Below are 71,772 nucleotides of genomic sequence, written 5' to 3'. Positions count from 1 at the left end.
CACCCCTTCGCCCCCCCGCCCCTCTCTCATAGATTTCCCAAGTGCAAATAAATATACTCCTCACTTCACGAATAAGAATCAAAAGATAGTATACCAATTTCCCATACTAATATCCACATTTCACCATATCATGAAGTAAACTAACTGGGAAACAATAAGTGACTATGGAATTCCCAAGTGCAAAGAAACATTTTCCTTACTTCACGAATAAGAATCAAAAGATAGCATACCAACTGATGAAATCAATCCAGAAAAAGTGAAAAATCAAATTTACTGGAAACTAAGAAGGGGATAACAATTGATACTGACCTAGGTTTTGCAATAACGACATCCTTTGGGGAGACAATATAGTATAATGGCTCATCACCAGCAGCCCACTGACCACCTGCGTAGCTGCTACCTACGAAGAAATGCACAAGTATTACAGCCGTTTTGTGCAAATCAACAGATTCTACTATTATTTTACCTGAGAATGGAGCATGAGCAAGTGAATAGTCCTTTGCCTTGTAATGCTCAAACCCGTGGACAGGTAGCGCATCTGTTGCAAGCTCATCGTTGTTCCAGGTGACTACACGCACCTCTGGTCTCTGAGCATTTCCCTGCTTAAAAGAAATTTATACAACTAAAACTTATCGCGGCTTTCTCACTAGCATATATTGGGAGCACAACCTACTGTCACCAACCTATATATATACATGATATACAATTTGTTGTGAATCTTCTATTATGTTTTTGGCGGGTTAAAGACCAGAAACTAAACTGTAAAAGGTCATTAAAGCAACACTAAGAAAACAGAAAGTCCATGATTAACGGTAATTAAGGATGGATTATAAACAGCATGAAACAAATGAAGAAAACCAATAGGAAGAAGAGGCTAATATAATTATAGAACCAAACAAATACAAAAGACAATTAAAATTAGACAGCTCTGAATCACTTGTGCCTCCACATGAAGCTGAGGGTGGTCAATTGAATACTTTCACATGACAAAGGGCAAAGATGTTATAATGACATTATTCAATTTAATAGCGACATGAACAACCTTGAAAAATAAGGAACACACTGGAAAAAATTGAGATCCTAACAAACTCACTCATCACTCCATACACCAATTGAATCTGGAACAGACCAATACACTACATTACTTTTGCTGATCTATTTGAAGTCGAGATTAGATATTAAACAATGTAGTTTTTTGGACTACAATTTGAGAATAAAGCTTGTATATCAACTCTGCATATATTCCTAGAGCCACCACTGCTTTTGGATCATAAATCGATGAAACTACATGCAATACTTCCTTGAAAGGAATACGACTAAGTCAGACAATCCCAAAAAATTAACATTTTTTACGAGAGAAGCTGAACGAAATTGAATATTCCTCATGATTCAGGAGAGAGCCTAAAAATTGAGAACCTTAAAGGTGATGAATAGTCACCTATCCTAATGTGGGACTCAGGCCTAAGGCAAATTCGGTACCCCGAAACAATTGTATGAAATTCACAAAAGACTCAAAATAATTCCTCGGTTGAGAAATTAATATCCTAGGAGACCAACCTATACTTTAGACTCAACAAACAGGAATTCAATTTCATCTAAACAGAGGTCTGTCCACCCCATCAAAGACCACGAATTCCTTTCTACCCCTAGTACCCACATAAAATGCAAAGCCTTCCTGACATTTACTCCACTCAACAATGCTAAAGTTCTATAAACTTCATTCAGCACACCCAATGGATAGCATACAAGGAGTAAGAACATGATCAACCAATTCCGCATCTCATTTGCACACTTTATATGTATAATTTTTCGAAGGAAAAATTGAATTATTTTTCCAAATCCCTTCTTAAGTGTCACCTCCCCAACCTAATCCCAGCAAACTATACCTAACAAAACAAAAGAAGAGTCACCTCCACCTCCTCAACCTACCAATAGCCCAAAGCAAGGCTAAACTAAAACCTGAAACAACCTGCACTTTTCTAAAACCCAGACAGTGCTCCATTACAACATCCCGATCTTGGCAATCTCAACAAGAAAACTGAATGTGGCCTCTAACTAGTACACTCCCACAATGCTTGAGCGTCGGGATGAAAATACATCTTACAAGAGAATTGAGATGAAGGCCACAGTAAAGTTCGTAAAATTACACAAGCAGCCAACACATACTATTAGGATGTAGAACACAACCTAACTTTTACTTAGAAATAGGGATCTAAACATTCAAAATTGGATAACCTGATCTCGCGGAGAAGCATAACTGCCGAAAGCTAACATGTCTACAACGACCGCTCCTATTGGTTGTCCCTATAAGCAGCATGAAACTTTTTCCTCAATATTTGTCCTCCAATCGTGATTGACAGAATAAAATATGACAATTAATTTTCTAATTTATCTTGTTAAAAATTCATAACAAACATGCCTATGTGCATGAAGCAAGAAGTGAAATTAGAAATGCATCAAGACGGGAAAAAAAAGGTAGAAACAACCCGCTTAGCTGCATGGAAATGGGGGCTCAAAGTTTCAATGGGTGCAGGTTTCCTAATACAAGTCATTTAGACGATTAGAGTATTAGACTGAGCGAAGGCAAATACCTGACGTGATGGTATAGTGCTGCTGAATTCCTTCTCTCCATCTTCTTCACCAGGAATATAAGCTAGAACAACCAAAGAATCACCGAAGGGAGCAATACCGGAAATGAAGTAGCTAGTTTGGAATGAAGCCACAATATCCACCTGGTTCATAGTGGAGATCGGAAGATGCCTATATGTCCCGTTCGTGCCTTCATTTTGATTTGATTTTATTGATGCAATTTTCACAGATGTTCCCCAGCCGATTACCAAGAGAATATCATCCTAGATAAGAGGGAGAGAAGAGAGCAATGGCAAGAAGTCTTCTATTACGACAATGGTGCTACATTTCTCTCTAAAGCCAATAATGTAGCAGATAATATAAATAAAAGGGAAAAACAGTGAGGATGTGGATGTTACCAACAGGTTGTTCATCTTCTACTAACCTGCCAAACTAAGTGAGGAAGCAAAAGTTCAGGGCGTGGGCTTCCTCGGGGTCTCTCAATAAAGGTGATGCGCTGATCATTAGCAGTATCATAAACTTTCACACCTGCATCATTAGCCCAAGCTATCAAACTTGTTCTCCACTTCACTGCATGAATTGGGCCTTCACCAGAGTGCAGAACCTGGAAAGCAAATTGACATATAATTTAAGTAACTAAAACCGTTTCTGAATACCTATTTATTCATTCTACTGCCATAGGAGACATGTCAGACACCCAAAACAAACCTGGTCTCGATATCCTATCCATTTTTTCATATTAAGATATAAATGGCCAGCTAAACCACCAGCCACAAATCTTCTGGATGTTTTTTTTGCATAATCCGGATCAAGAGCAATCGCCTTCATGGGGCGATGATAATCAAATTGCATTCTCTCATCAGTAAAAAGGCTGTTAATAACAACAGATCCATCATCTGAACAGCTTCCAATGTATTCACCTTCTATGTCAAAACAAAGATCGTTGACAGTTGCAGTATGAGCAGGAAATTCCTTTACCTGTAGAAAAGAACAACAGTGAGTTTTAACCTCAAGCAACTAAACAAGACCGTTGAAATTGAAAAGCAATAATCTATCAGCATAGCCATACATAGCGTATGGCCCTAACTCAAGTTGACGAGTCAAGTGTACTACCCACTACTCCTTCCATTTATGATACCTGACCAAAAAGCGCCAAAAATGTCATTTGCGAAAACAAATTATTGCATATATTTATTCTATGCATCTTTGACCACACAATGACTTCAGAGATTTTGCTAGTGAATAAATTACTATGCTTAAAGTTCGCTTAACATTTTTTAACTAAATTCTACAGATGACTATATAATGCTTGTTTCGCAATTGGAATGAATTTCTCAATGGGATTAGATACTCGTTTTGTAACTTTTGTTTTCTAGCTTAGGTGTAAAAGCCACAGATTTTGATTGTAGATTTCAACGAGGGGCAGACATAGGTAATGATGCGGGTTGCCATGGCAATTATGGCACCCCCTGACTTGCTATCAACACCCATAAATATCCTAGCTATACAAGGCCAAACAGCAAATTTGTATTGTACTGGCATCCCCTAGCTCTTTAAGGCTGAAAATTAAATTGACACAGGGAAAAAATTTGTAGTGATTTGTGATTCCACATCAATCTTTTTGGTCTTGACCCAATGAACTCCATTACTTTTCTTCATTGAAAAGAAAATTTGCTAGAAAAAACACCAGTTTTATTTTGAGATGCATACAATTTCCCTACTTTCATTAGGTAGGTGCACTAGGGTGATGAACGGATAGCCCAAGTAATCAAACGGTTATGAAATGCTCAAAAATCAAGTTAGAAGAAACAAACAGTTAGAAGAAACATATGTCAAATAACCAAATGCTCGGAAATCAAGGAGCAGCATTCCATAACTACAGTTCCCAATTGCCAATAACAACCCAAAAAGCAACACCTGTAGTTAATAATCAATAGACCAACTACATTTACCAGCCCAATAAGCTGGGTCTCTTGAGCTTTCCAATATACGTAACCGTGTGCTAACAGTACCTGTACCTATACCCCTATGTGTGCTTCCTAGGGCCCATGAATGGGGAGTTCAAGGAACAAATTGAAGACCAAAGTAAAACCTCTTGTGGAAAAACCCGAGAGAGAGAGAACAAAAGAACTTGACAAAACGTAATTCAAGGTAACCCCAGGGGTTGGCTTAGTGATCAAGGCCTGGGACTTAGGGGTTTGCTCTAGCTTTTATTGGGACCCCTGCAAGAGGGTGGTGGGATTGGTCCTCAAAATTAGTCGTGGTGCACATAAGCTAGCTCAGACACCTGAGTTATAATAAATAAATAAAAACATAAATTCAAGTTACCAAATGATCGTGGACAAGGAGCAACATTCCATTACTACAATTCCCTGTCGTCACTTAACAACCCAATTCCAACAGAAACAGTAAACATCGAGGATTAATTAACCACCCGATAAGCAATAAGCAACAGCAATTGAATAAGTAAAAGATCAGATCACAGGCACTAATTTCAATCCCAATTATATCCATCCAAAAATAATAATATCAGCTCAATTTCAACTCTTTACTGAACAATTCGATGAGATATCAATCAGGAAGCGGTCCAATTGAAAAAACAGGTGAGGTCCAAGCAACTCACTTGATTACCGAGGAAATCGAGGATGTGGACGGCGCCGCCGTGAGTGCCGAGCGCGATCATTCTCTCGGCGACGGCGATACATGAGGCGGCGTCGCTGGCGAGGAGGGAAGGCACGCTGCCGCCCATTCTCTGGTACTTGAGCCTCGGCTCCTCCTCTTCTTCTTCTTCTTCTTCTTCTTCCACGACTTCTTCTTCGTCCTCCGAATCCTCTTCCTCTTCTTCTCGCTCATCGTCGCCGTCGACTCCGTTCTCTATTGGCTTCGGAGGCATTGTCAGCCTTCTCCGGCTCTGTTGGAGAGGAAGGAAAGCAAATAGAATAATTGAGAGAGAGGGATCTGTTGTTTGGGGCTGCTTGTGTGCGTTTGGACCTTGGAGTTGGAGGTTGTGGCCAGTTTAACCTGTTGTTTATTCATTAATTGACAACAAAACAAAGGAATGGTGACGAAGTGCTGTAGCCACCTGTCCTTCGGTTTTTCTCTTTCTCCCCACTAGCTGTGTCTCTGAGTTGTGAAATTATTCACTAGTAGTAGCATGGGACACCGCCACATGGTGGTCCGAATCAAATAATTTGCTTGTGTTGAGGTGAAATTCGGTACAATTTGAGGGTGTCAAGGTGAAATTCAGATCATTAATTAATGAGATATATGATTCAGGTGCAGTATTACTACCCTGTGTGCCCCCCACATAGCACTACAAGACCCTCAAGTTCCACGATTATGTGTGTTGAACTCACATAAATATGCGATTCTGAATAATACAAAGCACACCACGTAACAGTGCGCTATAAGACTATTGGAATAAGCCTAATGCTAAGGTACCCACCAAGTTGTGTGTACATCACATCGTGTGGCCCACTAAGGGTTTCACACAAATGATTCGATCTATTGATATATTTTTAAGTATTTTTAAAGTGTGTAAAAAAAAAATCAATTCATTTGAATATGTTAAATACTCAATTCAATTTTTTAATTTTTAACTTTTGAATGAAAAATTAAGAGATTGAATCGAGTACAAACATATTCAAAAGAGCTGATTTTTTATTGAAATACTTAAAAAATATTTTAAAATTTATTAACGGACCAGATTATTTGTGAGGAACTCATAGTAAATCCCACACACGATCATTTATAAACTCCACACAAGCCGTATGTGCACGGCTTGGTCTATACCAATTGCAGGGCTCATTGAATAATTTACTCCGTCGGAGATGTATATGGTCCTTTGAGCGGAGTGGATATGTTTCATTGTTTCTTTGGATTTCGATTTCGGAGTGTCAAGTCATTGTCTAAAGTAATTAGGAGTATTATTCAGTGCTCTCTGGCAGCACCTCTCATTTTTTCCTTTTTTGGAAAGTGCTTTTGTACCCTTTAAAATCATGAAATTTTAGAGTGTGTTTGAGAACGTAAAATAAATACTTATTTTCTAACAAAGTAATTTCAAGTTAAAAAATAATGAGTTTATTAAAATTTTAAAATATGCAATATAGATCTTGTTTGAAATATCTCATTAAGATCTTTTGAATGACACTAAAAAAATCAAAAAATTATTTTTCATTTATATTATTTTTGAGTTTGAAAATGTGAATTAAGTACTTATTTATAAGAAGGTGCGCTGGAACTAGCCCTTAGACTCCTACAAAAGGTGTGTTCTCTTAACTAAAATAAGTATTTATCTTTAAAATAAGTATTTTTTTGAATTAAATATATTTTATTATGAAAAAATGGCCTATCTCGTATAACAAAAAATAAATATTTAAAAAATAAAAATTTTAACGGAACATGATCTTAATTAGCGAAGTTCACATAAGAATGTGGTTGTGGTGGACTGAGGTGCAATTTGTCCATCAATTGTGTGTCGGCCCTTTCGGGTCTTGTCGAAGTGGAAGAGGGAGTTGCTAATGATTTAAAACAAAAACAAGAAAAAAAAAGAAAGGAAGAGGAAGAGGACTAATGAGACATACTACTCTGTCCAAATACCAGTCGGCATCATATTGTGGTGTATGTAATGATACATGCTATGTCCAAATAGCACTTATGTGCCAATGGGCTCTATCTTAATTGGCATCTCATGGTTCTTCCCATTTGGTAAGTCAAGGGTCGAGTCCCCTTGGGGTATTTGGAATCTGGACTATGAACAACCTCTGAAATTCATTGTGAACTAACCTACTAACTTTTTCTGTAACGCCCCCAATTTTGGGTACATTAAAGAGACAATTTCATTTCAAAATAAATGGAGTCTGGTTCAATATTACAACATAACTCTCGCAAAGAGTGTTCTTAATCAACAACAGGAGAGGTAAACTAGGGTTCCTATTTACTCCTCCGCTTCCTCCTCCAATCTGGCTAGCTTCTCGACTCCAAGGGCCCCCAAGGCGTAGAGTTCACCATGTTCATCTATCAGGTCTGACACATTATACCGGCGTCGCCACCAATATAATATGTCAGGGTCACCAAAAGTAACACCATGAGCTTACAAAAGCTCAATAGAATATCCAAACCCACTAACCCTTAACTTACAAACAATAGATCATAAAATCAACAGAGTGTAAGCAGGTTTAACAAAAACGATTAACGATAGCACATCCATATTCACTATTCAAGTATCGTTGGTGTCCATGTTTTTCTGTGTTTCTCCTACGCGACTCATCGTAGAATGTGTCTCCATTTTCACTTTTCATAACCAAATCAACATTTTCAAAATCCGTTTTTAACACACCCAACCTCGGTTTCGCCGTTCCGGTCTCCCGAGTATCCTCACAATGGTTCCGCCGCACCGGGTTCCCATTGGCACACATTTGCATTGGCTCCGTATCGCGGATAACCAAGCCATACCTCACCATGGTTCCGCCGCTCCGGGTTCCCATGGGAACGCACACAATTCAAAACCCTCGGTTCCGCCGCTCCGGGTTCCCATTTGGGGTTTTCGAAATCTAAACCCTCAGTTCCGCCGCTCCGGGTTCCCGAGTATCCCCACAATGATTCCGCCGCTCCGGGTTCTCATTGGGGTTTTTCACGAATCTTACTTTTGCACACGCACACAACTCACATAATGCCACCCAAAACTGGTCATTATGTAGTTTCAAAATATTTTCTTCCTCGAAAAACATTTCCTTTCATTAATCACACCCTAGGTGTCATGTTTCTACTTTCTCGATTCTCGTGTCTCGTTACATACAAAGACTCCGCTGTAGGACTTTTTACAAACATAAATCTTTCATTGTAATCTTGAAACTAAACTAGCAAGATCATCCAATTCTATATTAATAATCGTGCTCATAACCATCCTAAAGATCAAAATACGAATACTTCTATTCAAGTGTCAAATTCTACCTTTCGAAAACCGTTCTTTCTTTCTTTTGAGAAATTCTAAGCAACATATGTTTATTCGGAAAATAAAGTCAATATATTCAACATACTCCCCTTCCTTTTCATCTTTTTAAAGAAAGCTCTTTTCAAGTTTCTCATGCATACAAGTATCGCACATAGCATTTAAAGCAATAGATAACCTTATCTACTTAAGAAAATACTCAAGAATATTCGGCTTATACTTAGAGATAGGAGTTAAGATGATCCCACGTTATACATAGAGATAGTGAGTAAGATTAATCTACATGATCGTAATGTTATTTCAAGATTTTGTAAAACGAGCTTGCTAATTATTCCTAATACTTTAATTTGCCTTATCATAAACAAAAATAACTAAAGTTATACTAGGGAGAATGAGTAGAGATTTATCTACCTTGATCCGAAACTAGTCGGGGCCGAATAAGCTAGTTGGAAAATTTTTACGGGCGGTGAAACTCGCAAATCTGGACCAAACTTTGGATGGCAGTAACTCGGTCAATATTTGGCCGAATATGATCGTTCTTGGGTCGAAATTGAAGCTCTAGAAATGCTCTACAACTTTCGTGAAGGAAGTTGATCCTAGAAACTACTTTAGGTAGGAGAAAAATGGTGATAAAGGAAGAGACAGTGTGCTGTCAGAAAATGGAAATCCGAGATTTTTACTGAACTTCGGATGCCAATATCTTTGTCATTTCTTCACCGATTGGGGTGGTTCTTGGGTCTAACTTGAAGGTTTCGAAGTGCTCTACAACTTTCCCGAAGGGAGTTGGTTCTAAAAACTACTTTAAGCAGAAGAAAAATGGAGATTTGTGAAGGACAGTAGGCTGACTGGAAATGAAAATGGTTTCTAGAGAGAAGTGAGAGCAAAGGAGTGAATGTGTGAGTTGAATGGCAAACATGGGGTGCTATTTATAGCCAAAACTTGAGCTCCTCCTCCCTCCATATGGCCGGCCATATCTCTCTCTCTCTCTCCCATGGATTTTGCTCCATTGTCCTGTCCAATCAAGCCTTTCAATCAAGTCATAGCCTTCCATGACTTGTCATTTCCATTCTAGGCCAAATCTAGGTTGATCATGAAGGGTTTTTGACTTGTCAAGTCTATGGGGAGGTTGCTTGCAAGAAAGAATAAAATCATTGGCTAACTTCGTACTTTGAAAGACTAGAAATGGGTTGTCATGGTCAAAAATAGGCTTAAGGCTATAAAGGTTGCTTGTGTAAGTGTCCAAAACACAATCACACACTCCACCTCCCTCTCCCATCCGGCCTCTCTCTCTCTCTCTCTCTCTTGTTCTATGTATAGACATATATAGGTATATAAGTACATGTATATATTCATCTAGGAAAGTAAAACCTAAGATAGTTAGGCTTAAGGCCAGAACATAGGTGTGCATGCATGGCAAGGCTAATCTTGCTTCTTTTGGAAGCAAAATGATGGGATTCTTTGTATGACTTGTCTTGTCATGCTTATTGGCAAGTCAAAGGTCTATTAACCAAAGGATAAAAATTCCCCTAACAATTATGGACCAAGGGGTAAAGGAATATTGGTAATAATTAGGGTTTGAAATGACTTGTCATGGGAGTAAAAATGATTACTCCTATGGTCTAATGGTCCTATAGGGTTTGGAGGGGTTCATAAGGCTCAAAAATGGTCTAAAAGGTCCAATTAGGGTTAGGGTAATGTAACTAGGTGAATTAGTGGTCCAGTTCCTCCAACTAATCGGTTGGAAACTAACTCTACTTGCCAAGTAGGATTTCTAGCCAAGAAATATAATTTAAAGATTTTATCTAACTCGTTAGGAAAATATACAAGTGCTTTTATAAGCATACTTGTCTTTAGAAAATGACTAGATTGCTCGGCGTGAAAATATATAATTTCATAGGTCTCAAATCTAATTATGATGGATTATTAAAATTAAAAAGAATTTTTTTGTAGCAAATCCAAGTAATTAAAATAAAATTTAAATATTTAACGAAATTTTTATTTACCAAAAATCATGGTCGTTACATTTTCGCTAACCTAATATCAAGAACACTCCACACCCCACCTCCCGCCCTCTCTTCATGTACATGGGTTGTCTGCCCCGTCCTAAATAGACGAACGGGAACAAGCTGAAGAAAGGCGAGAGAGAGAGAGAGTTGATACTCAACTCACCTCCCCCCCTCTTCCACAAGGCTTAGGCCCCGTTCCGGAAACGGGAATAAGTACTTATTTTTTAAGAAGGCAATTTCAAGCTCAAAAATCATGTATTTACGTAAATAATTTTCCTATCAATATGGATCTTGTTTGATAAATCTCATTGAGATATTTTATACGGTGAAAAAAAATTGAAAATTTTTTTTTCATTTATATTATTTTTTAGTTTGAAAATGTGAAATAAGTACTTATTTTTTAAGAAGGTGTTCTGGAACAGAGCCTTAGGCAGGATAGATCAGAACTCACCAAACGCCATTGTATAGAAGAAGCCAAGATGAATCTCCACTTTGTTCCATCAGCGGAAGAGATTGAAACGGACCAACACGTTGACCAAAGGAAAGGGGGATCCATATTCCCAAGAGACTAGGTGAATTTTGCGATTCAAGTCACTCGTATCTTGACTCAACACTCTGCGTCTTTTTGTAAGTGAGATCACTAGGTTTGTGCTAATATATACAATATTGACAAAAAAAACCACTCATGCTTGATAGGAGAAAAAAAATAGCATCATATGTGGTGTGGTATTTGATGAAATTGGCATTATATGAACGAGTCAAAATCTTTTTAAGTGATGATCTCTCATATGATTCTTCATAAATAATGTAATGTAACATAAAATGGTCGATCAAAAATGGGTAAAGGATTTGCAAATCATATTTATCTTAAGAAAAATAAATGGTCGTACTTAACATCCCATTACTCCTGAGACAATGAGGATTTGTTCAAACAAATATCGATATCCGATCAAACTGATTTTAAATGGTCACAAACCAACATCGGGACCTGCAAAATGAAACGGATCCGATCATTTAGTTTCTCATAACAAATGATTCTGGCTATTCAATTTGAATGGTTGAGTTGATTTATTTTCAAGGATATTTTAAATTAATGATAATGAAACGGCTAGCATCATTTGTGTACTAACTTCAGAATAGCCGATCCCACACAGCCTTGTGTACATTTATTGTACATAATTTTGTGTACATAAGTCGAGTTGCAAGATAGATAAAAGAGTTAACTGGGGGTTATTTGTCTTTTTTGTCAATGGAAAGCTTTGTGTGTAACAATTCACTAGCTTTGTGCAACAATCTACCAGTAGTTTGTAAAAAATCTTTTTTATTGCTTATGTGCAACAATTTACTGATTTTATGCAACAACTTACTGGTTTTGTGCATCAGTCAATCTTCTGTTACTCGACGATGATCCAATAAATGTGATTGTTAGCTCCAAAAAGCTACCTTCCCTTTTGGTTGGCAATTTTGTTGACAGAACACATATTTCTTTGTATCTCATTTTTATCGAGTTGAAAATATATCGTTCTTTTCTATGAATATGACTAGAAGGATCGATCATTAATAAATCAGTTTCTGCATTTTTATATAAAAAGGACATGTTTTCTTCACTTCTTGGGTTATGAGAGCAGCCTCTAAAACATAAATACAGTTCGATTTTGAGCCTAGAAAACGTGACTGAGGATTGTATCTTGAAGCATAAACAAGATCCATGAATCTTTGATCATTCAATCATAGCTTCAAGAGGTTTCTACATCAGTTAACTATCAACATCGAGTTGCTTCTAGTGAATTTTTTGAAGAAGATGTGGTAGATTTGAGGATTCGAAGCGGCAGCGGTCAAGCAACCGATATGGTAATCGAGGAGTCGGCTATTGATCTTGAGTAGTGAGAATTCTTAATTATGTAGTAAAGTTGATTATAACCCTACAATATTTTTCTACAATGCTTAATTCCTTTTCGTGGTTTTTTACCATCTATAAATTTTCACGTACATCTAGTGTTCATCATACTGTTTCAATTCCTTACTTTTGCTTATTGATTGATTGAGTTAGCAAAGTAGGAATTTCAGTGATTGTGCAAGAAAGATAATTGCTAACAAATAGCTGCGACACCATTGGAAGAACTTAATTCAAATTTGACCAAACAAAACTATAGCAAACTAAAAAATAGGTTTGGTTAAAGAAAAATGGTTTTGTTAATATGGGTCCTGAGGGCATATGTTCGTTCTCATTAAATGAGCCCAACTACACCTACTTATATAGAAAGTTGTAAAAGTTTAGATAGTTTAGGCAATATGGGACCAAGAGAAAAGCTTGTTCCAAGTGAGACCAAATTACCCTTCTGCTTTTCACCTATGCGATTTTTCAACTGCCTTCTAGCCCTTTCAACACACAATAAAAATCATAAACCAAGATAATATACAGCGCAACTATCCTTTTATACCCTTTTGTTAATCTATAAGTTGCAAGAAGAAAAGGAAAAAGAAGGGAGGGTTGAAGATGGGAAAAATAAAAGGTGTTGCCAGTTTTGGCTAAAAGAAAAGGTTGAATTATTTATTTTTCTTTTGTTCAAACTTTTTTCCGCATTGGTTAATTTTGCGGCAAATTATTATTTTTTAAATTATTAGTTCGTCTCGATGAGAAGAATATAAAAATAAAAGAATTATGATCAAAATTTTAAAAGAGTTCACTAAGGACGAAAATAATCCAAAATATTCAGATTTTTTGGAACATTTTTGTCTTTATTCCAAAAAAAAATTAAAAATTGGTTCATAATTTGTGTACTTTTTAAAGGCTTAGGTTTGGGAACCATACATTTATTTACGAACAGAAAGAGTACAATTTTTTGCGGTTCAAAAGAAAAGCATTGAGGGGAAAAAAACCTCATGAAGAACTAAGCAGACAATTTATGTTTGCATTTTATGTCTTGGATCGTTGGCTACCGTACACAAACCTTACAGTTAGGGGCGTTTTCGTCTAAAAGTTCCAAGAACCCAATTTATTGCTGTTACATTCCCTATGAAAGTGGAGCAATATAAAGGGAATTAATGTACTCTTATCATGTGCCTTAATATATGCGTTAGGGGCATACATTAACAAAACCCAAAGAAAAAATGGCTAGAACTGTTGGAGTTGCTCTCATCATTTCAACTACATGCGCATTCATTTAATTGGATTCATGGTTGGGTTAAATATGAAAATAGAAGTATTTTTAGCATTTTAAACGCAAAAAATAATTTTTATTTTATTTACAAAAGTGAGAAGTCACATTGATGTAAGCCTAACGACACATACAATATAAAATTCAATACAAATATTTTTTACAAAATCAAATTAATCGTCTAACTGATACAAAACAAGAAAGTACAAGGCGGTTGATGCTTTTCACTCTGACCCAAGCATGTCCCACGCACCTTCTATTGAAATTTCTTGTTTGGTTCTCATCTTTGAGAAACTCATTTTTTTCTCTACACGTTTCTCAATAACTTTCTCTATCTATCTCTCTCCACTCAATACCATTCATTACTAGGGCTGTAAACGAGCCGAATCAAGCCAAACCCTGTTAAGTTTGGCTCGGGTTCATTAAGGTATCAATCTGGCTCGAGTTCGGCTCGAGTTTGATTCAAGCCTGCACAACTTGGCTCAAATTCGACTCGTTAAAATTTTTCAAAGCTCGAGTTCGGCTCATAAACTCAAACAAACCGAGTCGAATCTAGGTTCGAATTGAGCTTGTCAGTGCTCGAGTTTGGTTCGGCTCGGCTCAGCTCATTAAACTCAACCAAATCCAAACTCTCTCATTGGTCATATAGAATTTGAGAGAAAAATAAGTATTAAATTATTTATATAACCTTGAAATTTTTAATATTTGCATATAAACCCCTAAAAGAATTATTAATTATATTTAACTACAGGTTTGAGAGCCTAACCGAGCCAAATACTAAAAGGTTCAGGTTTGGTTCATTTATCAAATGAGCCTAACATTGAGGTTTATGTTTGGTTCACATAATAGATGAATCGAACGAACCTTTATTTAGCCGAGCCTCGAATAGTTTATGAATGACCTAGTTCATTTATAGCCCTATTCATTACATCAAAAATATTTTTCAAATATGAGAACCAAACAAAGGCTATTTCCGACTGTATTTTCATTCTCATAATTTTATTGGAAAGGACGTCGTTAGAGCATCTCAAATGGTAATAATCAAAATTCATAACCAAAATGTGTCATGTCAGCATTTGATTATCCTTAGTTTATAATCAAACTTAACAATCTCTATCTCCACATTGGTTATTTTTGCATCTCTAACCAAAAAAACCCCCACAATACACAATGCACATCTGTCCAATCGCAAATGAGTTCCAATCACGCCCCTGACCACACCAATTATTATTCGTCTTGATGATACGATTCTAATGTGTGGTGTTTTTGAGTTATTAAATTATTGAGTTTGGTTATTGGTAAAAATTATAAAGTTTGATTATGAAATCAGTGAAATTTGATTATTTGCTAAAAGATTTATAATTTGCTTATTACAATGTGAGATAGTATTTTTTAATATTATTATTAAATTTACTTATTCATATTCATTTACTTATTAAAAGGGAGGCATGAATAAAAAAAAAGGCAGTCAACAGGTACTAAAAAGTCTACGAAGCAATTAAAGTGATCAACGAAAATTCCACAAAACAAATTCCTCTCATCTAACACTTTACTATACGAGAACACCGAATACATTACCAAAATTTACATCCTAGAACTCCCCTGATCTCACTCTCTCTCTCTCTCTCTCCGGAGCCCAAACTCTGAGTCGATCCGATCTCCATCTTCTTCAACTGCCGATAGCCAGACAGACAAACAAACAAACAAACACGACGTCGACAATGGTGTTCCGCCCGCGGCTTGATTTGGGTGCACCGAATTGAAATGCAGTCAAATTGGCCACCACCACTGGCGCTGAGTCCGTTCGCATCCACTGGCGTTTTGAGCGGCGACGGGGGTTTCGACGGGACTAGGGCTTTACTATTCACTTCGTTGATTTTCTTCCAAGGGGGCGGCGGGGGCGGCATGGACTTATCCAAGGTCGGCGAGAAGATTCTCACCTCTGTTCGCTCCGCCAGATCTCTCGGCCTTCTTCCCCCCACTTCCGATCGTCCCGAGGTAATTACAAGCGTATAACTAAACATCTTCGTTATATATCTGTATAGGTGTAAACATGTACGCCTTTTTATTGCCCTATAGACTGCAATGCACTTCACTAGGAATTGATCACTGTTGACTCGTGGTTTCAACAAATAAAACATGACAACGAATTGAGCTGGCGAAGTTTTTTTTTTTTTTTGGGTTCTATTGTGTAATCATTAGGTAATGATTCAACCGGACTGCGGATCAAATTATTCTCAAAACCATTATTCGGTATCTTTCTCTCCGTTCGACACGAGATAACCGGAAACATGGAAATAGGTTACTTTTCTTTTATGCTATGTCCATAACACTCCTCTGGACTAGCAACCGCCTTAACTACCACGGATGCCCTTAGCAAGCACGTGCCTCAGTCAGTTGCCTAGGAACCGATCCAAAACCACCAGAGACTTTCAAAGAAGCAAAGAGACGGAAAAGCCTTGCAATCATTGGCTTACCCTAGCCGCTCTCGGGACAATTGCCAACTTCTTTTTGTGATCATCATCATTACAAGAACTATGATGGCCTTCTAAATCTTCTTTCGTAGTGCAGTAGAAGCTAATCGGCTTCTTGGACTGCCTTCTGCTGTGACGGAGCCAAAAGCATCGAGGTCTTCTGGAACGCCCGTATTCCAGAGCAGCAGTGGGAGACATCTGATCTGCTTATACTCCACAAGATAGCAAAGTAAATTGGTTGTGCTCCTTCCCCGCCCAGCTTTACTGTGGACATAATTAGTCCTCCCACAAGATGCATTCTTGTGAATGAAATTGCCAGCCTGATTAATACCCACAAATGAAGGCGCAAATAGGTAGTCTCTTGCGGGAATAACTAGATGGTCTATTGCATGGGCATCGTACACCGATGTCGGAACCAAGGATTTATAAAGCTCATTAAGGGTGATGACACCACCAACACCAAGTTGTTTCAGATGTAGAACATCCTTGGGGAATGGAACCGCCCCCAACAAAAGATACTGATCAATTCCGTCCCACCATCTGAACTCAACTTGAATCTTGTTCTGAAAAATGTTGTACAACAGGGACAGGGTCAGATAAAACAAGATCCGAGTCCCGGCTCCGACTATCACTCTCTTGACTGTAATAAGTCCTTCCATCAGATTCAACCTTGTCTAACAACTCTTCGATCTTCGTGTCACTCGCATACAGAATTCCAACAGAACCAAAACCCTATCCGATTCTGATCAGCACAACTGAGAAATTTCTAAACCCTAACGATCTGATGATTCGGATCAAATTTGACCGGGTGAAAATGAAAAACCCTGAGCTGGTGAACTGCAAGCATCTCTAAAGATTTGTGCCATTTTTTAAGCTGAAGCAATTTTTTGGCTTGCTACAGTAGCATTCTGTCAAAATTTGGTAAACTGGCTCCAATGGTGCCAAAGGATTTTTTACCTCAACCTGATGGCCATTGGATCACTTGAATCATTTTATGGGGATTTGAACCAAAAAGGTAGGAACACAAACAAATGCTGATACGGCAATAGATGGCTTGCCATTTCTTGTGCCACATTTGGCTTGATAATGGCAAAGCCATTTCTTGTCTTGAGAAATGGCCGACCATTGGAGCTCATTTTTTGAGACCACAAGCCAAATAATGGTTTTGGCTTGAGAAATGCCTTACCATTGGAGATGCTCTTAGAGTGTGTTAAGCGTTCGGGTAAAAATAGCTTATTTACCATGACTTGTGTTTGTATGGGATTTGCTTCATTATATTGGTTGAATTATGGAGTATGTGTATAATTTTGTCTCATTTCTGCTTTCAGCAGTATCTTTTAAAAATATACGTGGCAAATAACGTGCTGTTAGTAATATCATTTAGCTCCTTGGCTTTATTGTGTAGTACTTTTTTACTCTAGTTATACAAAATCAATTCTGATTATGTTTGTTGCAGGTTCCTGCACGAGCTGTAGCAGCAGCTGCTGTTGCTCGTGCTCTTGCTGGTCTACCTCCACACCAGAGGCATAGTCTTTCATCAAGCTCTGAAGAGTTGAGTTCAATATATGGAAGCAGGCCCCATGGCCAAGTGGTGGAGGAGATAGAGGAAAATTTTTATGAAGAGGTTTACCTTGCTCATAACTTTTAATTTGGTTTGATCATAATGTCTTGCTTATTGCCTGTTACTGATTTTGATAAACGAGTTTACATTATTTCGTATTAATTAAGCACTTCACAGTTTACGGGTAATGTTTCCTTTGTCAGTTTAGTTGACCATCATGACATGCTAATGTCCCATACCATCTGTTGATCTATTAATTTCAGCTAATTATGTGTAATTGATTCATATGACCAAGCACTTTTGCGTTTTAGTTAGTCCTTTGAGTGAATCCTAGCTTACATGGTAATGTCTCTTGGGTAATGTCTGAGAGACCTCCAGTCCGGCCCTGTCCTGTGGTGATATGGGTTGAAAATCACCTTCACCATCACACACACAAACAACCCCTCGAAAGAAGTTGTACATTTGTTGTCATTTACCTGTTCTAGTCTGCACTAGTATAAGAATTATGTTATGGTTGAAACTTTCTTGAATTCCAGAAACAATGTTATCAACCATGATTGTGGTAGAAATAAAGACTTTGGGGCATGAGTTTGGGCTGTTCTAAAATGGATTAGATTTGTTCTTCAAATCAATATGTTGATTTCCAACAATCTTACATCCACTCTAAAGGTCTAATGCATTCATCATCGGCAGAAAATGTGGTTAACTCGGTTGGAATACCTCGGAGTTTGGTGGGTTGGGGGTGAGCTCCTTTGGAGAAGTTGATTGGTTGGACATCTTGAAGGTGGTTTCTTGCGCTGTTTATCAGTGCTCTAATCAAATCAAGTGAAAAGCACCCTGATTTGTCGTTAGCGTTATTATTTTTGGTGGATGCCAAGAAAGTATTATGAGTGCATATCTTGATCTTTTAGTGCATTTTAGATAACTTCTTCGAATTTATCTACGCAAGACATTTCTTTCTCCTCATTTGGATACGATGCTAGGAAAGTTTGAATGTTTTTGTTACCATTGGGTATTGTTTGCTAGATCTTTCAGTACTTGGGAGTTGGGAACTTGATTTCTTTATGCGAGAACTGATCGATACTATTTTCTTTGAAGCTACGCTTGGAACAAAACTTTCTCTCGTTTATGTAGATTTGGGAACTTGATTTCTTTATGTAGATTTCTTCATGCTTCGCAATTGGTTATTAATGTTTCACATTAGGCACTGTTGGGATTTGTCCCACATCGGTTAATTATCTCCTCCAAAACTAGTATATGAGCCTGGGCGGCCTCCCCACTCTTTGCTAATTGGTTTGGAGTTGGATGCTTTAACATGGTATCAGATCTAGGGTTTCGGAGGATTTGTTCCCCCTTGTTTGTGCCATAAGTGCACCTTTGTTTGTTGTGATCCAAGTGTTATTGATCCTTTGTTTACCTCTTCACGTGCGAGTCGGGGGTCGCACGTGTGGGGGAGTGTTGGGATTTGTCCCACATCGGTTAATTATCTCCTCCAAAACTAGTATACGAGCTTGGGCGGCCTCTCCACTCTTTGCCAATTGGTTTGGAGTTGGATGCTTTAACAAGCACAACTCTTTAGGTCATGCTAAGCATGGGTCTCAGGATAGTGATTGGACTTCCAAGTTCCTAATGGGGAAGTGGTCAATTCCCCTAGAAATCATACTCTGGGATTGACTCACTTTTCTTCCTCTATTCATTTTTCTGGGATATCCATTTCTGGGAAGCTATGTCGAGGGGTAAGGTTTCGTTTGCTCATTTGTTTCCACTACCGTATTAGCTATCTATTTCTCAAATTGTGTAGATTGCTTCCTGTTCCATTCTATTCTGGTTGCGGGAAATTTCCTTTTGTTTAGAAATCTTTGCAACTGTGAGGCGAAGGAGTTTGTTTAGTTGTCGGATATTCTTGATAGTGTTTTGTTGAGGCAGGATGTTCTGGATTAAAGGTTTTGGACTATTCACTCATTAGGTGTTTTGTATTGCTAGTCCTTCCGTCAGACATTCATTGAGGATGGTCCAAATTGCAAATGTGCCTGTAATATAAATGGACTTTGGCTCGTAAGAAGGCAGTAGCACAGCACAGACAAGTATCAAATAAGGAGGCGTAATGGTTGTTTAGGACAACCTTGGTGTTTAAGTTTATGATGGATGGGGAAAGTTGTGACCATTTGTTTTCTGCATAGCCTTTTGGCTCTGGTGTGACAGTGGTGGAGATGGTTTAGACTCTTTATGTTACTGGAAATCGATTGGGTTTTACCTTGTTCTTGTGTTCAAATATTAGTTTTGATTTGTAGAGACTCAGGTCTGAGTAAAAAATCCCATGCTCTTTGGAAGTTTGTTGTGTGAACGTTATTTTGGGATATTTGTTTAGAAAGGAATCCAATGATTTTTTTAGGAGATGACAGAAGGTTTAGAGGGCTTGCGAATACTGGTTACATGACTCCCTTTGGATTTTAGAGGCTCTTGGATTTGGATAGCTGTGTGATTTGTAGTTTTTAACTTTTGCTATTTTTTCTTGACATTTCGGGATGGTTACTTGCCGTCCTGGACCTCCATCACATATGCTTTGCACCTCTATTTCATTTTCCACAATAATATCCCTTTGTTGCTGATAAAAAATGGACCAAATCTCACCTCTCATTGTTGATCATATCATTTTACTACTTAAGTAGCATTTGAGGTGGATATAATTGACGTGATAATGCTTCCATTAGTCTTAGCTATTCAGTTTCTGGTTACGCTGTTTTTATCGTAGGTAATGGGTTTTTATAGATAGCCGCCAAGTCCAAGGGGTATCACCTGTACATCAAATTCAGACAAGTCACAGTACATCAAGATACGCTTGAAAGATCCAAAAAGTCATTAATTGGTTCATGGATGACTCTGCGTCAATTAAAAGATTCAACGTAATTCATGATACTGTGGCAACTGTCAAATTGTAGAATAGACAACTCGAGGAAAGAGGCCAGGATAAAAAACTGAAATTTATTCCAGTGCTTCAAACTGGATTTTGTGAAAAATAAAAAGTATCAAATGAAATTGGGAATCAGCATTAATCTGATGGTAGTTATTGTTTGTTTAGTAGCAATCCTAGTAATAACTCATTTTTAACAAAACATATACGTTACAGCTGTGTAAAAGTCATCATATAAGTGTGTTCATGTATATCTCTACATACACAGCATATAGACTGCTTTCATGTGTGCTCCCAACCTTAGACTCTTGTATGTCTTCTTACTGCCACTCTTGCCAGTGCCCCCACTTCGTTTAACTAATCCTTGGTTCTATAATTCCCTTCTAAAATTCCCACTTATACCACTGAGAGCTTTTGTATTTTTGTGCTATGCAGGATTTTGATCCTGTAAGACACGTTTTAGAGCACATCCCATCTGAAGAAAATGACTTAGCATACTTTGAAGAAAAGGTTTATTCCCCTTCCTTTTCTGTTTCATGTTCTCCATTCTATTAAATATTTTTGGATTCTCTCTCTCTCTCTCTCTCTCTCTCTCTCTGGCATGCATGGTCTTCTCTCTTTCTTTCCCCCTTCTCTCCCAATGTGGCATCCATATCTCCTGTGGAAATTGTCTCCCTTTATGCTTCATATTGGATATGGAATATGATTTTGTTTTTCTGTTATTGTTTGTTTGGTAAGAGAGGGAGGCAGATGCCATGACTGTGTTTTTCAACTCTCGTCATCACACTTTCATGTCCATGATGCCCTTATTTGCTCGATTTGTTTCCCTTAATTTCGTACATCACCATTTTTCTTGGACTTTCAAAGTCCCAGCACTTAGAAAATATGCGCCAACCGATACGGTTTGTACTGAATTATTGGAAGGGACATCGTCATATCGCTTTAATGTGAATAATCGAGATTCTTAAGGTTAGTAATCAGTATGTTTATCCCTGGATTAAACTGCACAACTTTTGTACAAAAATTACATATCAAACAGTAGTGTGGCTCATTTCTTTCAGGGCCTATCAGACATAGACGTTTACACTGTTTGTTTATGTAATCAGGAACTCGGACTAATACTTTATGGATAGAGGAATGCGTAGACAGTGAATTGATTGGAGTTGTAATGTGCTTGCAGCTTCGCTGACTCAAATTCATTGTTTCTACAATTCTTTTCCATGGGGAAAATATGATCTGCTTATTTTCCTAGATTTTTTTTTGCTGTCATAGTTTTCCCCCCTTGATTTTCAATGATATGTTGGACCGCCTGAGGTGGCCTAATTGTTTATTGAGGCACTGGTTCATGACTTGTGTTCCATAGTGCACTGGTTTTGCTGGTACTTGGGCTTGTAGTCATGATTTAGAAGATTCATGCAATTGTCAAATGAGCTTGTTGATTAATATGTCTTGTGCAGTATCGCTGTTTACATGTAGTATGGAGGGTGTGTTTTTTGGCATAGTTTTTACAGCTAATTGAGGGATGTGTCTTTCCAATGTCTGACTTTGAATAGTGAACCTTTTGCTTGATATCTGTCTATATTTCTCTTGCCCCACCGCACTGCCAGTCGGGGGGGCTATTCTTTGTTGGTTGGGTTTGTGGGTGGGTGGATCTGTGGTGGTTTTGGTGTGGTAGAAGGGTTGGGGGTTGAGATGAGATGTTGGTTTTCTCTTTGTATGTAACTGCATCTACACCGGTGATCTCTATGTATCCCTTTTGTTTCTAAGGAATCTGTTTCATTCTACAGGCTACTCTTAGATTAGCACAACTGGATAGGATACAAGAGCGTTTATCCCGCCATGTTATGGAGCATCACGAAGAAATGGGTAGGTTTTAATTTTTGGCTCTAAGTTCACATGCTTTTGTTCCGCTATTCTTTAAGATACTTATCTTTTAATCTAAAGTAATTCAAAGTTGCATTTGAGTTACTAGCTCTCTACCTGGTAATGGATGTAGTGCAAAGTTTTGTGATGTATCAAGTTCTCTCTTAAGTTCTATTCTATGTTCGGATGTTTTTTTAACCCTTCGACACTTCTGTTTGTGGAGGAATGATGATATTGCTCACAATTATGTTATGTTTATGTTCCGTACTCATAGTTGTTAATAGTGTGGTAAGAACAGGGATTTGTTCACCCAGATTGGTGCCATATACTTATTTACTATTGATTGCGATGGCAATGGCCGGTTGTAAAAAATGGTTTCACAGTTGCATGCATGCTATATCATGACAGAGTGCAATCCTTGTAGTTTGTACTTTGCTGCAGCTGTTCTTCTCATGTAGGACAGCTTCTGAATGAAGGCTTTGTTATGAGCCTATGAGCACTTAATGTGAATGATATGGTGCCTATGAGCACTTAATGTTAATGATAGGCTTTGTTACTGTTATTGTTGTCCAAAATTTTGGAGAAAGGAAATGAATATTCTGAAAATAAGTATTGACTTCCCCTTGATGTAGTTTAGTTTTTTGGTTTCATTTAATTTATTTTGTACAAATTGGGACGCTTCATTTTTTTCCTAGCTACGGGTTACTGACTGATGATATGCCCAGGTGCACGAGTGGGGGTTGGGGGACCCTGTTCAGCATAAAGATGTCATATTCTTGTCACATTGCCACTTTAAAATGTCAAACGAGTTTACATATCAGACCTTAGATTATCGGGCCCTTGAAAACGCGAGTCTGAGACATGAGAGAGGTTCATATTGGTTGGTTTTGAAGCGTGAGGTGGCTGCTCTCTCCCTCATCTTTTTTTTTTTGCGCTGGAATGATGGTTGACTTGTTGTTAAGGCCTTCTGGGCACTCCTTGTTTTTATAATCCACCACATTCTTGAAATTGCCCTTCCGTTGTCCTCTCTGGGTTTTATTGCTTAAATGATCCATAGTCTGAAAATTTTGCCTCTCTTTGCTGTCCAGTGTTATCCATTGAGATTTATGGTGTCACTGAGCTAGGCAACTTGTGTTGGGAAGAGTTCGTCTTACTGCCTGAGAATCTAACTTCCATTCCTAGAAGTTGTGGAAGTGCCCAAGTTTAATTGGAATAGATAGATTGAGCTATTGGGTTTCCTTGCTTTTTCCTTAGTTTTTGTCTTGTACTTATTGTGGCTTGAGCAGGCTCTTTCTATTATCCTTGTCATTTAGCTTAGTGTTTGGGTGATTGCACAGTCATGTGGATTGTTAGTCTTTCGCAGAGTTAGTGGTTTCTAAGATTTGCATGCCTTGAGGCACAGTAGTTAGGCTTTTTAGTGGTATTATTTCCTGAATTCTTTTGACTATCTGCAAATGTATTGTTTGATAGAAGTGTGTTTGCTCGATTGCGTTGTCATTTTTTCTTTTCCATTTTTTCCTTCTTGCATTTGAGATGTGAATCTCGTCCCAGTTTGTAATATATCTCTGCAATATTACCTTCATGTTATGAAGAGGAAACTTCCACACATTGTTAGCTCTAAACAACGAAATACTTGTTTTTGGTCAGTGAAGGGGATGCATTTGGTGAGGGAATTGGAGAAAGACCTGAAGGTGGCAAATGTCATTTGCATGGTAAGGATGTGATGATATTGTAGATAAAACCTCGCTCACCTTTAGCTGGAATTCCATTATCTTATATTCACTAACTCATACAACTGAACATTTTTCAAGTACTCTACTTTACTTTTGTTGTTGCAGTGATCATAATTGGTATTGATAAATCACCTTGTTCCATCATAAAGTTTTGGCTTTCATTACCGGTGTTCATTTGATATCGCAGAATGGGAGAAGGCATCTAATCTCATCGAGGAATGAGGTATCAAGGGATCTCGTCGTTACAACAAGTTCCAAAAAGAAGCAAGTGTTGCTGGTATTCCTTTTATTCCCAACACTACAACAAACTCAATACAGATAAATTTTCCCTTTTCCCTTTTGCCTTGTCTTTTCTTTTAGTTTTTCCCTTTTCCCTTTTCCTTTTCCCTTTTCTTTTCTTTTTTCTTTTATGCTTTGTTCATCTTAAGTGTACACTTTTTATGGAAGAAATTTGGATATGAGGTGCCTACTTCTTTTGCAAGTAACTCATTGGTTAGAATGGTTCCCCAATAGTCCAGGACACTCTGAATTTGGTCTTATGTTATATTACAATTTAATGAGGCTAGTATCTGGCTTTTAGAATCTCGCCTTGGTTCGTGGACCACTGTATGAACTTTCCGATCATTGTATCATAAGCTTAGATCTCTTTTTGAGAAGTCTCCACAAATCCTTTTGTAAGTTCTTGGTGCTCTTGTTGTCTTGGAACTGTAAACCTGGTGTCCTGCCATATGTGTTTCATTTGCTTGTGATATTCTCCTTGGGCTGTGATTCAGTATTTTGAAAACTGCTAACTTTTTCCTCCCATCCTGGAATAACTGTGGAAGGCATTGTTTGACTGCAGGCAGTAGATTTCAGGTTGTCTTGTATCATGAAGGATTAGCCTTTGATGAAATGATTCAAGTTCTTACACTGAAAATGAACCATGACACTGTTCCTTAATTTTACAGTCCATCATATAGCAATCTTATACGCGTAAATAGATGAATCCTAACTATTTCGCTGCTTATATGCTGCGGGCAACGCGAATAGTCTATCGACCTGCTTTCTGTTTTTTTTTTTTTGTTTTCTTTTTTCCAATTGTAATATTCTCTCCGACATTGTATGGAATTGGATGTTATTTTTTCAGCAGGCATGATAGTCCCATACTTTACATGGTCACAAGATAATGTGATAAAATTATTTGCTTATTTCCTGAAGCAAATATTGTCACACGCAGGACATGATTCCAGTTTTAACTGAGCTTCTTCATGCATTGGATATGCAAGTGGTGCTTGAAGACCATGTTGAGGAAGGAAACTTCTCTAAGGTTGGATATCAATTTTTTTACTCGTTTGTGGGATATTGTCTGCAATTATTTTCCTATTTTACGTGTATTTATTGGTTACGCGCATTTCTTCAGTATATATTTTTCCAAATACTTTATGTATTGCGCAGGCATTCCAAGTCCTATCTGAGTATTTGCAGATTTTAGACAGTTTGTCTGAGCTTTCGTCCATACAAGAGATGAGCCGTGGTGTTGAGGTAAAATTACCTCCTACGAAAATTGCTGAAGCAAAAAATTATCTTTGTTTTCCTTTTCCCATTTTCAGTATGTCTCGCCAGGGGTATATGAAGCAATCTTTAAGATGTCCCTTGACTACCATTTGACCATGTGACTGTCTTATTTCTTGCAATTTCGTTTTCCAAGGCCCTTCTTTGTAATATCCTTGCAGGTTTGGCTGGGAAAAACTCTTCAGAAACTGGATTCACTTTTATTAGGGGTGTGCCAAGACTTCAAAGAGGAGGGCTATATAACTGTCAGTCCATCAGCCTCTTGCTTCGAATTGGATCATCATTTTCTTTGTCAACTGTTATGCATAATTACTCTTAAATTGAGTGTATTGCATAAATATACTTTGTTAAAGCATCCAACTTAAGACCAATTGGCAATGAGTGGAGAGGCCGCCTAGGCTCGTATACTAGTTTTGGAGGAGATAATTAACCAATGGGGGACAAACTCCAACATACTTAAATTAAGCGCGACATCAAATCCTCTATGTTTAAATTTCCCATCCCCTCACTTTCCAAAATTGATGTTTTTGTTCGTCATCTGTTGAAGACTGGCCGTTTTGATTAAGGTGACTAAATTGTATTATCAGGTGTCCTTGTTCAAACATCCTTTTTTTGTTTGTTTGTCTTGAGTTCACAAACTAGGAGGCTACACTTCTGATTACATGTGTAGTTCCTTTTTCCGTTGGTTATTTTAGCTTATATTCAAGACTTAAATGTTGAAAGATTGGAAATGCGATTGTGTTCGTACCTACGTTTTGCTGTGTAAATAACCTTTTTTGTTGCTTTGCATGGAAATGCTCATATTAGGAGTTTTGAGTTCAGTTGTCATATAAAAGGTTGTTTCTGTGCTATGTGAGCTCTATTATGCTACCTGTCATTTAGTTGAAGTCAATGAATAATGGTCGGGCATTTGTTGATTATCATTCTTCTTGTTTTCAAATTTTTGTTTTATGCAACATTAAAGTTGAGACAAGTGTTTCAATGCTTTTCAGGTGGTTGATGCTTATGCATTAATTGGTGATGTTTCTGGTCTTGCTGAAAAGATTCAAAGCTTCTTTATGCAGGAGGTTCTGTCAGAAACCCATTCTGTATTGAAGAATCTATTGCAGGGGGTATGATGTAGTAAATTATATACTATTCTGAATTGAATCAGTTACTGGAGCAGCTGGAAATAAAGAAAGCCAAATGAATTAAGATACTTTATATCATTCTGCTTTTGTGTGGGTTTTATCTTCTTTGGGAAAGGCGTTTGTCAGTGAGTGTTAAATTTACTTGGAGAACGAATAGCAGAAAAGAGTGTCCCTTGCCCTTTTGGTAATTGCTTAGTGAGTCTGATATAACTCCACTCCTCCAAGAGTTACGCCCTTTGGAGTTATGATTGGTTTGGGACTTCTTGTGCCCGTGTGTGGTTTCTGTGTGGGTGTCAGGCTTCCTCAGGAAAAAAGACAGAAAAGTGTGTCCATCCCACATCTCGTGCTTGTTCCACCATAGTGAACCTGTCTCCATCACTGTTCTATGAGCCAGACCCTTTCGGAGATGGTCTGTTGGTTTGGAATTCTTTGGCCCTTTTGTTTGTAGTGTACAGGATTGGGACGGCCTTTTGGTTTGTCTGTGTTTGTGTCCTCACAATTGCAAGATAGGAATTATCAAAACGTTAAAGATCCTTTCGGAGATGGTCTGAGAAGTGGGATCATTTGACCCTTTTGGTTGTTAAGTGTGGGTTTGGACTTCATTGGCCTTATTGTGCTTTGTCACAGTTTACTCTTCTTTTAGAAAAGAGATGGAGAACATTATATATTGCTTTGCATTTGAGACATAATGCCTTCGTTGTAGTTTGACTCTCCGCATGATTGCTGCGTTTTCTACAGGCTTTTTTAGGCATTGATGGCTTTTCTGGAGAGACGCCTTTGTATCCAATTCTTGTATAAACCAAACCATGCCAAACCAAACGAAGCCTTGTGTAGCAATCAATGAGGGTCAACTGCAGTAGTCCTGTTTCCATCCCCTTTTAGTATAGAAATACATTCCACTATCACAGAAAAATATTTGAACTTTTTAGTACCGATTCACTATCTCAGTTGAGAAATCCAATGAACGTGAAAGAAAAGAATTTAGTGCTTCAGTTTTCTCTCTGCCTAGGATATATATATCCCCTGAAAAAACAAATATGTTACAACACGTGTTCTGTGCTTCCTGTTCAGTTTTTATCTAGCATTTGTTTTTTTGACGTATTCAGCAAATACATCTTCTCTAAAGTACTACTTAATTTGGCAGGATCTGGAGACTTCAAATATGCAAAGTAGTAGGTATTATTTACATGTCGTACTTACATTTTCTGGTTTTGCTTAAACCTTTGCTGGTTTTGATTTAGTTATTGAATACCATCCATTTGCAGACTTACCTACAGTGACCTCTGCCATCAGATACCTGAATCAAAGTTTAGGCAATGTTTATTAACAACACTAGCTGTTGTATTCAAGTTGCTGAGTTCATATTATGCAATAATGAGTTTTCAGCCTGATTGTAAGGTAAAATACTTACTGACTTACTGTATTAAAGATCACCCTTCCCCAGTCAGGAAAGAATCAGAACTGGAGAATGAAAACATTCGGAAGGTACCACCAACAGCAGAAAATACAACTAAAACAACTCAAAAACTCAAGTAGAAAATTACCTTTTTCTAGTAATTAGTTTGTTTATGTTGTATATTTCCCTTGTATTTTGTTGTTGCAACCTTGGCTACTATCTAAGTATGAAAGTTTCTCCCTAAATCATTGGTCATCATTCGAATGTATCTGTTTAGAATTGCCTCTTGCAGTTTCTAATGCCCTTGGAAAGCCGTGACAGTTAGAGAAGAGTTTGTATGTTAATTTGGCAAACATGGCATGTCCAATGATCAGTTCTTACATCCAGGGTAGTGTTTCTATTGCTTGGGTATGCCAACTTCAGAACTAAAATTTAAGATTCTGCTAGGTTTGTGATTACTAGTTCAGGTTTTGTGACTGGTCTAGAATTGATAAGAAGAATGGCTTAGCAATAAAGTTAGGGTGTACGCCTTAAGAAAAAAGGCAATACAGTCGGGGTGCCCAATTTTTGGCTGCCACATAATTTCAGGCATCTTTTGTTTAAAAGTAATAACAAAATAGTAATTGGCAATTTTTAAATTGAAGAGAATATCGGCTTTATTGGTGTTGGGCTATGAACCATGGATACTTCGAGATCCGTACAGATACTGATACTCCTCCGATACCTGCACACAGGTGTCTGATATTCTCATATGTATTCGTCACTTTAAAGATGAGTAATGCTACACACACAGCAAAAATGCATAGATTTGTTGTGGGGCCCACTATGGGTCCCACATAAATGATCCGACCGCCACCTCCCGCCCCCCCCCCCCCCCACAAAAAAAATTAGCTCAATCCGATATTTATAGGTGCTCAATTTAATCATCTAACTTTTCATTCGGATTTCAGGATAATGAAAAGTTAGATGATTGAATCGAGCACCTATAGGTATCGGATTGAGCTGATATTTCGCGGGGGCCCTTGAAAAAATGTTCTACATTTAATGAACGGCTCAGATCGTTTGTGTAGGACCCGAAGTGGGCCCGACACATGGATTTGTGCGTGATCTGTGTGGGAAAAGTCTGTTTGAACAGACTTACTGGGATCTTTAAAAAATAGCCATCATGCTCCTAAACGAGTTTACATGTGATGAAAGAACGTAGGTGTAATATTCTATTGGATGTCTTGATTATTTTGGGGACGCTTGCTCTTGAAATACCTTAAACTACTATAGAGTAAACTATACAAGTCTATCCTAAGCATTCGTTTGTACCACACTTAAGAGTATGTAATTTGCCACGTCCTTGTCCCGTTCCTCATAGCCGAGCTATCCAGATAACATAGCGTTGGACTTGCCTAAGGATATGGCTTAACTAGAAGCCTACGGAGTGCATATGTCTGGGAAATGATATGCACCAACATGTTTTAGATTCGCAGTGACACATATCCTAGATGTCTTGTATTTTCTTGATTGTTTCTGTCAATAGATTATGGTTTTGACATGCATTTTTATGACTGAATGGAATGTGCAAGACACATTTGGGGCCTTGGCCCTTGCTTAAAGTAAATAGATTAAGTATGTGAAAATCAAAAGAAGGTTGGATACAGAAGTAATGTACTACTTAATTGGTGCATTGGCCCTTTTTTGATAGAATTTCTTGATTTTTTTTTCTCGTGTACTGTTGCTTTCAGCTTTGTGCTGTTGAAGTCATTCTTTACCCACTTTACTTCATCTTTCTTAGTGATTGATGGGCTTTATTGGGGTTTTGCTGAGTGTTTGATAGTTTGAAATGTAGTTCTGGATGGTTGATGTCACAATATATCAGATTTTTTCTCAGGCTTTTTATTACAGGTTTCATCTTGCCACACCCCACAAATAAAGCAGAAGCAAGATGATATCCCTGGGGATATTCAGCATCTTGATTCAGCAAATGAAAGTTCTTATAGTCCAAATGTAGATGATGTCTCGCTCTCTGAATCTATGCACAGAGTGGACATGACAGCTACCGCCTCTTCAGCTGATGCTACTGAAACTGATGGTTCCATGTGTACAAAAGCTCCCGATTCCATTGATGAGTCAAGGAATGGTGGGAGTGATGCTTCAAGCAGTGGATCCCCATGGTTCCAGCTGAGGAAGGATGCTACAGTATTTGTTTCACAGACCTTGCATAGAGGTCGCAAGAATCTTTGGCAACTAACAACAAGCCGCGTATCAGTGTTGCTTTCCTCTGCTGCAGTTTGTTCAACGAGCATTCATCAATTTTTGAGAAATTATGAAGATCTGAATATCTTCATCTTGGCTGGGGAAGCTTTTTGTGGTTCTGAAGCAGTTGAGTTCAGGCAGAAAGTGAAAACCATTTGTGAAAACTATTTTGCTGCTTTTCATCGGCAAAATATATATGTAAGTCCTTACAGTGTTTCATATGTATTTTGTTATAAGATGAGTGTAGCCAAAATGAGAATGCTGATATGGATGTGTGGTGAGACTTTGCGAGATAGAATTAGAAACAAAAACATTCGTGGAATGGTAGGGGTAGCACCATTAGAAGCTAAGATGAGACTTCAGACTAAGGTGGTTTGGTCATGTTTACCGTAGACCCGTTGATGCAGTAGTTAGGAGGAGTAATATGGTTACGATAGATGATAGCACTAAGGAGAGAGGTAGACCGAAATTGACCTTAGAAGCTGTAGTGCTCAAGGATCTAGGCTTACTGTATATTACAGAACACGATGCCCTTGACAGAGCTCAATGGAAAATACGGATTCATGTAGCCGACCCCAATTGATTGGGACTTGAGGCTCGGTTTGGTTTATTGGAAAAATTTTCTTCTATTCTAGTGAGAGTTTGTCGATTTGGTTCTCTTTAACAAGAATGCTTTTTGTTCAACCTCTGTTTCCTCTGTTTTGGGTTCTTCTTCATTTGTAGTAGACAATATTTCTGTTGGGCCAACATTATATTGAGAACATTTCTGCATTTGCGTATGATGTATACATACACAAATATGTCTATATGGGGCTTATATATTTTATGATTTCTGCAAGCTGCTGAAATGTGTCATTGTATACTTATAAAATGTACTGCTAAGTGCTGAGGACCTGTGCATTACTCCGTTTTTGTGCCCTTCTTTTGTTCCACATACAAGAGGACTATATTAGACATTAATCCAAACCATTTTCAGCCTTATTCCCATTTATATGGATTTTAAAAATGGTTGTTGGAGCTTAAAGAATATTGGTGCTCCACTATCGATCCACGTTCTGCAAAATTCTTTCCGCATTGAATTGCTTATCCTTGCATGTTGACATACTTGTATCAACAAATGCACTTTGGTTTCTGGTGAGTGGTGACTTGGTTTATGTTGGGAGTTTGTACCAATGACATGTTTTTATTTGGTGGAAACAACTGGCAGTTATTGTCTGAGAATCAAATTTAGAATCATATTTGAATTCACCTTTGTCCTTAGTACATGATTCAGCTTACCTAGAGATCCTAGACAACTCATGTTCAGTGCAAGAGAAGCTGATAAGGTAAGGATTTGTGTCAAAGGAAGATGCTGGAGCAGGAGAAAAGTGATGGCATTCAATTCAACTAAGAAAAGAAGAAGAAAGAGAGGATAGGAATTATCATGAGCGTTCTCCAGTTTTCCTATGTAGCCTTATACCAATTATGAGATGTGTTTTGAACTTAGGGTGATACCTTATGGGTACACTGATGCCTCAGTTGGCTTTTGAAATTGCACTGTTGTGCCACAATTACATTGCTGATCTAACAGCATGACCCAGTATGAAGACCAATCACCTTTTAAACTTGTTTTGCACTTCCATCTTTTGATAATCCCTTATACATTGTATTATGCTATTAGCAATTACTCTAAAAAAAATTCACTCAAATAAAAAACTGTGCATATTGTTACTCTAATAACTACTCGTAATAAGAGATAATATAATGTATGTGATTCATCCTAAATATGGACTGAAGTCTATTTGGAATGCACATCTCTCAGTCACAGTTAAGCAACCAAAAAGATTACCTCGTTATCAGCGAAGGTTGATTAAAGATTGTATGCATAAATAACAAGTAAGTGAGAATGAAAGAAAGTGAAAACGTAGGTTGTAGAAAAGAGAAAAAAAAATACAGATTTAGGTATTACTCCCTCCATCCCTATTTTTAGTCCCTCGACCTCGTTCTATCCTGACCGGATTTGAAATTGGTTATATTTGTCAATTGGCAATACTTTTTATATATAATATGGATCTTGTTTGATAGCTTTCGATTTGTACTATTAAGCAAAGTTTTCAAATTCACCTAAGAACATTTTAGATTATAAGATATAATCAATTGAAAAATGGCATGGACACCCAAAAAGGACTAAAAATTGGGACAGACGGAGTATTTAACCATGGCTCCAAGATTCCAAGTGATAGGATTAAAACTTGCTATGCCTTATGAACAATGTAATCAGAGAAACAAACAACATCCTACCTTGAAATGAAACATGAAGCTCATTTCTTATTAATTAATTATACCAGTTATAGTATTCTTTATATTGCATTGCAGTTAGTCTGAATGCAATCATACAATGACTAACTTAACCCCTTATTTTCCAGGCACTAAAAATGGTTTTGGAAAAGGAGAATTGGTTACAATTGCCACCAGAAACTATACAAGTTGTAAGTTTTGCAGGGCTTGTCGGTGATGGAGCAGCCCTGATTGTTCCATCTGACCGTAACTCTCCTAATAAAAGAGTTCTACGATCCAGTGAGCCAGCAGATTTAGTTGAAACGGACTCTAAGAAGAGTGGATTTTCATATTGGCTTAAAAGTGGTAACCCATTTTTGGTGAAACTAAGTGCCAAAGAGCATAATGATTCCTTCTCACCTAAAGGGCCAGTCTCTGGAGAACCTAATGGAATACATAATGAGAATCTTCACACTTACACGTTTCCGCCGAAAAACAATGATGCTATTCATGGAAATGGAACTACTACCGTCTCTGAAGATGAAAATGAAGATCTTCATGCAGACTTCATTGATGAAGACAGTCAACTCCCAAGTCGGATTTCCAAGTCCAATCATTCAAGAAATTATTCAGCTCATAGTAATGGTGAAGAAGGGATAGCACAAACAGGATCATCACTTTGTCTTCTTAGGTGAAATATCTTTGTTTGTGAGATTGAGCTTTTAAAAAATGTCCATGGATGCAGTGAGCTGAATGTTGTTTCACTACAGGTTGATGGATAAATATGCAAGGCTTATGCAGAAGCTGGAGATAGTCAATGTTGAGTTTTTTAGGGTAAATTTATTCCTGCTGGCCCTTTTTTTTTTATTGTCTGTGTTCTTTTATCTTCCTGTCTGTCTGTTAGTTATTGATCCAATTTGGATGATGCAGCCAGTATCACTTTACTTCTACCTGACCCGGTCTATTTTCTTATAGGGAATTTGCCAATTGTTTGGGATTTTTTTCCATTTTGTTTTTGAAGCCTTTGGTCAGCATCACAGCTTCTCAAGTGGAAAAGGCTTGACTGACTCGCTTAGTTGTAAGTATTCGTTAGCAAATCTCTCTCTCTCTCAAGGCTTATTTCTTTATTTTCTACTGTTGTTTCTTTATTCTTGCCATGTTGGATGCATGTGGTTGTTATATTTGTTTGGTTAAGCCTTTCTTATATCCAATGGGATGGGATTATAAGTTTCTCCATGTTATATGGTCATCAGATCGGCTAAAGACAACATTATCCAGAATAGCCCAAGATTGTGATCAATGGATAAAGCCCCAGTCTGTCTCTTTATCTTCCTCTTCACCAACGTCAATGAATACCTCCCTCAGTCATACGGATGTGACACCTACTAGTCCACGCAGCACCAATTTTGGCTACTTGCCTACCACATCTTTTGGTCTCAAGGTATATTTATTTGTTCGTGTAGTGGCCAACTTATTTTCCATCTTCTGTTCTCCTAATGACTGACGTCTCTGTTGCTCTAAAACATTCACGCATGATTTAGTTCCAAATTTTCGACCTCTGATACATGCTGAGATTTGATTTGATATTCTTGACCTGACATGATTTATTATGAAGATATAGTCGAGAGAACTACTTGTAAATGATGATTCCCTCCCTATCCTCCTTTCCTTTCTTACGAAAACTATGCTTTCAAACTGTTAACTTTTTCCTATTTTAGCATATTGAGTTAGAGTGGGCTGTTAATTGTCGGAGTGCAGAATCTTCCCAGCACTCCATCGCCATCTATAAGATGATGCAACTTCCTTTAAGGACCATAGGAAGGGGGAAATACACAACATCCTTATACATGTATCCTGTAATATTCCAGTTTGACATCTGCTTCCCTCGTGGTCTTAATCATCCATTGCACATGCTTGGATATTTGTTTGCTATTTCTTGTATGTACTTGTTGTCCTGATTACAGTAAACTGGAAGTCACTTGCATACCTACTCAAGAGGAAGTATTATTGCCTTGCACTAGAATTGTAAGGACCGTAATAAGGAATCTAAACAATATCCTTGTACTTGAATCCTCATATTAAAGTTTGACATTTGCTTCCTTCGTGGTCATAATCACCCATTGCACTGATGCAGTAGAATTTAGGGTCGTTTGTGTCTTTTTTAGTGTCCTTAGTGTTGGTAGAGTCTTGAGTCTATGAATAGGTGAATTGGTCTTTCATTTGGGAGCGTTTGATTACATATTGGAATACCTTTGGGGTTCATCCCCTCTCTTCTCTTTTGAATCTTTGATTCCATTTGGATATTTGGTTGCATCAGTAGCACCTATCATTAGCTTTTCAAATCCAACGGTCCAACGGACCGACGGTTCTATACTTCTCAGAGCTTTATGTTGCATTTGCTGTGAAAATATGCTGATGGACAGGACATCATTGCATATAATTATTCCAGAAGTGTTTGTAATTAGGAAAAGGATTTTATGCTTTGTTTGTGATGCCATATTATATCTATCTTCAATTTTCTCAGCCTACTACGTTATACATACGTCATTATAGATTGTTAACCACCAACTCATCTAAAAGCTTAAGCTGTTAGAAAGAGGGGTAACTTTATTATTTATATTCTCAACTGGCCCCCTCACGTGTAGCCAAACTCTTCTCCATAACGGTTAAACATGTGTAAAATGTTAATCATTAGGTAGGCAGTGAGGTTCGAACGCAGGATCTATTGCCTGCTCTGATACCATATTAGATTGTTAACTACCAACTCATCTGAAAGCTTAAGCTGGTAGAGAGAGGGGTAACTTTATTATTTATATTCTCAACAGACATCACTGTTTAGGTGAACACTAAACCAGATGGTACGTGAGTACAATGGTAGGTCAATCGATATTGGACCTAAGCATGAACAAGAATGAACTAGATAAATTGGTGGTTGCCATACAGTCTCAGATGGCTCTTTAATAGATATGAAGTAGAATTCATAGATATGCTTTTTTTAAAGGTGAGAAAACTAGAGTCATTGAATTCTTATCATCACAAATGGAAATCTAATATCCAAAAATATGTGGACAAGTAAGATACAAACACAACGGGTTCCCAGCAGGGACTTCAACCTTGCACCTATCCCTGTAGGGGTAATAAGAGATGCCTTAAAGCTAAGGGCTTGTGTACTGAATTACATATGCATAGACTGTGGAATGACTAATGAGGATGGGTCAGCCGATCTTTCATTCTTGTCCAACAGCATGACTTGGAAATTGCAATGCGTATGTAGTTAAGGCACCCTAGTGGGAAGTGCAAGCCATTCAAAGATTTGGGTGTTGCATTGGAGCTCCACCAGTCCTCTATACTAATATACTGTAACGATGATCTCATCATAATCAAAACCAAAAGAAAAAAAACAATTCAAACTGCACATGTAATGTTAATCACGTAACGTTGTCAGGTATTGTCTATGAGGGGGCGAATGCACCAAAATATGAAATGGGCACAGATTTTGTGTCAGATATATGGGCGAAGACAATTATCGGCATTGAGGTAGTTGGATTAGTGCAAAAAGATGGTTATTCATCAACGAAAGTAAAGCCTTCTGCGTGTAAACCTGCAAATGTCAATGAGTCAAAGTTCTAAATGGAGTGGTGTAGGATGATGTCTTAATAAGCTCTGATACCATAGATTGGTTGATTATCTATTTGGTACTTGTACCTCAAGTTTAAGGGGAATCGGTCAAGCCTGCTTGTAAAGATACTGTGTGCTGGAGTTTCTTTGCATGGGATGCATGTAACTTTTGGAATTCAGAATTTTAAGTCCCATGATATGTGTCAAGATTCAATTCACTCTTCTCACCGGACTATGGGTTGTCTTTGATGACATTCCTGGCCTAAGCTTGGAGGCTATTAACCAACTTTCGGAATTGTGGCCTCAGCTATGTCCTAGTTGTCCTTGACTCCTTGGATCCCACAATGCAGTTGGTTCTCAATCTGTTGATACTAACTATATTTGGATAAGGAGCACTCTAATGAGTGTAACTTCCTTAAGCTTGAGGTGCCACTCTTGGATCATCCCTTGGCCTTGTAAGCTTGAGGTGCTGCCCTCTCTTGTTTTTAGCCCTCAGTGGATGCAGCTCTTCAAGTACTCCAGTATGCATGTCTTATCACCTATACATCATAGAACATGTTCTACCAACTCTCTGCAGTCAAGTATCTGTGTATAAGTATATTGCTTGGTTCAAGTCATTATAGTTGCATGCTGGGTGCATTTTTTGTTGTTATAGTAAAGGATTGGCAATTTGGCATATAGCTGATTAAAGAAGGGGGAATGATATCTAGTTGCTATTTGTCATATCCAATATCCAATATCTGGTAAGTAATTGTCATATGGTCAGGCATCTCCTAGACATCAAAGAACAACTCTATCAACTAATCTTAAGGCAAGGGATTCATTATATTGGATAGTGCTGTCTGCAGTATTTGTCTATATGGTTGCATGTTGGGTGAGATATTTTTCCCTGAAGACTGAGATCTAGTCTTGCACCTCTCCAAAAGAGAACCATAGTAAACTGGCCTACAGGAATCAATTATTGTCTTATGGCCCTCCATACAGAAATCCATGTCACATACATTTAGTGCTCTTTCTGGGTAGAAACGTATATTGCACAGAAGTTTTAGAGAGCATTGAATGGAATGAAAGTACATCTAAAGAGTAATTTACCTAGAAAAATTAGTACCAGTTCACTAATTGAAACAAACTCGTACTCTGTTAGTCATGTGGATTTAACGATATGCAGTTATTATCCTCCTGCTTTGGTCACCAAATAATTATCCTATTTCAAAGTTTGGGGTATGAACTCTGAACTCTGAAGTACCACGAAGGTAGAGGACCATGCTTGCTTGTCACTAGACTAATGTTGTAATATGAGGAAATGTGAAGGCGTATCTCTGTCCAAGTCATGTTTAATTTTTGATTATGTAATGGTTTCTTGCTTAGATGCAACTATTTGATACAAGCAAGATTCTCTATGGGATCAAGTATTCATTTTAGATTGTCTATGTAGACTAACGATGTAATGTTATGCTGCAGGAAAGATGTGCGGGTGCTGACACTATATCTCTTGTTGCTCGATTATTGCATAGATCTAAAGTTAATCTTCAGTCGATGCTTCTGCAAAATAATGGAGCTGTAGTTGAAGATTTTTATGCACATATGGTATGCTTTCCTGTGACTTCTTGGAAATTTCACGTTTGGTCTGGTGGCTTGTATTGTAGTAAAATCACTCAAACGCAATCGTGGCTTGTATTGGTGAACCTGTCTGAAGTAGTGATGGTCTTTAGGATGGCTGACACAGGAACAATACAATTGATTCTAAATACCGCAATATACACATTGTTTTCCTTCTCAAATTGTTTCATTATACGGGTGTTATTACCAGGCTACTACCTATTCGACTCTTGACAATTTTGACAACTGTTTATGCATGGTTGCATGTATGTGATCTAGGCAATAGCAAACCATGCTTTTTGTATCGTGAGTGTAGATCATTTCTGTGCTGTTTAAGTTGTAATAGCTACACAACCATGCAGATCAATGGTGTGATTTTAAAAAATGGAAGAAAAACTGGTTTGAACTGGATTGCACCAATTCGGTTACACCCAGACAAACCAGTGTGAAGGATATGCCGCTCATGAAGCGGCTGCTCGAATACGAATTGGTTACAACAAAATAATAGATCGATTTCCCAATGCACTGGTATGGTTTGCAGAGACCAACCGATATATTAGTTTTAATTTTTTTCTGAACCGGAGTTTGCTCATGTGAAGACTAGGCCAACTGCCAGTACTTTGCTAGTTTGTTTGAAGAGAATAACTTAAAAAGAAAAGAAGCACCTCGGGTAGCTTTTGTTTACCATTTTTACTAATGAAGGATTGTTGGAATTCTTGCAAGGGAGACTGAGCCAAAAATCCCTCATATTTACATTTTTTAAGCTCAAGGACAAGCACCTTTTGCAATCAAACATAAGGACAAATGTGCCTATGAAAGTGCCTAAAACCCTAGGGTACCCTATGAAAGTGCCTAAACCACTAAAACCCTATAATGAAAAAGCGCACCCTAAAATTCTATGAAAGTGCCTAAACATGTTTTGGCCTTATGGCTAAAAAACTCAAAAAGTTGAAGGACCTCCACTGAAAACTATTTTGATGGCGTTCTTCCCCTAAATGAAAACTATTTTACCGTCCTTATGGCTAATTTTTTCCCTTCTTGCAAAAGCATGTTTGACTGAGCTGGTTACTTGTATGGACTTGGGATTCCCATTTATCTTCTCTGTACAATCTGGGAGTTCTCTGCAATAATGGCAAAAGCATGCTCTTTGATAATTGGCTGGGGTTGTAATAAAAGAGATGTGGATTCATTAGTCAAAAAGTTTGTTGACGACAAACTGATGGATCAACTAATATATCTAACCTTCTGTTTTGGGGCTGGGGCATTCATTCAAATCTTTGAGAATTTCTTCCTTCTCTTATAAAAAAAACTCACTGACACACAATGAGTTTTGAGTCAGGTGGTAGATTGACCGATTTCCATTCCATAGCAAAGGAGTCTATTACCACATTATCCCCTCTAAAACATATAGTTCGTGGATTTTACTAGATTAAACCAAATTGCTGAGGTACCCCTCATGACTGGTAATGCTTAAAGAAGAGTGAGACCAGAGTCACCAGGGTTATTGGACATCTGAAAAGATTGGCTTTGCGATGCCTTGCTTTTCTCCTAATCCTACTTAGTTATTGGTTTCTAATATGCAGTACTGAGTTCAAATTACGTCGGTCAAGCTGTTGAGTTACTTTTCAGTTTGATGTATGATATTTTCCATCAGAATGTCTGTTCTTTTGGATGATGTGTTTTCATGACCTGGTTATTATACTCTCAAATAACCTAGATTGTAGTAAAGCTGACAGAAGACAGGTTATTTGCCTTTTTATCAGGTGGATTCTGTACCAGATCTTACTCAACATATTCATAGAACGACTGCAAGATTACTTCTTCATATTAACGGGTATGAAACAATACCGATTGCGACAATGGGTTTATATTTTTATTTTAGTGTTCTACTACGTAAAGAAGTGATATTGATTAATATGGTTTGATTTAGGTGCGTGATGTAGGACGGTTTTAGGACAATTAGATATTGCTGCCTACAACTGGAATCGTGGTGGTTTTAGGTGGGGAAATAAGAATATTACTTGGATAAGTGCGCAAAGAAGGAGAAACAAAAGAAGGAGAAGAGAAAGAAAGATAGAGGTGTTTCACCCTTGCAAGGGTTAGGCGGTTTCTGCAAGGAAGGACCGCAGCCCAAACCCCAATTACAATGGCCTCAGTCGTGTAAAACTCACTTTGTTAATCAACTCTCTGTTGGAAAGAAAGAATACATCCATACTTATAGGCTAAACAATGGCCTTTTGAAGTCCTAGAAGTCTAAGTGACATGAACTTAATCAATGAACACATTTAACAAGATAATGAATGAACCTAGATATAAACGCATACATTGAACCTACTAACAATAAGATGCAAACAACTAAAATGTGTTTAATGCATCTAGATGAATTCTAATACAAGCACTAAATTCATGATGACCCTTTAACTACCAAACTACCAATCCTTGTATGAACCTTGCAGCTCTTATTAGAGTCTCTGCAACTACCAAAATACCCTCATCTAGCAATTTATTATTTTGTGTTGTCCTCATCAGTGCGTATCACCTTTCACATGTTATTCTTACAAGATGCAATTCGTTTGACCTTCTGTTACGATTTCTTCATTCTCAATAATTCTTATCGTATGGGGGTGTCAATGGACTGAACCTTGATATTATCTTACATCGACTTGCAAATCAACCTGAAATTCTTAAACCAAACAAACCACTATTAGAAATCTTGAAGTAAGAAATCGTGAACCAAGGCACTCGCTTTGACTGATATGAAGTAGAAAATCTTGAACCAAGGCACCCGCTTGGACTTGTTTACCGATCCAAAAGGTGAATTACAAAGATAGGAACCAAATAGAGGATCATATATCATTTTATTTTGAGCAGGTAGAGAACTCTTATTAGGTTAAATGTTGGCGTGACACATAGTTGCAATGTCATTGGTTGTGTTGTGGCCTTGTAATGTACCGTTTGTATGTTATTGTCTAGTTAATTTTACCAAGTTCTCTAGTACTTGAATCACATTAGAGCTGTAGCATGAAGACAAGGATGAGTTGAAAACCCTTCAACTTTGATGGATGGAGCAGACCTCAGATTTTTTAGTAGTTGTTGAACCTTTTGAATTAATAGATAATCTCGACATTCAAAGTGATCTACGAAGCTGTAAAGAGTTGTAGATGTTTTGAGTGTTGTTATCATCATTATTAGTATTCAGCATCTAGCTTCTTTCATCATCAAGCATGTAAGAATTGTAATTTTCCTTAAGAAATTAGTATTTAGATTGTAATTTCTACGGGGCTGAGTGTTTTATATCAAGATGTATTTCTTAGGAAGGATTAAATGACCCTATTTCAAATAAAGCGGTGGTCAATGCGTCCTTTTACGATTTTTGTTTTACTGATTTCAGAAAGAAAGGTTATCTGTTAAACTGTCAAAGCATGAGGTATCTGTCAAATATAAACATGGAAACATGTGAATAATAAATTACTGCCCCCCTATAATGCACAGACATGGACACAGACACGGGAATTTTAAAAAAAATGAAGATACGGACACGGTAGGGGACACGTCACGTGTATATTTAGTTAATTATTTAATAATATATATACATATAAATATTTTTTAATTTTTGAAAATAGCCAATCTCATCGAGTGATTCTTTATGATTGATGCATTTTGTGATAGTTTATATGATATATTAGATAAGGAACGTCATGTATGAAGTTAACTGTGAAACTAAAAAATGGATCTACAAAATGCCGTCATAAGATCATCAATAATTGGACACGCCACGTGGCCCTCTCCGTGTCCCATACGTGTCCCCATCTGTGTCCCCCCTCCAAAAATTAAATTATTGGACACGCCATGTGGCGTGTCAGACATGTGTCCCACGCGTGTCCAGACACGGGGATACCTCGACCTCTAGAGGTGTCGGTGCTTCATAGCTGCCCCCTGTCCAGAAGAGTTTTGGAACACCAGCGTGCTAATTACAATTGGGCATGCATGCATACTTATCCACTATCCAGGTTGATTGAATTGCAACCTTAAATTATTATTATTATTTTTTTGGGAACACTTGGGGCACACTTGATTATTATGCAATTTTAGCAGGTATGTTGATCGCATTGCCAACGCTAAATGGGAAGTTAAAGAGCTTGGACTAGAACACAACGGGTAATTCTCTAGATATTGCCTTTTCTTCCCAACCCTGAAGTTTGCTATTTTATTACATAATCTCTCTGCAGCAATATTTTACTGATGTACAAAATGCTCTTTTATTGAGTAACATTGTGATTCAAAGTATCTGAAATGAGAAATACTCCACAATACACTATATATTGTAATTCATGTTGCTGTGTGCGGAAGTTTGTCTCATCCTCAATCTTCTATTAATAGTTACGTAGATTTGCTGCTGGGAGAATTTAAGCACTACAAGACAAGGCTTGCTCATGGAGGAATTCAGAAGGAGGTAACATTCTCTACTAGTATTATAAACATCGTCAGAAAGCTCATTTGCTATGTAGCTGTCTAATTTTTACATGGTGTTACACCCACTTGCGTTGTGTGTGTGTCTTTACATTTATGGATATGTTTATGTATTCATGTATCCATTCTGATCATTACGTGGCTGAATTTCTCTTGTCCATTGATGTGCCATATAATCTACCCAAGTTTAGCTTTTGTTTCCTCTGAGAGATATGTGATGGGATCTTGCTTCTCCTTCATCAGTGTGTTGTAGCATAGCTTTGCTGGTTTGGAGTCTTTTGCAATTTCTTAAAGCCCATAAGCTTTTAGCATATTTTTTAATCCATTGAATTATACTTCTCATTCTAATCAACTTGAACCATCTGCACTCTTTTTGTTCTATTCTATCTAGAGAGTTGTGTGCAACGGGCAGATTTTTCCTCCTTTTTTGGAGCAAAAAATAATTAATACGATTATGTTTTGCCGATGTAATGTAAAACCATGATTCAAACTTTTTGTGCTTTAACTTTTTCTTTCTGGATTTGTTCTCTTTCTCGCAATTCTTGGGTGCTACTGGAAAGAAATGATCTTGGCCACACATGACAATCAAACAACATATAGGTTCCTCTGTTGATGTGAATCTTGCATGTGATGAATCTAGCAAGATATGTTATCGGTATTATTTGTGATGCAGGATGGAATGGTTATCCAATTGAACTTCATATGATTGAATAAAACATGACTAACTGCTAGACGTCACCCCCCTCTCTGAACACAGGTTCAGGACCTCCTCTTAGAATATGGACTTGAAATTGTTGGTGAAACTCTCATTGAAGGCCTATCGCGAGTGAGGAGGTGTTCTGATGAGGGACGAGCTCTTATGTCATTAGATCTTCAGGTTTTCGTTATGAAATAATGTAATTTTTCTTTAGTTTAGTTTTTGGTATGCATTTGAAGACTGTTTGTTTACCTTTCAGGTTTTGATAAACGGCCTACACCATTTTATCTCCCTAAATGTGAGACCAAAATTTCAAACAGTTGAAACTTTCATCAAGGTAAGCAAAAGCGCTGTGATTATCGGTTGATTTAAATATTGAAGGAATGAGTAGAAATCCAGAGCCAAATAAGTTGATTGCAATAAATGACACTTCACCCTTTGGCTTGGGTATTCAATTGAATACCTGAGTTCGTTTTGTATGCATATGCCTCAAATATATCTGCTAATTTCAGCTGTTTCACTCAAAAGCTGAATACCCAGCTCACTCCACTGCAAATTTTGAACACCCAAACGCAATCAGAATTTTGATGATTAACTTAATTTGGACATAGATGAGTCTAAAACTTTATTTGAACGAAGGGAACCCATAAATCTTTTCAATTATTGCTCAAAGAAAGTGTGTATAGAATAAAAATTTCCATTCTTTAAACAGGTGAAAGAATAATTTAATGTCTTGAAATTCTCCTTAATCTTATGATTTGAGAAAGATTAAGGTAGTGATTTTGTTGGAAACAGGCAATAGACGTAGATAAATGTTACCTTTCTTACATACTCCAGCTTGTGCAACTTAAGTTTTAAACATTCCTGGAACTGTCACTGATTGCAGTGTCCATTCTGTCTGGAGCACATCACTCATTTGCTACCTTTCTTCAAACTTAAACACTATATCATGATAATTAACCACTGTTTTCTCTCTTTATGGTGCAGGCTTACTATCTTCCTGAAACTGAATATGTGCATTGGGCACGCAAACATCCGGTAAGATGGGTGGGCATATAGATATGTAAATGCACACAAAATCTTGTCTCGTGAATAGTTTGTTTATAATCAAGGCATGCGGATCTGTTTTTCTTGTAGGAATATACAAAAACTCAAATCATAGGGTTGATCAATCTCGTTGCCACGATGAAAGGATGGAAAAGAAAAACAAGGTTGGAAGTGCTAGAAAAGATCGAGGGAGCTGGAGTTTAGCTTCTGCTAGTGTTGTTTGTAAGATTTCAAGGATATAGCTCTTAACTAAATTTTGTACCTCATCTTTGTCGCCCCTTTAAATGAGTTATGTAAATTGCGTAATTGCTTAGTCTCTCTTATTGATATAGAGACAGGGCTGTATATCTTCTTGTCTCTGATTGTAATATAATTTCTACCCTTCAAGGCTACATAAAATGTAATTTTGGATCACATTACAGAGGAAATAAATAAGTTTACTGGTGCACAGTTAAAGAGATCCGATTCCATGTTTCTTCCTGGGAAATTTCATAGACTAGTTTTTTCCCTAGTACTTGCTGGCTGGTCCTCGAAGTAACAAGAGCAGATGGATTGGAGGACGGAATCCGCATGTTTTGCCGTTTTCCTCTTAATTTACGACAGTCTTGACAATATTATTAAGGCTGTCATTGATTAGTCGCTGGATTTTTTGGACCCTTCTACAGAAACAGACCATGGCCACCGACGGCCATGCGGGGCCCACTTCGGACCTTGCACGGATGATCTGAGCTATTCAATAATTTTAAAATAAAAGAGTGAGTGGTTCTATGAAAAATCAGCCCAATCCGATATGTGTAAGTGCTCGATCCAATCTTCTATTTGTTTCATGAATCCAGAATCGGAATGAAAACATGGAAATTTTGATCGAGCATCTACATATACCGGATTGAGCTATTTTTTATGGGCCCACTAGGTTTTTTATTTTAAAATTATTGAACGGTTCGGATCATCTATGAGGGGTCCAAAGTAGGCCCCGCGTGGCCGTCGGTGGCCATAGTCGGTACCTATGGTCTGTTTCCTTAGAGTTGCCGAGATTTTTTGGTGCAGTCAAGAAAATTGTTATATGCATCTCGTTTAATTTTGATAATTGGGTGCCCAGCTTAAGGGCATCTTGACTAATTCTAGGGCTTGACAAATTTTCAGTAGCATTTAAGGCCCCGTTTGATAAACTTATTAGACATTGGGATTGGACTATCAATCTCAAGGGACTACCAATCCTTGGTAACCCAAAATGGGTTAGGACTATTAGTTTCTTGGGACTAGTAAGGTGAGCTTTAGGGACTATTATGAATACCCTGGGGCCCCGTTTGATAACAGTGATAGATGGATGAGATTCGTAAAGAGATAAGATTAGGATTGAGATTGATAATGTCACGCCCTCGATTTTCAATATAAATAATAATCCATTTCAATAATCAATCTCTGTTTAATATAGATAATACCCAAAAGAGAGTTCCCCAAAAGGGGATTTACAAATCAAGTCCCAGAGTTTAGAGATTTTACAACATTGGCACTACGGCCCAAATTCCATAATTAGACAAAGATAGTAAAGTTTAGAAATTTCATAATATCCAAAGTTAAGAGAATTCAAATGATTTACAGTTACATCTTTTCAAGAAATCAAACAATGGATGATAAAATCATTCCTCGATGACAGCTTTCAAAAGATGTGAAGTCAAGCATACACACCATGCGCTCCGCTTCAAATCCTTGCTTTTTACCTGAAAATGATAGGTTGAGCTACACTAGCCCAGTAGAGAATTCTATACACAAGCTATAAGTAAATGTGATGAAACATGCAACAAGAGTGAATGAATTCCAATGAGACGAACAAGAGGTATAAAGGAGCACCACAATGAACCGACAGACTACGACTACGGGATCCTATACATCTTATAGTTATCCCTAACCATTCATATATCGAGTCGGAAGTAGCATTCAACACACACATCCATCCAAGTAACTTACGACAATTTCTCATACCGTTTTAAGATTTCTCAACGAACACCACAACTAGCTTCCTCATTTCTTACCATTCATCATTAAGCCCCTTTTCATAAAAACGTTCCTTTTTTGGTTGCCAAAAATACTTTCAAGAAAACTCTCGACCTTTATGGGTCAAGCTCCGTTGATTCGAGTTTGAATAGCCAGAGTCCGTTGATTCTGCGCATGAATACCAGAAACCGTTGATTTGCTCAAGAATAGCCGGAGGATTTTCATAAAAATCCTTTTTCCAAAACCAAATTCTTTCATTTTCAAAAACTTTGATAAATTCAATCATTTATTCTCTTTTTCAACGGTTACAATCGCCAATAATACACAGCTCAATCAATAACATAAACTTTCGTAATCAGTCATAGCTTCCTTCATTATGTGAGACATTCAACTGTGTTACCACCACTTGCGTCACAGTGAATTCTCTCCACCTGGGTTTCCGCATTACCACACCTTGCGTTGCGGGCCCTTTATTTAAATTCTCAATTCAAGCATACACACACATAAACCATCATTCAACGTACAAGCAGGCAACATTTCTCAAATTCACCTTGCAACGCAAACTAGTAAACATGTCACATCGTACGTTGATAAATACATTAAGTTCACATTATTACTCTAAGTCTATCACAATGCTCTACGTTACGTATCGAACCCATAACGACTCCACAACAAACCACCCTCTAGGTTCTATACGAGAATCTTATAAAACGGGTGCCAAAGGAACCTAGGGAGCTCAACAGGACGAAGCATGAGGATACGAATCACAATACTACCCATCTAATCACTAGACAAACTCATGTCTACCCACAACACTTACCATATTACCTCTTATGGTCCACGATATTCCTATCAACCTCATGGTACGATCCCTAACCAACTTCGTTAATATTTAGCTCTAATGAGTGCCAAGAAACAAGGTCGAACAATGAGTTATTGGGACGTAAGCAATCATACTCAAGAGTGACTTAAACATGTTCTAATCATAAACGGAATCATAACACGGAACGAGAACAACCTTAGGATTAACCACGGACATCGGCAGATTGACACACCTTTACTCAAATGGTCATAACTTTTTTTGTACTAAGATTATTAAAGTGATTCTTATGGCAAATGAAAGCTAACTTCAAGACCTTTGAATTGATATAAAGTTTGCATGAATCCGACATCAGACGAGAAAGTTATGGCCGTTTGAAGTTGAGCTGAATCCCAGAAGACGAGCAGAAATTTCAGAGAATGGAGGGATCGATCCCTCCTCTCTTGGGGATCGATCCCCAAGGGCAAAAGTCAGATGTTTTCCAGATTTGAATGAGGGATCGATCCCTCATGCTTGGGGATCGATCCCTAGGCGATTTTGGGCGATTTTCTGCAGATTTTGACAGCTTTTCAAATGAACGAAGTAGGACGATCAAAGCTCGATTAAAGCACGAAATCAACTCATAAACACATAGAATGAGTAAGAAATCCTTACCTCAAGGTTAGAAGCTTCAAACACGAGATCAACGAACGAGCCCTAGCTTCCAAAGCTCTGAAATCTTCCAAAAACGAGTTCTAGCACAAACCCACGCGATTCCAAGGCTCAAATCACGCGTAGGAGACGGATTGAAGGTTAGATTTTATGGGTTTCAAGTGATTGGTGAAGTTTTTGGGTGAGAGGATGAGAGAGAGTGAGAGAGCCGGAGAGAGAGAGGGAGAGCCGAGAGAGAGAGACGTGAAGAGAGAGAGATATTTGGGGGTTTTTAATCCCCTACACACACACCCCTCTATATATACTCACACACATACCAAATCACACTAACACTTCCTCCAATTACGATTCTATCGATCAAACCCCAAACCAAAATAACTCCACAAATTTTGCATTAACTTATAACATTTCAAAAATTTTAAAAAAATTCCGAGTCTCTACAGGTAATGAGAAGAGATTGTTAATGAGAAGTGATTGATAATGAATATGTTTGTTTGAGATGAGATTAGATGATGAGATTGGATTGATAGAAGAAATTGATAATGAGAAGAGATTAGTAATGAGAATGAGTTGGGATGAGACTACGAATACCAAATCCCACGGGGTATTGCTAATACCCCTAAAGGCAGGATTGGACATCCCAACGGACTAATAGTCCGGACCTTTTTTTGTTACCAAACAGAATATTAATAGTCCCATGGGATTAATACTCCAATTCCAACCCCAAATCCGTTATCAAACAAGGTCTGGGGGAGATGGTATTACCAATCCTAACCCAACCCCCAACACATTCTCATTATTAATTCCTTCTATCAATTCAATCTTATCATCTAATTCCATCTCAAACAAACATGATATTAATAATTCCATCATCCAATTCCATCTCAAACAAACATACTCATTATCAATCCATTCTTATTATCAATCTTAATCTTAATCCTATCTCCTCACGAATTCCACCAATCTATCACTGTTATCAAACGAGGCCTAAGGTCTCTCTCTCTGTGTGTTGGCAACGTGCAACATAGTCTTCAACAATCACGGATCAAAAAAAACAGTCTTCAACAATCTGATATGTTGAGCAATGGGTCTGGTGTAGTTTAACCGAAGTCATTCTTGAATTGATGATAACTGTTGAAAAACTATAATCAATCGCAGTATGCAATATACAGTACTATTGAATTTTAACCTCCTGTGTTTGTATGTGTTTTTTGAAATAGTGTTTGTATGTCAATGAGATGACATGAGAAATCTGATTTGGAAGGACCACATGGGAATAAAAGAACAGGCATTCGGCCGAATATGAAAACAAAAAACTATCGGTAGCTAATGGGCCTGCGCTTGTCATTCATTTCTGCACTAATTCTTCATTTTGTATGAACCTTCTGTAAGTAAATTCAGCTTGTACGACAGTTATTACTGAATTTTGGAATATTAAATAAGAAAGGCATCCAAAGATGAAAACAAGAAAAATGAAAAAAAAAAAAAAACCAGAAATGGTACTTATTGGAGTACTGTAGTTCTATTTATTCCTAGTGTGGAACAGCTGACCACAATAAATTGCACCCTGAGCAGCTTCTTCTTCTTCCTTCTTTCACTGCTTTGGCGTGTTCATTGCTCCTTCACACAATCTCTCAGACAAAACCCAAAAACCCAAACCCAAACCCCCTCCTCATCTTTCTTTCTGTATCTTGTTCTTTTTCCTTGACACTACACTGCAGTACAGTATGATTTATTTTTTCTATTTTTTATTTCTTAGGTGGACGAAATACTAGGAGACTGTGTGATGGCACCCACCATAGTCAATGCGACACAGGGCTGATCAACAGGTACCTGCAAAGATAGTACTAGTAATCATATTTAATGTGATGAGATTCATGAGAATAAACGGTTGAGATTTCGCCGTACTATAGAGTAAATTGAAGATCATGAGATCTGTGGATTGTCAGATGGGTTTCCCCGCACGGGAAAGCCCTCTGATCCCTCTGACACCATCACCGTCCCAGTGACGCATGTATGCACGTGTAAAGTCAAAATCCATTTTACTGTAGCAGAGTAGGAATTAGAAGCATCTGATAATAACCCATCGCAGTCCCGGACAAGTGAAGGGCTTCAACAATAATTCAAGAAAATAGTACTAATGTACTAATTACAAACAGTCCTGAATTGGGTGAAATTTCTCAATAACTGTATCTCTCCTGTCACGTGGGGTGTAACCTACACATATACAGGATTCATTGCGTCTAATTATCCATTCCCCCCGGAATTAGTGACAAAACAAAGTTAAGGATGTTTTGTGATTCGAGCTCATATACGGTCTCACACACTTAATTCAACCATTTATTTTGAATTCAGAAAGAGTTTCTTGTTTTCAATTCTGAGACCGTAGAATTATGCATCATAATTGTTTGAATGAACGAAAAAATTCAGATCCCTCGTACAGTTTGCTGCATGAAGATTGTACCGGTTAGAAGGAGCAATCTGTGATTATTGTTAGGGAAATGATTTTCACACAATTTTTTTGATAAATGCACTTCACTTCTTGTCTTTTAGTGAAAAAATTACACATAAAGGTTTTACTAAATGGGAAAAAAATGAAGTGCATTTATTAAAAATGAAGCGTGTGAAAATCACTACCTTTTGTTATAGGAAAACAATAATGCACATTTAATGTAAAGTCAAAATTAATAATGGTATTTTATGCAACGTGTATACATGGTATACTAGTGTCATTTTTTGTCTCCGTTTGATTGATTTTTATATTCGAGATTGCTAAATTTCATTATCCTCTGTTTCAATGAAGACGTGATTAATTTCAAATTTCTGGCACTTCCTGAAATGAACTCATAATGTCATGAGAAATGAGCAACAAACTAAGTAGTTACTTCAGGTCATGTACACCTACAACCATTGGCGTAGCCAGGAACAACGAGTAGTGGAGGCACAATGAAAACACAAACTCAAGAAAAAAAATTCTGTAACAAATTATATGCAATTTGAACTTTCTTCGTAGAAAAATTAGCAAAAATACTAAGAAACTACCATAGTCATGAATAAAAGTTACTAAAGGAAGACTTTACAATAGATGACGACGAGTTTTTCATGTTATGAGAGCTTTTCATAATAGTTTCATTGTCAAGTTCCAGTAACCGGAAGCGAACAAGGGCAGCTGAACTACGGCGGCTACACATGCTAGGAGCCTTAGAGTATCACATTTTAAACTTCTCAAGCCTTATAATCTCTGTTTGTGGGGAGGAAATGAATTTTAGTAGTTTAGTTAAAAGTAGTTAGTCATGACTTAAGAGATAAATTCTTCAGAGAAAAAAAACCCTTCAAAATTTGCAGTGGCGGGCTGTGCCCCCACTGGCCCTGGCCTAAATCCGCCACGGTGACAAACTATAACAATTATTTTTTAACAATTCAAATATTCGAGTCAGCTTACGTAAACCTTGACTAATCCTGATGAGGGTCTAATCCCACCGCTCATTTGCAAAGAACTCAATTAAAGTGGGAGCAAAGCTTCGTATGAACCGACTCCAAAAAAATTAATAGCATGTGAAAGGTTTCGAACCTAAGCGCAACAAACCTTAGGCCCTGTTTGATAACAGTGATAGATAGATGAGATTCGTAAGGAAATGAGATTTAAGATTGAGATTGTTAATGAGAAGAGATTGATAATGAGTATGTTTTGTTTGAGATGAGATTAGATGATGTGATTATTAATATCATGTTTGTTTGAGATGGGATTTGATTGGATTGATAAAAGAAATTGGTAATGAGAAGGGATTGGTAATGAGAATGGGTTGGGATTGGATTACGAATACCAAGTCCTACGAGGTATTGCTAATACCCCTATGGAGCTCACTGCTCATCCCAACGGAGTAATAATCCGGTTATCAAACAGGGGTTTGGAAAGCTCTTGGAATTGGTAATCCAATCCTAAGGCATAGTCTGGTTATCAAACGGGCCTAAATCTCTGACATTTATCAATAGGCCAACCCTTTTGGATTTACATCTGCAACAACTATGGGAAAAGGATTTCAAAATTTTCACCATCTTAACTAACATGTGCAACAGTTTATTGAGTGACGTATTTGCATAATCGTATATATAGTATTTATTTTTATTTTTTTTGGGGTACGCAGTGCAAAAGCCGCTAATCATATATATTATATATATATATATATATATATATATATATATATATATATATATATATATATTTAGTATTCGGGACCATAGTCCATGTGATCAAAAATTCTTCCAAGAGTTGGTGGTCCAAATGCCTTCTAGTACTATCCTAGTCTAGTTCAAATGTGCCAACTTTCCAATATAACCCACGAGGCCTCCTTTTCCATCAGAGCAATATTTTATTAGTGGCTTTTGCAAGTCAGTTTTCCTTTTCCACTTATTTTTGGATTCGTTTTCTCCGGAAGATAACAAGCCACTTTGAAAATGAGAAGGTGAGACATCAAGTTCAACTTGTTCAACTAACTAAAGAGAGTGGCCGGTACATAAAAAAAACTGTATTCAAAATAAGGGAACCAAATATGAGTTTTGGCTCCTAAATCTGATCAGCGTAAGCAACTAATTCTTGGGCTACCCATCGACGCCAGTGAAGGCGTCTTGCGGCGGGAACAAGCTACAGCTAGATTCAGATCATAGTTTATCCATCCACCTCTATGAACAGATCGGTAGGTTCTGACGCCGGAGCTATTTTTTTTTTACTATTTTGTTTTTGTTTCTTGTACTTTCGGGACCAGTGTGTCCCTTTGTATTAGCTTGCTTATGGTTATGAATATAGGTTTTTTTGCCCTCAAAAAAATAAGGGATCGCAGAATGACTACTATTAAATGATATGATTCAATTATTGGGACCTTTCGCACCAACTATTGGGACTTTCCAACCTATAATTGGTTGGAAGGGTATACAAGTGACAAAGACATCACAGCAAGGCAGGCACACCATAAGACAGGACAGGAGTAATAAATAGGTAAGGACTAGGGATATTTTTGAGTAGGAGTAGGAGAATTTACAATTAAGAGAAAACTTACAAAGTGGCCAGCTCCAAGGATCCAGTAGAAGTGCAAGTTTCTGTAGGATTTCGTGAACCCCTTTGTCACTCTATCACCTCCGCAGTAGATAGGAATTCTGTCTGTGCTCGAGAAATTTTTCAGACCTTCCCACCTGAAATTTATTATATTTATTTATATCCTCCAGTAAAACGTGTGTCTAATTAAATTAAGCTTTTCAACTTTTCTTTTGTGTGTGGTAATTGTTAAAAAAGCTTTTCAACCTTGCTCTATTTCTTTTTGGTCAAACGGTGGATGCTTTTATTCATTACCACAATAAAGGAGCGTCCACACTAACCTCACGCTTCCATCTTGATTCAAACTTCAAGTAAGAAGGTGCCCCAGTTGTCTTCCCAAACAGGACGCGGGACTCTGCTGTGCCACCCCCTATCCACACCCAAAAATGGTAGCGTTTTGAAGGGAAAATTTTTTTAGCCTTCCTATTTACAATCATATGGAGCAGAAACGTGATTATAAGAGCCTTAGAGATAAAATTTAATTATATCTCTTTAGAATAATATGATCAGAATAATAAGATCTTCACATTAGTTCAAACGAATTGAAAATTGGAGCAGATAATTTTTTAACTGTATTTTTAATATATAAACAATCTAAAAAAATTAAGTGCTTCAATTTTTAATCCGTTTGAATATGTGCGAAGATCTTATTATTCTAAAAAGACATAATTAACTTTTGTCTTTAAGGCTCTAATAATCATGTTTCTGCTCCACTGGATCCTAAATAAAAAGCAGATACTTAATTATGAGAGTTTTAGAGACAAAAGTTAATTATGATCCTTTAGAATAATATGTTCAAAATAATAAGATATTCGCACTTGTTCAAACGGATTAAAAATTGGAGCACTTAATTTTTGTAGACGGTTTTATATATTAAAAATATAGTTAAAAAATTATTTGCTCCAATTTTCAATCTGTTTAAACCAGTGTGAAGATCTTATTATTCTGATCATATTATTTTAAAAAGACATAATTAAATTTTATCTCTAAAACTCTTATAATCACGTTTCTGCTCCATAGGATTGCAAATAGAAAGAATAAATTTTTTTTTTCTCCGAAGGTACCATTTTTGGGTGTGGGTAGGGGGTGCTGTGCCAAGAGGCACAACAGAGCCCCCGCGTCCCCCGAAACAACCGTAGTGACATATGGCTACCCAAAGAGAAATATTTCCAATACAATCTATTCTAATCTGGGCTAATGTTTAAGTATGGTTGAGATTAAACGCCGAATCCCATAGCGAGAGTTCGTGGATAATCAGATATTATAAAATGGGTGTCGCGGGTCTCACTCCTCCGCCTAGCTATGGCAGATACTAAGTAAAAAGTAGCCCAGCGTGAACCCAGATTGAAAAGTCTCCATTCCAAGTCAATTGAAAGTTAAGAGATAGGTATTTGACTGTGATATGAGCCGCCCTATGACCTTATTCTATTAATATATGAATGATCTTTTCACCGAGAAGTAAACTTTAAAAGATCTACTGTATTATTGATTTCTAACTTTGACCCTTCACATGGCACCGTGAACTTTCTATCTGTATATTGTGGTTCTTCAAGTGTTGCACACTTTCTTATTTTTTGGTCAAGCGGAAAATCAAGTGTTACACACTTTCATTTTGCCCTCTCAAGTATGAGATTTATCCTTTTTGGACCCATTCAATGCCAGACGGCCGTTTCTGTTGGACGAATAGACGAAGTTGCTAATAGGAACATAATTAATAAAACGAAAATAATTAAAGGGCTAGCAACGAGGACATGTTGAAGTCTTGGCACCCAAGTGAAAAGTGTTCAAGGTAAGGCCTAATTTTTTTTATAACTCTCCTAACCCCCAAGACGACGGTCTTGTGGTCTTAACCTGAGAATTAGAGGTTTGCTTCGTCCTACAATCTCAGGTTTAATTCTTCTTATCCGCAACTCTTAAGGCCATCTAAGTGTATGAAATGATTATGAAAAGAGTTGTAGAGATTCGTCTGAAGTGTTGGCGAACTGGCTTAGAACATCAAGCATTCCAAAAAAAAAGTTTCCCGATAACTCTCTTGGGATGGGGATGCTTCCTATGACCAGGATTAATAATCCCGAGGTCCCGTGGGAATCCACATGTCTCATTTTTGTCCCCTATGTTATTAGTAAGTATAGTAATTCGGTAATCCAGTGGGAACCCAACAAACTTGTGGAATTAAAAATATTACTACCTCTCACGTGGTGTTTTAATTTTAATCATATATTTATTATACCTTGACATGGTAAAATCAATTCATTCAAAAGGTCCAATTTTATCTCTCTTCTAATTTCATGGTATATGCTACCCTAATAAGCTAGTATATATTATAATATAAAAATGCTAATAACAGCCCAATGAGCTGTCAATAAAGTAGAAAAAAAGAAAGAAAAAGAAACCCCTCAATTTTCTATGTGTTTTAGTTCCTTGAAAATGGTCTAAAATGTATCGAAAATTGCGGGTTTTTTTTAAAATGTTATTCTTGTCTTATTGACAACAGTGGGCTATCAATAACATATTATAACTGATTATAATATCATGAGTGGGCCAAACTATTTGTAATACCTTCCAATAACAACATATTATTAAACGACCCATAATTTCATAGTATCATGTATCGAAATTAAACTCCTCAAGCTACATCGGTTATCGAATATTTTTTTTTGATAATTACTTGTATCTAGCCTAATGGGCCAACTAACTCAAGAGACCAACCCTACCATCTAGCTACTAGCGGAGGGCCCAATTAAAATCATGACAAAACCTTGTACGAAATTGGATTACCATAGGAATTGATAATACATGAATGGGTGAGTTGAAAAGCCCAGACTAAAGGCTTCCTAGAGTTCCTGATTTTCAAATGACTACCACTGCGTTAACCCCGAGTTAAATCGGATATCAAACATGACAAAACTATATTTTTCCTTAGATTAATGGTTGTAAAATATGCAATATTGGCCACAGAGAGAGAGAGAGAGAGAGTTACTTTAGCTTGTCAACCCATGCTTCTGTCCCCTTGGTTGCACAAATGAGATCAAGCTACATTAACCAAATAAACTAGGTTATGCCAATGCTAGAGGTAGATCAAACGACCCATAATAACCCTAAAATTGCATATGCAATCAAGTGGTCTATAATTTCCGCTCAAAATTTTTTTATAAAAAAAAGGAAAAATATGGTCTCAAATGATTTGAACAACTACCATCATTATTTGCTTAAGAGCATGCACCTATATATAATATATATAAATCTACACTCATGCATGCATTAATTTCACCTACAATGTATTAGTCAACATTAGAAACCAATGCCAAGTTGATGGCACTATAAAGTGATGGAATTCAAACCATTCCACTGCCAAAAAGGTCTTGTCAAGATTGAAATGCATTTTGTTAGGAATTGATATTTGTGCTTCTCTTTTTACTGATGACGCTCTACTTTGTTTATGAACGTTAAAATTGAAGCGCCATCAGTAAAAAGTGGAGCACGAAAACCAGTTTCCTTTTTGTGGAGTATTTGATAGTGAGAAATTACTGTTGAATAGTAATTGAGAAAATGATCTCACCTGCCCATTGTACACGGTCACATTTACACCTTTAGCCAAGAGTTCATCCACCTGTAAACGAATAAAGAAATAAGTATGCTTTAGAAAAAAAAAGTGGGTGTGAAAATCATTTCCTTTCTGTAATTGGCAAATGCTTCAATTTGTGGCTCGACTATGTGCATCGTGTGAAATTCACATGTATCGGATGGTTAATTTAAATTTAGCTTAATTTCCTTTAACAAAGTCATACTTGTAGGCTCCGTTTGTGTGGGCATAAAATATTTTTCTGAAAAATGTTCTACTTATTTTTTCATTTTTCGTTGTGCAGAAGACCGGAAAATAGAAAATATTTTTCTGAAAAATGTTCTACTTATTTTTTCATTTTTTGTGCTGCAGAAGACTACAAAATATTTTACCAGGTCAAACATTAATGGTTGAAAATGTTTACCATATAAAATATTTTACTTCGTTTTTGGTTGTGCAAAATCCTCTTATAAATTTACCTCTACAATTTCCTTTAACAAAGTCATACTTGTACCATGTAATCTACTGTTGTATAATTGTATAACGAATTTATTACCTCACTGATCCTTGGCTTCATAAAATCTCCAGCAAGTGAATCGAAAACTAGACCTGACTGTCCTCCCCATCTATTGATTGATCATACGCAACCAAATTTCGTCAAACACAAGTTATTTCATCACTTAATTAGCATTTCGACAACTTTTTCGAAAATCAAGAAGACTCACGTAACATTTTCTGGTATAATCTTTAGCTTCTTTTTAATAGAACCATTCATCAAGCTATCAATATCACCATCACTTCCAGCACCTCGGCCGCCACGGCCGCTGCCCGGGGAAGACCTCCTCAGTGAATCAAGGTATCTCGAGTACCGCTTCATCGCAACACCTTTAGATAATTCAGCAGCGGATGAGGAGACAGGGTCCATTCCTGAATCCAACAAAAAATTGTAGAAATCCTGCAAATTTGCAACAAATCGTATATGTGTTATAAGTTGTTACTAATGCCGTGTTTGGATCACGGATTCGCGGAGAGAAAAATACGTACAACAGAGCTGCTGCTGGTGCTGATCACGTCTTCGAGGTCATTCCACGAGTTTGTCGCATCTCCGAATTCGCCATTCTCAATTTGTTGCTTGATTTTTTGAGTTAAACTGTTTTCTGAAATTGGCTTGTTAGAAAATAGAAAATATCTCATCTTCCTTTTTTACTTTTTCTTCTTTTGTGTGCTTCTTGGAGTTAAGAATATAGACCTGTTTGCCTTATGAACTCCATTGGTGTCAAGTCTTGAGAGGTCTTTGAGTAGAGGAGCCCATGACAACTGCATTTGTTTTTTGTTTTTTTTTTAAAAACAATTATATAATGATTGCATAAAAGCAAGTAATTTTATTGAAGCAGGTCCCATGAAATACTTGCCACAAAATCTTCTGGTGAGATCCAACTGTCTCCCAATGCAACTCCTACACGTTGAGAAACATCAAAAATCTTCAGGCATTCTCTGTATTAAAATTCATGTCCTCCCATTTTAATCCACCAGCAGTGATATCATCGGAAAGATTGATCTCCCGGACTAGTCAAGTACCGAGCGATCAAAAAAAGAGAAAAAAACGAATCAAAGAGCCCACACAGATGGAATTGGCAGTACTTTCTTTTGTGATAACTCAGGTGTACGGGTCAGCCAGCTTACGTGCACCTTAAATTTGGCAGTACTTTCAATGACTATAAACACAAGCATGTGAAATCTCTAGTGTAAATCAAAATCTATTTTATGCTTTGATTAGGACAAGAGTTTTTCCAGTAGATCTTACCTCCAAGTTTAAGCTTCAATTTTCCAGATTCAATAGCCTTCAGAGCTGATAATCCAAGAGTCGCAGCATATTTTCCTCCATAGGATTCTGCCACAATGTACAGAGGACTCTTTTGGAGACTCTCATTCCTGTTGAAAATCTCCATCAACAATGTTGTCAAATCAGTTGCTGCCTCTTCATCTGTTTCCACAAACAGCTTTGTGTCCTCCACGAAACTGAATCCGGTCCCAACTGGGTTATCCTATATTTTGAAAAAAAACCATCAAAAATATAAGAACAAAAAAAAAAAAAAAAAACCCAGGAAAAATTGCCAATTTGAATTCTTCTTGATGTTTCGAATTAACTTACCACAAACAAGAGATCAGCCTTGCTCAACCATGTGGAATTCCTAGGCTTCAAATCAGTGTCCAATGGACCAACCTCTTGAAAATTCCCAATCCCAACCCCTGAAGCACCCTATTTGAAAGAATCAAAGAAAAAGCAATTGATTGATCCCAGATTTTTTTATTTAATTACAGATTTATCTGATTTATATCGGATCATCGAGATCATTATAATGTTAGATTTAAAGTACCAATACTTACAGGTCCACCCTGCAACCAGAGAATTATTGGCCATGGCTTGTTTGGATCCTCAACTCTGTATGGACTCCTGTAGTACCACCAGAACATATGGGCTTCTGTTTTTTTTTTACAATCCCAAAACAGAAGAAGCCAATAGGAGCACATTACTAGAGAAATTTCCATCATTTATCCATACAAATTAAGTGAAAAAAAAACAAAAAAACAAATAGAATATCTAGGATATTTAGCTTACTGGGTCTAACTTCAACATATCCCCAGTCTTCTGATCCGTCTTGTGTGGTTGTAGTTGTGGCTAATCCGCCATGGAATAGGGACAGGAAGAAGAAAACAGAGGCAACGAGAAAAACAGAGGATACAGGGGACTTTTCCATTTCCAAAGGGGGGAGAAATGAAATACTACTACCCAATTCACAGAGTGAGACGAAATCTGTAGAAATGAGAGTATTAGTGCATGGGGAGTGATTGATTTGTTGTGCTCTTGGTTTCTTCTGTCTGTCTGCAACAGAAATAACCAAACAAAGGGGGGTGTGGCACAGGGTACAGCAGAGCAAAAGAGACCACAAACTTTGACTTGGCAGATAAAAACTTCAGTTCTGCCCAACATATGTGGGTGTGACATATATATGGAGAGAGAGAGAGAGAGAGAGAGAGAGAGAGAGAGAGAGAGAGAGGTACGGCAAATACATGTTAGAGAGAGAGAGAGAGAGAGAGAGAGAGAGAGAGAGAGAGGTACGGCAAATACATGTTAGAGGGGAAAAAGTAAAAAGTTTCAAGAAAGAAAATCATAGAGGAGATTCCAATAATTGTGGGAGTAATAAGATATAAGCTTTTTTTGGTGTAAATTGGTGGCAAAATTATGATAAGGTCCGTTACAGTGTCCATTTTGGGCAACTGATGATACAATTTGCTTGATGGGTTTGGCAATTTTGGGTACCAAAAAGAGTGTTTTTGTTTGGCAAAATAGGACTGTGAATATTATAATGGTGAAACATTTGGGTGTATAACGTAGACACCCACCATCTACTCGAACTTATGACTTAATCCCATTTAACTTATAAAGCCTATTGTCAGACTCCTTAACTATTCAACCACGAATTTACTCTAGTTGTGCTAACGTTAAAGGCTACATGACCATCATGACCTCATAGTGTCAGCCAAAATCGTAATTTGGGTTAATTAAACTAAAATTGATTCTCTCTCAACAATCTCTTTCTCTCTCTATTTACCTGTCTATCAAACTCTAGGGTTTGTTGGATTTTGCGAACTCAATTTGGGTTTGCAATAAGAAAATCAGATACGTAGTCCATGTCAATTGGCTAATTTCGAAGGACATCGTTAGCATGAACCTAACAAAGAGAGTGTAAGCTAGGCCACTTTGAAATCAAGGGGATGTCTGTAAACTTTACAGAAAAAAGTGGTTGTGATAAATGGTACTAAAATCAGGGGGCTGTCTACGTAATCAACCTCTCTTTTTTTTTTGACAAGTCAAAACGTAATTAACCTATTTAATTTATTGAAAGGAGAGGGAAGTGGGAGGAAATGGTAAGAGGGCGACCTGAGGATGGAAGGGGATTGTGTGCAAGAATGTAGTTTCGGAAAGGGACGTAGCTTACGTAAACTGTATTTACAGTTCTGTCTTCTCTTTTTTTTTCTTTTTTTTTTTTAAATTTTCCAGGTCAGCTTACATGCACCTCCATTAATTAATGACCTTCCCGCTCTAGTCAAAGGCAGAGCAGACCATCCACGTCGGGACTACTAAATTCACAAAAAATTTCTTTCTTTATGACTTGAACCAAAAATTAAAAATCAATTGAGGAAAGAACAAATCCAAAAACCAACCGAACTAACCTTCCGCTAGTTCTGTCTTCTCTCTTCCACATGCGACTCTCTCTCTCTGAGTTCGTTTTTTTATGGTGCAAATAATATCCTTTCGAGTTTTCCACGGAGAAGATCCACAAAAGAGGAAAAGTTGGAACGCTTTTGTGGGGAATGTTGACTCCCATTTTCACCTTCTCCATTTTCCATTTTATTGCTTATTTGGCAACTTTATCAATTAATTTGCGCCATGTGAGAAAACAGAACTGTTCATCAAGCTTAAATAGTAATTACCTATGTATTTTGATGGCTTTCGTAAGTATTGAATGGTGCCCTTTTAATCTTTCATCAAACTTCTAAATGCATGCAACCGGCACGATATGTCACCATAAAAAGGCTACCCCGAGAATCTATATGGATCCTCTCAAGTCTCATGTGCGCCTCATGTGATGCAAAATGAGATCCATTAATGTACATTTAAATATGACGATTCGAGTCATTTATTTTATAGACCTTACTGTGTTCGTCGTTCATGCGAAAAATCAATTGATATATCGGACATCACAATTCTCCCGAACAAACATGATTGTTACATGACAAACAGATGGTCTATGTTTGATCGTTCGTTTCTAATTGTGACCAATATAATTAGATCAAGAACTTAACTTTTGATCGATCAACCTGATTTACTGAATGAACGATGAACACAATAAAACTAACAAAGTTGTGGACTATTTGGATCATCCCATTAATGAATCTTGATTTTGACATTTCACTGCACCTGTTTTCAGAAAAAGTTGGAGTTTTTTCGCTCAAAAAAAGAGTGATAATATTACATATTTAACGTTTTTATAAATGAACTTCAAATTTGATCTTTTAGTGTACAAACTTAAAGTACTCAATTTAATTCTCAAAACACACTGAGAAATACAAGATGTACGTGGAGTCCATCTGCAGAAAAAGGAAGTACGAAAATCATTTCAATTTAACAAGGGGTATTTTCTTTACAGAGTATAAGATTTTTGTGGTTTTATCATGTTAGTGACAACCCATGATGTGGATAATGACGAAAATTAATGTCATGGTTATTACATGTGTTTTCCCAGGTGTTTCCTTCGTGGGAAAACTCCTTTCCATCTATGGTAAAGCAAATTAAGTAGGAGTTGGATGAGTGTCAACCGAAAAAATATTCAATGCCCCTAGGGAACTGTCACGTGGTGCCTCATGCCTCTCTTTAACCACACATTTCTGTGAGGCCCAAAACTAAGTGTGAGAAACGCACAACAATGTGTGGTGGGAGAGACTTGGCATTGCAACTTTTTTTTTTTTTTTTTTCTGTCAAAATGATAGGATCATGATTTTATAAGAAAGCAGGAAACCATCAAACAGGGCATCCATCCCCCCTTGTTGGTTTGGGGAGCTAGCTAGACAGCTTACAAAGGGGAGGGTAGTGAAATAGTCAAGAAGTTAGCTGGAATGCAATTACAAAGGGTAAGGAAGAAGATGATTTGGGAATAGAAATGTGAGACAAAGGAAATGATGATTTATTATTGAAGTTGGGGTGGAGGTTTGCTCTTGAAAGAAAGTCATTATATTTTCTAATGTAATTATGTGGTAAGCGTGGGATTAGTCATGCAAGGCTGGCTTCCAAATATGGAGTGTAACTGGCAAACTCCCATAATATATAAATCAAGGGACATAATCATTTCAGTGTAAAGTTAACGTAAAGTCACATTTTATGCTTAGTTTTTCTCAAACTTATAGTAGTATATTAGAGGTTCAAAATTGGGGATAGAAATGAATTAATTAACATTAGCCTTCTGGAGAGATATCTTTGATTGGGAGACACAAGTTTTAGCAACAATTTTGCTAGACTAGTTTGGCTGTTGATTAAGATGAGAGTTGGGGTGAAGTTGCACTAAAAGAAAGAGCTGTGGGATATTGGGTTTTCCTGTTCAGAGGAGGCCTATTTGTTTGGGATAATGAAGAGCTATATATTGAGGTTATAATCAGGGGATTACCTACTCCATCAAGCACCACCACTTTTGGAGGGTAGAAGGGACTGTATGGTGTGGTGTGGTCTGGTCTGCCTCTTCTGAAAGGGGATGTCTTAAGTGTTAGAATCCATCTCAAAATACGTAGACCTGTGACCACTAACCGAGTAGTGAGTCTAACTAAGGCTACGTACTTATCTAATCTAGTTTAGAATATATATTTTTTCAAATTAACTCGTCGATAAAGATTAGATATACAACAAAGGGTGAGTGAAATATCCAATAGCTGAGCGTAGAATTGTAACGTAAATATTACAATAATCCAGCAACATACAACCATAAATATCGCCAAAAGGTCTGGCTCAACGAGTTCAATGCACGTACAGGTATAATATACATAGGATGATTTCACAAGAAATCTACTGCTATCAATACTACTCTCTGGCAGTATGATCAGCTCGATCCTCGTAATCTTGTTCACCTGAAATGTTACGTTTACACATGCAACGTCTTCAACACTAGGCTTGTGTGGGTGGCTAGTATGAGTCAAGTTATGCCAAATTTACTACTTTCCATAAATCAACACCTTATGAGTTTCATTTTCAAAACAAACCAGTCATATCAAACGATGGTGTCTAACATCTTAGTTATTTTGCAACCATGTAATTGTCAAATATTGATCGACTCATGTAGGCTCGTTTAAGTTCCATATAAATCCATCAACGACAATGGTAAATATTCAACAGCCACTAGTAATTAGGGGCAACCTTAAATATAAAAAATCAACGTGACATCACCCGTAACCATCTGCCTATAGTCACCCATTCATGCAGTCTCGCTATTCTGATCATTTCCCTAGTGGCCGAGGTATCGTTCAGCATCAACAATGACATATTCGAAAATAGTCCTTCTACATTACATTCATGGAAACTTTAGTGTTAGACCTGTGATTTACGCCCTTTACTTTAATTATTTTAAATGTGAACTGTTTAATTTGAGCCAAATTGATTATTCTTTAATATGTGTTGGATGTTTGGAGAATAGTTAAATTATGTGTTTCAATGTTTGGTAGTGTTTAGGAGTATGGTGAATGTGTTGGTATTGATCGGGGTTCAAATTAATCAGTTGTCTGCCCTTCAAAAAATCTGGCTAAATATAAAAAAAATATCTTCTTCACAAATATCGAATCATGGAATAAAAAATACCAGTAATTGTTCCTTGGTCAATTCTAAGTGAAATTGTAAGTTTTCATAGTTATATGCGAGGGGCAAGGTGGGGTTTCGTCCCATTTTCTTCTAAGGAAAATATGCAATTTTATATTTTGTACTAAAATTGAAAATCTAAATTTTTGTACATTTGGAATTTGACATTGCTATTAATTTCAAATGAGGATACTTTCTTATTTTCATTAAATAAATTAAAGAAAAAAAATTAAAAAAGGTTTAAAATGTATTCTTTCCTTAACTTTAGGGAAGGAGAATAAATGTAGATGCATGTGTTGGTAGTGATTGAGGGTTGGTGGACAATGAAAAAGTTTGGAACATTTTCCTTACTAGTACCACATTTTCTTCGGTACCGGTACCACTCGAGCAGAACCAGAAACTTTGTGTTTGGTACCGGTACTAGCTTTTTGTCGGTATCGGTACCAGTTGGACGGATTTTGATATTTTTTGTGCACGATCCAGACCTCTATAGAAGGAAACACTTTTTCCCAACCACAAAGAAAATCCGAAGATCGCCTCTCTCACTCTCTCTTCAATTTCTCACCCAAATCTCTTGACTTTTCTACGGATCTTCAACGAATCTTAAAGATCTAAAGACCGTAATAGGACAATGAAGTCATCTTCAATTGGATGGTGCCACTATAGTCATAGGATATTGAAGTGATCTTCAACTTCATCTTTTTAGAATTGACAGATGTGGTTTTCAAAGGATGTAAATGAGTAGCTCAATCGGCTGGCCGTTGTTTGCGAATAGGTGATATTTCGGTCTAAAGACCGTAATTCGTGGAGTTGTCGGATTTGAGAGTAGAATCTTAGAAATAGATGATATCTAGACTCAATTAATATAGTCTCAGATTTGTGTTCCTTTGATAGCATTAGGGTAAGAAGGTTTTGTGAGTTGTCGTCACTTCTAAAATCAGAAACAGATGCCTCTCAAAAAGTTTCAACATAGTGTTATGGCACGGGTTCGAATCACAGGATTTAACCTTGTTCGATTGCAAGCCTACTACTTCTCGGACCACGCTTGTGGAATAGGTACAATGATTTTACAATTATCCGAAAGGTATAACATAGTAGTGACATGAAGGAGCTGGGAAAAGATGCATAAAACAAGACGTCTATACGAGCAATATGAGATAGCAAAGAAACCAGGTTTCTAGTTTCTAGGTATGCTTTGCTGAAGTCGTTTCAACCGTTACCACAGGCAGCTGAAGTAACACAAGGCTGCTTTTGAAGAAGTTGGAGTGCATTTCTACTCTAGTGTTGCTTTCATCCCAATGGTATTACAGTATCTACTTTTTGAGGTAGAGTTCTGTTGAAAGAAGTTCAGTGCAAATATATAAAAACATTCGAAATTAGGTAATATACTGATCAGTTGCTGCGTAGAAATAAGCCAATTGACACACATATGCTAGGGTTTCCTCTTAAAGAACCAACATCAGCGTACTATCCGCAACTCAACAAACAATAGCTAGATACCCTTAATCCTATGAGAAAGGTCCATTTTCTGCTCCTCAATTTTCTAGTGGTTTAGCATCAATCAATTCAGCCTCACAAGCCGGGGACCCTATACCGGGCTTTTTCATCCTTCATGCCCCATTTAATAAAAGTATAGATTGCCCGAAGGCTTCTTTGTCCTACAAGGCGTAGCTTGTTTCTCCGTCGAAAGTTCGGATTGCTCCTTGTAAATGAGTCGTTTCGTTTTATTTTATTTTTGATTTGATTTCTTTCCTTTTTCCACGGCGCTGTTGGAGCCCCTTTCCTAGTTGCATCCTCACAAACCTAACTGATCTATATGGTTATACCCATAAAACCCTGTGATGTTTTAAAGCTTAGATTGATGCATTTTAATTGCCAGCAAAATCATTGCAGTGGCCCATCATAAAGGGCATGCTTGTGCATCAATGAAGAATAGTGTGATATGATATTGATGCACAAGTGCAAAGATGTAACGCCCTGATCTTTGAGAATGTTAATCTAAATCTGTTGGGATTAAAATGCCGAAGCACCCAATGGTGAGATTCAAACACAACCAGAATTGCAACAAATGGAAGTTCGATGAAAAATAAAATAGAGAGAGACACGCAAGATATATGTGGTTCGGCAAAAATTGTCTACTCCACGAAGAGGATCCGGTTCTTTCACTATGAGAATTTCCGTACAAGTGCACTTGAGTATGAAATAACCCACACCCAACCCTTATACACTCACTCATACAAGAACACACTCTCACCAAGTACTAGACTTGACCCTTGCACACACAAAACTTGAGGTAGAAAAACCCGTGTACCCGGTAGCTCCCAAAGGAGCTGCCCCCACACAAACTGTTTTTTTTTACACTCTTAGAGCCCGTTCCAGAATACCTTCTTAAAAAATAAGTACTTATTTCATATTTTTAAACTAAAAAATAATGTAAATAAAAAATTATTATTTTTGCACCGTATAAAAGATTTCGATAAGATCTATCAAACAAGATCCATATTGCAAGGAAAATTATTTGCATAGACACATTATTTTTTAGCTTGAAATTGCCTTTTTAAAAAATAGGTACTTAAAATGAGTTCCGGAATGGGGCCTTATTCTCTCTGTACCTCCCGAAAAACTCTCCCCCAATGCCATTATATAGGCTCAACAGTCCAACCCATGCAATCAATACACTTTACATATTCGAAGCATGAAGATGTAAAGCCACGCACGTCAACGAAGAACAAGGGACCAGCTATCAGCAGCAAACTTTTCGGGAAACCAAGAGAGAAATTAAACCTGTGCAAGACTTTGACTTGGGTGGAATTTGAACCGACACCATTGAGAACCCAAACCATCCCAACAATCTCCACCTTGATGAAAAATTCCACGCACCATTGCGCCACCACCAAGCCGCAACAACCATTGGCCTTTCAACGTATCCCCAGCTACACAAAACCGAATCAGCAAATGGGTCCTTTCTTAACCTGATTCAAAAATGGCCAATCACATGTGTAACTGAACTCGAGCTAACAATTGACAGTTAACTCCAGAGTAAGGACTCGATTCACCCATCCTCCACCAGCAGGAGAATTCCCTCACATCCGTCTGCACCCTGGAAATTACAATTGCATGCATCCCATTTCCAGCCACCATCGAGTTTATCCAGACGAACCCATCTCTCAATTCTTCAAGGACCGAATCGTCATGTGTGATTTTCATGGCTCCACCTACAGAAAAACTGTATCACATGAAGACTGATAAGTGCCGAAATATTGATATTTTGGCTCTTCAAATTATACTTGTTAGTCATTTATATTTGTTATCTGATATTTATTTTGCTTCTATTTTGTTTATAGGTTGCTCGAGCTTGTTGTCCAAGATATTAGATAAAAAGAAGAGTTTAATGAAAGTTGGGCTTAAAGTGCAAAATGGTTGAATGAAGAAATGTCGATTCGTTATTTCATAAAGCCCAAGGGACCCACTATGCGATTACAATGGTAATACCCTAATATATGTAATATTGATCCCACTACCTTCGGCAGTCAGCTGCGGGACAGGGTTTGGAAATAGGACGATGACGGTCATGTCCGAAGAACAGAAGACAAGAACTTTGATCTCTTCCACTTCGATGGCCAGCTAAACCCTCTTCTAGGGTGTAGATGAAGCTCAAACTTTGAGTAACACTTTCTATGTTTTGATTTAGGTTTTATTATTCGAATCATGGTTGTATGAACAAAGATTTATTTATAAGATTAATTCTTTCCATCAAATCTCGTGTATGAATTCCTAGGTTTTATGCACGTTCGTATAACGGTTTTAATTGTTTTGTGATAACTGGTTAGATGTATTATACTATGTAAGACGAGTCGTGCCGATGAGACGATCCGTACTTGATTAGAGACGGTTCGTGCTAATAAGACGATTCGTGCTAGGCGGAGATAGTCCATACTGATTGGTGATTCATAAATTATCTTTAGGAGATATCGCTAGGGCTTGCAATCCTACAGTATCCGAATTGATTCGAATAGTTAACCTGTAATCGAAACATATTTATGTTACGAGGGGGAAGAGTGGATTCGAAACCCTAGAGCTTTTTCCCATCAACTCTTTTCTACACTTTAATTACTGTTTAATAATTTTAGGAAACTATCAATCAATCATATTTTTCTCGGATTAAGATAGAAATTAATTGGGAAAACTGTAACTCAGCCTTATAATCCCTGTGGAGCGATACTCGGAATATTTACCACTGTTCATTTGAGTAGTAGTAATTGTTTCATTTTATTAATTATTTTTGATACGGAAACGACACGATCAAATTTTGGCGCCGTTGCCGGGGATTAAAAGCACGGTTACTTAGTTTTAATTGATTTCTATTTTAATTCTTAGGTTAGTTGCAATTTTTTTTATTTTCTTTCTTACATTTTTTTTTTCCTCTTTCTTAGAATTTTTTTACTCTAGATAGAGAATTGAAAATTTGCAGCGCAAAGAGGCGGCGAACCAACAGGCATAATCGCAAAAAGTCTTTCGCCAATTATTTGAGCACTGTAAGTTTTCTTATTCTTCTTCATTTATTTATTTATTTATTTTTTTTTTTTAGTTATTTATTTTATTTTATTTTTAGTTTCTGAGTCAGAGTCAACTTCACCACGTATGCAAGGTCTTCGTTTGGTGAGTCCTAAATTTGTTGCTTTAGATTCTGAAATTGAGCGAAACTTTCAAGTTAAGAGGGCGGAGTCTAAATTAGCCAAACTTAATCTTAAAATCACTCCGATGGCTGAACGCCAAGACCCTCCATCCCTGAAATCACACTTCATACCCACCTCCTACACTCCCTCATCTTGTATACAGTTGCCAGCCACTACGGCGACTCATTATGAGATTGACCCAAACATGATTCAAATGCTTCCATCCTTCTATGGGAAAGAGCAAGAGGACCCTTATAGGCACCTGAATGAATTTATAGAAATATGCAGCCTTGTAAAAATTCAGGACTTCACAGATGATGAACTTAGGTTGCGGTTGTTGCCCTTTTCACTCAAGGATAATGCCAAGAATTGGTGGACATCTTTACCCGCCAATTCCATTACTACTTGGGAACAAATGCAACAAGTGTTTTTAAAAAAATACTTCTCCATAGGAAGGACAAAAGAGATTCGTCAAGCCATAACAAGTTTTAAAATGCAAGAGGGCGAACAATTTCATGAAACTTGGCAGAGGTTTAGAGAATTGATTAGGAAGTGTCCGCACCATGCAGTACCTAAGTGGCAGTTGGTGGAAAGTCTTTATGACGGATTGAGTCCGGGGTTTCGTCAAATGGTTAATGCCTCCTGTGGGGGCAGTTTTATGATGACAACTGAGGATGACGGATGGGATCTTTTTGAGACTTTGAGCGAAAATTCTACCATGTCCCAGCCACGTGGCCTTAATGAGTTAGGCCAATTCAGCAATCTCTCGGCTAAGGTAGATGAGTTGTCCCGTAAGCTTGATAGTCTCTTATCTTTAGGGCATATTTCTTCATATTCACGTCAATCTCATCTTGTCAAAGAGGTGTGTCAGTTGTGTTCCAACCCAGGTCATTATGCGAGAGAGTGCCACATGGCATCTCAATTTTTTACCCAATCATCGAGGCCACCGTCTCTCAATACTTCCAATCCTCAAGCTTACAATTTAGCCCTCGCACAGCAACCATACCAACAACCTCTTCCTCCGTCCACTCAACGGACACCATCTTTTGAGGAGCAGATGTTGCAAGCAATGGATGAACTCAGGGCTAATTCACAATTGCACCACTCCCATTCTCAATTGATTGCAAAGCTAGAGACTCAAGTGGGTCAAATAGCTAATGCCTTCAACTTTATGAAGGAAAGTAAGTTGTCAAGTCAGCCAATGACCAATCAAATCGGGGTTAATCAAATCGAGAGTTTGCAAGCTCATGAGCAAGCGAACATAGTTTTGAACCTTAGGAATGGGAGAGAGGTAGAGACTAGACCGGAGGTGGTCAAAGCAAAGGAGAAAGTATCTCCCCATGTCGCTGAGGGATCTAAGGTTGATAAGAGGTCTAAGGAGAAGGAGACCGATCCAGTGTCCATAGTTGTTCCGGGGTCATCTGAGACCCCATCTTACATTCCTAAGGCTCCTTTCCCAACTTGTCTTAATGCACCTTCGCCCTTTCGCAAGAAGGGGGCAAAACAAGAAGACATGATAGAGGTAGTCAAACAAGTCAAAATCAACCTTCCTCTCTTAGAGGCAATTAGTCAAGTTTCAGCTTATGCTAAATTTTTGAAAGACCTTTGCACCCAAAAGCGTAAGTCTAAGACACATGAGCCTAAAGAGGTGCGTCTCACTGAGCAGGTGAGCTCTATTCTTACACGTAACACACCCATTAAGCGAAAGGATTTTGGTGTTCCTATTATTTCGTGTGTTATTGGAGATCATGTCATTGATAGAGCACTCCTCGATTTAGGGGCCAGTGTCAATTTGCTCCCATACTCGGTATATGAACAACTAGGGCTGAGAGAGTTGAAGCCCACGTTGGTTACGTTGCAATTAGCTGATAGATCCATTAAGGTGCCGCGTGGTGTAATTGAGGATGTCCTTGTCAAGGTAGATAAGTTTTATTTTCCTGTCGATTTTATAGTTCTTGACATGGAAGCAGTCCATAATCCCAATAAACAGATTCCCCTCATCCTTGGTCGACCTTTCTTGGCTACGGCCAATGCATCTATTCACTGTAGGACTGGGGTGATGGATATATCATTTGGAAATATGAGGGTGCAATTGAATGTTTTCGATGCCAATCTCTATCCCTGTAAAGAGAAAGACTGCTTCGCAGTCAGTGAGAGTGATTATATGGTTGATAAGGCACCTTCAGACATTCGAGTTAAGGGCCCCATAGAAATGCCTCTTATGCATGTAGGCTTGGATAGTGGTAACATTGAAATGGGTCATGGTTCTCTTAATTCGAAGAACCACATAGATGAACCTCCATGGAGTTACACATACATTGAGCCTTGGCCCATATTTCATAGTCCTTCCACCTCCCCTCTCATAGAGGTTGCACCGAGACTTGAGTGGAAATCACCACCATATGCATGCTTAGGCCCGGGTAATATTTTTTCTGGTGATTGATATTTAAAAGCTCTCGTTTTGTCTGGCTGAAGACATTAAATTTAGCGCTTCTTGGGAGGCAACCCAAGTGTCATTCATTGTTTAGTGTCGTCTTTGAGTTTTATTTATTTATCATTGTCTAGATTTGTTAGTTTTTCTTTTTGAGTAATTTTTTTTTTCCTTTTTATTTGTATTTGTGTGTGTGTGTTTCTTGGAAGATAACATTTTGCAGGTTGTTTAGTTCAAGTTGGGGGGTTTCCCTTTCACTATAGTTTCCCTACTTAGTTCCTCCTATTCGAGGTGATATCTTTCCTCTCTTTTCTGTTTTTGTCCTTTCTTTTCATTTTCATGTATTCAATGCGGACATTGACTAGTTCAAGTTGGGGGGAGGGATCACTTTGTTCTTTTTGTGTAGTTAGAGCTTAAAAAAATTTGAAAAGTAAAAAATATAATGAGTTCTTTTTTGCATGGGACTTGGAATTTGCGAGGTATTTATTAGTTGCTTGAATTGAGGCATGTTGGCATTATTTGGTTATTTTGTGGACTGTTAGTTCTTCATGCTATCTTGTTAATGCATGTAACTATGGCACTTGCACCTCTGCAATTCACGTCTATTTGGGCTTAGTTTGCTTGTGAGTGTCATTTGAACGTTCTCAATGGCTAGATTAGTGGAGACTTATGCCCTAGTGAGCTTTCGAGCCTTATCTTTTATTGGAGTGGTGTCACGTAACTTCTTAGTATGTCAACAGAAAGAATATACTTGTTGAAGGTCTCATTATTCTTGATTGCTAAGCATTGGAATTTATTGAAAATATCTCTTGGGTTTTGGTTTGCCACATGGGTGTTACACCCCTGTGAGAAGATTATAGGCATTTTCTTGATATTTGGGTCGGTTCGTTCCTTTA

At 37.5% G+C, this 71,772-nt stretch overlaps 4 protein-coding genes and 1 pseudogene across 11 annotated transcripts in view; 2 read left to right on the top strand and 3 right to left on the bottom strand.

Moving 5' to 3' along the window:
- Positions 1 to 5,719, bottom strand: part of LOC131314989 (vacuolar protein sorting-associated protein 41 homolog) — a 14,734-nt gene extending 9,015 nt beyond the window's left edge. For 2 of the 5 annotated variants that reach the window (XR_009196558.1, XM_058344004.1), the window contains exons 1-7: positions 5,213 to 5,719; positions 3,298 to 3,567; positions 3,014 to 3,193; positions 2,592 to 2,852; positions 2,236 to 2,304; positions 467 to 602; positions 310 to 400 (exon numbers count right to left, since the gene is read on the bottom strand). Coding sequence is in view for 4 of the 5 variants with exons in the window: in XM_058344004.1 (XP_058199987.1) it covers positions 310 to 400; positions 467 to 602; positions 2,236 to 2,304; positions 2,592 to 2,852; positions 3,014 to 3,193; positions 3,298 to 3,567; positions 5,213 to 5,482 (1,277 nt within the window). In the remaining variant the exon portion in view is untranslated. The remainder of the gene's footprint in view (positions 1 to 309; positions 401 to 466; positions 603 to 2,235; positions 2,305 to 2,591; positions 2,853 to 3,013; positions 3,194 to 3,297; positions 3,568 to 5,212) is intronic. The other 3 variants (XM_058344005.1, XM_058344006.1, XM_058344007.1) reach the window with 3 other exon arrangements.
- Positions 5,720 to 15,245: 9,526 nt separating this feature from the next.
- Positions 15,246 to 44,711, top strand: LOC131314987 (uncharacterized). 4 transcript variants are annotated; one of them, XM_058344003.1, is made up of 25 exons: positions 15,247 to 15,701; positions 17,634 to 17,801; positions 21,085 to 21,159; positions 22,437 to 22,515; positions 24,160 to 24,224; positions 24,433 to 24,522; positions 25,462 to 25,551; positions 25,680 to 25,766; positions 25,958 to 26,041; positions 26,789 to 26,908; positions 28,071 to 28,102; positions 28,192 to 28,324; positions 30,216 to 30,764; positions 32,972 to 33,513; positions 33,593 to 33,656; positions 33,798 to 33,900; positions 34,076 to 34,263; positions 37,902 to 38,027; positions 39,803 to 39,873; positions 42,135 to 42,197; positions 42,420 to 42,492; positions 43,267 to 43,386; positions 43,466 to 43,543; positions 44,194 to 44,244; positions 44,344 to 44,711. In XM_058344003.1, exons 1-25 carry the CDS (start codon positions 15,468 to 15,470, stop codon positions 44,455 to 44,457), a joined length of 3,399 nt encoding a protein of 1,132 aa, XP_058199986.1. In that variant the 5' UTR covers positions 15,247 to 15,467; the 3' UTR covers positions 44,458 to 44,711. The 4 variants fall into 4 exon arrangements, 2 of the variants coding, with proteins under 2 accessions (XP_058199986.1, XP_058199985.1); XM_058344002.1 differs by having other exon boundaries at positions 42,132 to 42,197; XR_009196557.1 differs by lacking the exons at positions 43,466 to 43,543; positions 44,194 to 44,244; positions 44,344 to 44,711 and having other exon boundaries at positions 15,246 to 15,701; positions 39,783 to 39,873; positions 43,267 to 43,328.
- LOC131314988 (phosphatidylglycerophosphate phosphatase PTPMT2-like) lies at positions 15,724 to 17,620 on the bottom strand (annotated as a pseudogene).
- Positions 44,712 to 49,043: 4,332 nt separating the features above from the next.
- LOC131314986 (serine carboxypeptidase-like 51) lies at positions 49,044 to 59,371 on the bottom strand. The gene is made up of 13 exons (XM_058344000.1): positions 58,991 to 59,371; positions 58,759 to 58,853; positions 58,523 to 58,630; positions 58,175 to 58,415; positions 57,783 to 57,826; positions 57,620 to 57,687; positions 57,415 to 57,520; positions 57,096 to 57,325; positions 56,927 to 56,996; positions 56,368 to 56,418; positions 55,789 to 55,841; positions 52,774 to 52,906; positions 49,044 to 49,552 (listed from the first exon to the last, which is right to left on the bottom strand). Exons 1-13 carry the CDS (start codon positions 59,127 to 59,129, stop codon positions 49,475 to 49,477), a joined length of 1,416 nt encoding a protein of 471 aa, XP_058199983.1. The 5' UTR covers positions 59,130 to 59,371; the 3' UTR covers positions 49,044 to 49,474.
- Positions 59,372 to 68,530: 9,159 nt separating this feature from the next.
- On the top strand, positions 68,531 to 70,888 carry LOC131313877 (uncharacterized). Its single transcript, XM_058342374.1, has one exon. The coding sequence runs from the start codon at positions 68,531 to 68,533 to the stop codon at positions 70,886 to 70,888; it is 2,358 nt and encodes a 785-aa protein (XP_058198357.1).
- The last annotated feature ends 884 nt before the right edge of the window (positions 70,889 to 71,772 follow it).

The sequence above is a fragment of the Rhododendron vialii genome, chromosome 13a (assembly GCF_030253575.1).
Source record: "Rhododendron vialii isolate Sample 1 chromosome 13a, ASM3025357v1".
NCBI lineage: Eukaryota > Viridiplantae > Streptophyta > Magnoliopsida > Ericales > Ericaceae > Rhododendron > Rhododendron vialii.
The sequence above is the reverse complement of the archived record's forward strand: the minus strand, read 5'-3'. Positions and strand labels throughout refer to the sequence as shown.

Excerpts from the sequence above, each read along its gene's own strand:
- LOC131314986 (XM_058344000.1), bottom strand. The coding sequence starts at position 59,129 with ATGGAAAAGTCCCCTGTATCCTCTGTTTTTCTCGTTGCCTCTGTTTTC. Across the intron at positions 55,842-56,367 it reads TGACCGTGTACAATGGGCAG|CTTGATCTCATTTGTGCAAC; the intron begins GTGAGATCATTT and ends TGGTTAATGTAG. Across the intron at positions 52,907-55,788 it reads GCATGGGTTGACAAGCTAAA|GTGGGAAGGTCTGAAAAATT; the intron begins GTAACTCTCTCT and ends AATAAATTTCAG.
- LOC131313877 (XM_058342374.1), top strand. The coding sequence starts at position 68,531 with ATGGCTGAACGCCAAGACCCTCCATCCCTGAAATCACACTTCATACCC.
- LOC131314987 (XM_058344002.1), top strand. The coding sequence starts at position 15,468 with ATGCAGTCAAATTGGCCACCACCACTGGCGCTGAGTCCGTTCGCATCC. Across the intron at positions 21,160-22,436 it reads TAGCATACTTTGAAGAAAAG|GCTACTCTTAGATTAGCACA; the intron begins GTTTATTCCCCT and ends TTCATTCTACAG. Across the intron at positions 33,657-33,797 it reads TCAATGTTGAGTTTTTTAGG|GGAATTTGCCAATTGTTTGG; the intron begins GTAAATTTATTC and ends ATTTTCTTATAG.